General features: G+C 46.3%; 1 protein-coding gene and 1 pseudogene across 6 annotated transcripts; one reads left to right on the top strand and one right to left on the bottom strand.

The window, feature by feature from the left end:
* The first annotated feature begins 24,494 nt into the window (after positions 1 to 24,494).
* On the top strand, positions 24,495 to 48,442 carry LOC135970130 (beta-glucuronidase-like). Of its 6 annotated transcripts, none has more exons than XR_012432376.1 (5): positions 24,495 to 24,723; positions 27,485 to 27,569; positions 30,325 to 30,442; positions 43,808 to 43,986; positions 44,257 to 48,442. XR_012432376.1 is itself a non-coding variant. In XM_065541905.1 (5 exons), the coding sequence occupies exons 1-3, from the start codon at positions 24,671 to 24,673 to the stop codon at positions 30,374 to 30,376; spliced, it is 249 nt and encodes an 82-aa protein (XP_065397977.1). In that variant the 5' UTR covers positions 24,495 to 24,670; the 3' UTR covers positions 30,377 to 30,442; positions 43,808 to 43,986; positions 44,257 to 48,442. The 6 variants fall into 6 exon arrangements, 2 of the variants coding, with proteins under 2 accessions (XP_065397977.1, XP_065397976.1); XM_065541905.1 differs by having other exon boundaries at positions 30,266 to 30,442; XR_012432375.1 differs by lacking the exon at positions 43,808 to 43,986 and having other exon boundaries at positions 44,257 to 44,762.
* A 14,537-nt stretch (positions 48,443 to 62,979) lies between these two features.
* On the bottom strand, positions 62,980 to 64,475 carry LOC102130448 (mesoderm-specific transcript homolog protein pseudogene; annotated as a pseudogene).
* Between the last annotated feature and the right edge of the window lie 7,102 nt (positions 64,476 to 71,577).

Below are 71,577 nucleotides of genomic sequence, written 5' to 3'. Positions count from 1 at the left end.
ACCCCATTTCTGTGTATACCAAAATCCATGCGTACTCAAGTTTTTGAAGTCAGTCCTGTGGAATCCAAATATTTAAAAAATGGGAAAATTAGTGAGGTGCGGTGACAAGCACCTGTAGTCCCAGCTACCTGTGAGGTTGAAGCAGGAGGACTGCTTGAACCCAGGAGGTTGAAGCTGCAGTGAGCCATAATTGCACTACTGCAGTCCAGTCTGGGCAACAGAGTGAGACACAAGGTTCACTTTTTAATAGAATTTTTCTGTTCACTTGAAGATATGGTCAGGACTGTGGCATAGGAAAATTCTTCATAAAATAACTATCTAATCCAATTAATGCTGGAGTTGGGGACAGAAAACGTTTTGGTGACTATTTATTCCTTCACTTGCTGTTATATAAACTATTGCCAGGAGGCACTTACCAACCAGAAGTGTCATCTCAGAGCTACTCACAATGAAAGGTGACGTCTGGGGCTCAGGTGTGTTGAGGTCCCCATGCCTGGGCTATGGGTGCTGAGTGGGACTTACTTGTCCATCCATTTTCTCTATTCCAGCACTGGGAAACTTGGGTTTATCCATCTTGATAAGAGGTCATTGAAATACCACTTGGCAAGAACCACAAATGGAAGAAAGGCCATGAAACCACAGGACAGTACTTGTTCTCAAGGGAATCTTTAGCTTAAGTGGCTCTGTAAAAGAGAAAGTATATTGTTGAAAAATAATTGCAGGTCAGGTGAGGTGGCTCATACCTATAATGCCAGCCACTGGGAGACAAAGGCAGGAGGATCCCGTGAGGCCAGGAGTTCAAGACCAGCCTGGGCAACACAGTGAAACCTCATCTCTACAAAAAATTACAAAATGAGCTGGGTGTGGTAACACATTCCTATACTCCATGCTACTCTGGAGGCTGAAATAGGAGGATCGCTTGAGCCCAGGAAGTAGAAGCTGCAGTGAGCTCTGATCTCACCACAGAACTCCAGCCTGGGTGACAGAGTGAGACCCTGTCTCAACACACACACACACACACACACACACACACACCCACCCACCCCCTCATCTCAGTCTGTCCAGCCTTGACTAATCAAAAGGGTCTTCTGGTTACAGAAGAAGTATGCTCTTTTATAGGACAGGGAGAGACCAGCAAGCTTGTTCACAGCCTTTTCCTCATCCTCTGCTTAGTTTCCAAGAACCCTCACAGTGAAAACAGAGTCCCTGGGAAAACAACCTAAATCTTTAGGTTACCAGGGGACAAATATGCCTCCTTTGTCAATTAATAAATGGAACACCTGCCTTAAAATCCAGGGAGTTCTGCTAGAATGAATCACTCCCTAAGACCTTGACCTATGCAGGGAACACGAAAAACTGGAGTTTAACCAGGCGCGGTGGCTCACGCCTGTAATCTCAGCACTTTGGGAGGCCGAGGCGGATGGATCATCTGAGGTCAAACCTGGCCAACATGGAGAAACCCCGCCTCTACTAAAACTACAAAAATTAGCTGGGCATGGTGGTGGACGCCTGTAATCCCAGCTACTTCAGAGGCTGAGGCAGGAAAATCGCTTGAACCCAGAAGGCGGAGGTTGCAATTACTTCTAGAAGAATTTCCATTAGCCCTTTGAAATCCTTCAACATTCATTAAGGTCAAAGAGTTGTCACCTAATTTAATCTGATGGGCATGTGACCAGAGTCTTTCTAGGGAATAGAGACTCCCAAACTGTTCAGCTGGGAAGTGAGGAGATAATTTATTACTCAAAATCAAAGGGAAACGAAAAGAGGCCAACCTAGAGCGTCATTATTCTTTCTTGGCAGGGAATGGATTCCAGAGTCATTCTGTGACCTTTACGTTCTGTGACCTCCTTATTAGCATCTAAAAGCTTCCAGTGTAGGATGCAGCCAGCTAGGTTCTCTTCTAATGTAATAAAATCTGCTTCAGCAAAGCTTATGCAGAGCCATCTCCAGACTCCAGAAATAATAGGCTATAAATTACAGGATCTCCCATTTGATATAATGAAGTATAAGCATGCTCCTGAATGACTCCTCTACATATTACTCTGGGTGACTTGAAGTGAATTTGATACAAGTACTGGAGCGAGCGCAAAGCAGAGCTACATCTAGGATTAATGTGCTTGGGCCCAGCTCCTCACTACTCACCTATGAGTACAGTTCCAGAACCTAAGTAGAGGGTGGGGGAACAAGGCTCCTGGCTTTTTTCCCTAATGCCTGCCATCTCTTTCAGATTTCTTATTTCTTTGCAAAGAAACTAAACAGGCACGACTAAAAAAACTAAACAATTAAACCCTACACAGAGAATCTCCAAAAATTCACAAAATATCATTCAAGACTGTTAGAAATACAGCCTTGAGGATAACTTGATGTACCAGTGATCTACAATATTTGGGATCATTCCAAATTCCCGTCAAGGATCTGCCTATATCAACACAGGGACAAAGGACCAACCATTCAAATAGGCCCTGCTGCCAAAATGCCATCTCTTCATATTGTTCCATTTAACAAAACTGCAGCCTGTCATCTATCCTTAAGTCCCTTGGCCAATGGTACAGAGCCAGAGTATGCTACTCCCTAGCAGGAAATCAACAGGATGACCTACTAAACACCATTTAGAAGATGCTAAGGCCCATGAATTGCAACAGGAAAGAAAAGACAGATAATTAGTCAGACAGGTACATGCTGGGCCAAAAATGCACTACAAACCCCACCCAATTCTGCCTAATCCTAGCTGGACTGACACCAACCTGATGAGACAGGCCTGTAAGATCTCAAACTAAAACAGAAACTCCTGAACTGGGTTCTTGAGAACCCAGGAAGCAGCAGTAAACCATTAAAGAACAATTAAGGTCTGGAGGTGAGGGGGGAGTTTCAGATAAATGAAATGCTGGTAGAACACAGGGCCCAAAGGAGCAAAAGTTAACCTAAGCCCAGGTAGAACCTTGTTTACTAGAGTACTAGGCACGGGGTGTGGCAACTATTCTAACCAAAGAGGCTCCACTGGGGTTGGGTTAGCAATCCAAGGTATGGCATGCATAGGGCTGGTGGAATTCAGGGGGACTGAAACAAAAGCTTCAGAACCAGAAAGACTGTATCTGGGGACAGAGCACAAAACTCTCAAGAGATGAATCTTTGTAAGAGTGAGGCAGAATTATATAGCAGTTTCAGGAGATCTGCTGGTGCCCAGCAAGAGCTCCAAATGGGTTATATGCAGGGACGCAGGCTGTAGTCTCAGAAGAGGAGGTTCAGAAAAGTCATTCAGTCCAAGACCCCAAACTGTGTTCTCTACTAACAGGAATTAAGGCCCCCTAGAGAAATGGCTGACTCCATGTATGGTACAGTATATTGATCCTGGAACATCTTTTTTGCCAGAAAGCAAGGAAGTCATCAAAGTCCAACAGGATCACATCAAAAAGACAGGAGCGTCAACTTGAAGAGATAATTATTAACCTCGATGAGACAATGTAAGCATCCAAAACAATAAAGACAACAATGGCCTGAAATACATCAAATGCAAACAATAATCTATGAGTTCATGATGATATTCAGAAAAAAAAGCTATTGGTCACTAGAGAGAAGGTTACTAGGTCACTAACTTACTACTCTGAAAAGTGACTTAAAATGAGAGGTAGTGTGGAGCTATTTATTCAGTTTTTCCCTTACAAACATAAATTTTTAGGGAGATTAAAGTAGATGAAACAAATCTGGAAAAATGGAGGTAAATGCTTATTCGGAGGGTTGGGTACGTGGAGGTTCATCCTATTTCTTTTGTGTATGTTTGAACCCCCTACAAAAAAAGCACAAGACAGAATGTGAGCCAAGCAGCTTAGGATTTAGGCAAGGCTTCTGCCTACAAGAGACACTAGGATATGAGGGGTAGTTTTAGCCCTGATGGGCTGAGCTAACTGGAGGTATATAGGGAGGTGCTAAATTGCAGAGGTATCATGTTGCCCAGCACTTGATCGAATCCTAGATGCTAGGACTGCTTGGTAGCATGCTTCCTAGGTGGTGGATCTGAGGCTACCTACAGAACTTCCTTTGTAGTCATAATTGGCTCAGAAACTACAAAAGGGCTTGCTCTTGAAAATGGAGTTGGTCTTTGTCCATTTCATGCTGCTATAAAAGAATGCCACAGACTGCATAATTTATGAGAAGGAAAAAAGGAAGGAAGGAAGGAAGGGAGGGAGGGAGGGAGGGAGGGAAGGGAAGGGAAGGGAAGGGAAGGGAAGGGAAGGGAAGGGAAGGGAAGGAAGGGAAGGAAGGGAGGGAAGGAGGGAAAAAGGGAAGGCGGGAAGGAGGAAGGGGAGGAAGGGAAGGAAGGGAAGGAAGGGAAGGGAAGGAAGAGAAGGAAGGGAAAGAGGGAAAGAGGGAAGGAGGAAGGGAAGGAAGGTGGGAGGCGGAGAGAAAGGAAGGGAGGGGAAGGGAAGAGAACGGAAAAACGGAAGGGAAGGGAAGCGAAGGGAACGGAAAGGAATGGAATGGAACAGAACAGAACGGAACAGAAAGGAAAGGAAAGGAAAAGGTGAAAGGAAGAAACTATTTCTTGTAGTTCTGGATGCTATGAAATCCAAGGTTGAGGGGCCTGCGTCTAGTAGGGATCTTCTTGCTGCATCATCCCACGACAGAAGGCAGAAGGACAAGAGAGTGCAAGACAGCAAGAGGGCAAAAGGGGCTGAACTCTCTTTTATAATAAGACCACTCTGTGATTACTTATCTATTACCATAATAACAACATTAACTCATTCATGAAGGCTCTCTTATTAGGCCCCACATCCCAACTGTTGCATTGAGGATTGAGTTTCCAGCACATAAACTTTGGGGGACACACTTAAACCACAGCAGAGGACTTATGTAATTTCAACCACGAGGAGCTGGGAAAATCAAAGGCATGAGAAAGACAGCAAAGGCTAGGAGAGAAATACGCACAAGTTAAGGAAAAAAGTCACAATGAATCCTGTAGTGCAGGCTACTTTATCAAAAGCACCTAAAAAAGATCTCATTAACTGCCCCAACTCACCTCCACCCACATCTAAAGGGCCACACACAGCACCACCAAAGGCAGCACAATGAGAACAGCATTCTCCTCAACAGACGAGCTGTGAGTATCCATACACCTAACTCAGTAGCTCCAGAACAGCCCTAAAACAGCTCCTCCCTAACCACCACTCAAGTCACCAGCTGGGAAACTATCCAGAAAACCCAAATCCTGACACACCACTACCAAACAAATTAAACGGCAAAGAACAACCCATTTAAACAGCAATGCCAGTTGCTGGGAAAAAAAAGGAACAATGAGTAGAGGAAAAGCAGACCTCTTGGGGTCCACCAAGACCCAGTCTCTCAGCTTCAGCACTTTCAAATGCAGAATCCTCTGGGGCCTGTGGAGCTCCACGAGGCATGTTGTCCTCAAAGATAAATAAGCAGGCAAGCCGGCTAGAAAATTGCTAAGGGTATTATTCTTCAAAGAATCTTTTTAGGGTCAAAGAGGAATGTGTCTTACAGGCTATGTGTATTCCCCACAGATTCTGAGGATGATGTCAGTATCCCTTTCCAGATGTGTTAAACAATTTGCGGTCACTTGTATTCCTGCCACTGAGTACCAGTGCTTTGCTAATTTGAACTGATTCCAGCTCACACTGACCCCGGCTCCCTGGATCTGGTTACCATTAGCCAAGACTGTCATCCATACTGTACCCTTTCAAAGAGTCCTAAAACCAGCTCTTCGCCTACTCTTCCAAGACAAGTAAAAATGTCTGCCAAAGAAATGGGGAAACAAGATTGAGAGAGAGAAAACAATTAACATACTAACAAGAGAGCAAAAAGCGAAGGGGGAGGAGAAACTAGGAAAATCATACATGGGCTCACACCTTTTCCAAAGCTGGGCTAATATTCTTTTGCTTGTGTCTGAATAAGTCACCAATTTTAAACTGCTAATGAAAAAAAAAAGAAAAAGAGAATGAAAGAAGCAGGCCCAGGCCGGGCACGGTGCTAGGATTAAAGTGCCGTAATCCTAGCACTTTGGGAGGATGAGGCGGGTGGATCACCCAAGGTCAGGAGTTCGAGACCAGCCTGGTCAACCTGGTGAAACACCAGCTCTACTAAAAATACAAAAACTTAGCTGGGCATGGTGGCGCATGCCTGTAAACCCAGCTACTCAGGAGGCCGGGCAGGAGAACAGCTTGAACCCAGAAGGCAGAGAATGTGATGACCTGAGATCACACCATTGCCCTCAAGCCAGGGTAATGAGAGCAAAACTCGGTCTCAAAAGAAAAAAAAGAGCCATAAAATAACTCAGATTTCATTAAATACAACCCTAGTGGTGAATGACTACTGGTCAACAATAAAAAAGATGGATTACTCAGAACAGAGATTAAGAGTCCAGTAAGAATCCAGGAATCTTACCCTTAAATAATGAAAGAAATCCTTTCCTTGGAAAGTAATATCCTCTCAGGCCAGGAACTCCACTAGTAGACAGCCTTCTTAAAAAAAACATTTCTAGGCTGGGCGCGGTGGCTCAAGCCTGTAATCCCAGCACTTTGGGAGGCCGAGACGGGCGGATCACGAGGTCAGGAGATCGAGACCATCCTGGCTGACACAGTGAAACCCCGTCTCTACTAAAAAATACAAAAAAACTAGCCGGGCGAGGTGGCGGGCGCCTGTAGTCCCAGCTACTCGGGAGGCTGAGGCAGGAGAATGGCGTGAACCCGGGAGGCGGAGCTTGCAGTGAGCCAAGATCACGCCACTGCACTCCAGCCTGGGCGGCAGAGCGAAACTCTGTCTCAAAAATAAAAAAATTAAAAAATTAAAAAAAATAAAAAAACATTTCTGGCCGGGCATGGGTTCACGCCTCTAATCCCAGCACTTTGGGAGGCTGAGGCAGGAAGATTACCTGAGGTCAGGAGTTCAAGACCGGCCTGGCCAACATGGCGAAACCCCATCTCCACTAAAAATACAAAAATTAGCCTGGCATGGTGCTGGGCACCTATAATCCCAGCAACTCGGGAGGCTAAGGCAGAAGAATCACTTGAACCCAGGAGGCAGAGGTTACAGTGAGCCAAGGTCGCGTCATTGCACTCCAGCCTGGGCGACAAGAGTGAAAACTCTGTCTCAAAAAAAAAAAAAAATTCCTTTGGGAAGAACTTCTACATAAAAATCTTCAACATGAGACTGGAAAAAACAGTATGGGATCATCCCCGGACCGTTGGCTTTTACAGTTGGAGCTGTAAGAACAAAAAGAAAAAAGGATGTCATTTAAACACAATATGTAGAAAAGAATAATTATTAAATCTGTATTGGTCTTTAACTTTTATACTTTGATCTTTAATTATGTTATTGTAATTGAGTCCAAAGAAAAATAGTATGAGTAAAATAAAAAGAACACCATAAATGCTAATATTCTGTTTATCAAAGTCTGCAGTGAAATATCCCATTAAATCCAAGTGCAGTGACTCACACCCATAATCCCAGAACTTTGGGAGGCTGAGACGGGTGAATCTCCTGAGGTCAGGAGTTCGAGGCCAGCCTGGTCAACATGGTGAAACCCCAACGCTACTACAAATACAAAAATTAGGCAGGCGTGGTGGCAGGGGCCTGTAATCCCAGCTACTCAGGAGACTAAGGCAGGGAGAATTGCTTGGACTCAGGAGGTGAGCTTGCCATGAGCTGAGATCACACCACTGCACTCTAGCATGGGCGACAGAACAAAACTCCATCTTAAAAAAAAAAAACCACACACACACACACACACAAAACAGCTAGCACATGACATTTGCTATGGGGAGACTAGGGATATGATCTTGCTGCAATCCTTCCATTTTAATAATTGCAAACAGTGTGATTCCATTCTGTTTTGTCCCCACTCCACTCCAGAGCCAAAACAAGAAAATCAATTATATTTCTATTTCTTTAAAAACATATCTAACTAAATCATCTAATTAAAAGATAATATGCACGGCTCCATACTAGTAATAAAAACTTCTTATGTCCTGAGTATCATGGACATTTGATGAATGCTTGTTCAGTTGACTGGTGTAGACTTCAATAATAACCTGTTCGATGCATTACGCCACATTAATCTTGCATCTCAAAAGTAGGACAAATATTGTTTTTTCAGTTTTGTCTACCCAAAATGTAGTATTTACACGTATTTAAAAATGGGTTAATAAAAAGAAAATGAGTTTGTTCTAGAGAGTATGAGAATTTTGAAAACATGAATTCTCCTGTCCTGGCACATAATTAATACTTAGAGGCATATTATTTCATGTAGAAGCTACCATTAAAAGAAATTAATGTTAAACCTTACTTCACATAATCTTCTAACCTGACTAAAGACTGAAGACCTACCTCACAAAGCTGATTTATCAAGTTGTAAATCTTCACCTGTTGAATTCATAAGTTCATCTCTGAAAGATAAGAATAATTCACTAGGCAATATTCAGCAAAGTAATATCCACTAGTACATATTTAACATTTCATCACCAAGGGTGGGTGTGAAAAGAAAAGACAGACTGGGCACAGTGGCTCACACCTGTAATCCCAGCACTTTGGGAGGCCGAGGTAGGCAGATCTTGAGGTCAGGAGTTCGAGACCAGCCTGAACAACATGGTCAAACCCCGTCTCTACTAAAAATACAAAAATTTGCCAAGTGTGGTGGCAGATGCCTGTAATCCTAGATACTCAGGAGGCTGAGGCAGGAGAATTGCCTGAACCCAGGAGGCAGAGATTGCAGGGAGCCAACATCATGCCACTGAACTCTAAGCCTAAGTGAAAGATCAAGTCTCCATCTCAGGAGGGAAAAAAATAATTAATTAATTAATTAAGAAAAGAAAAGACAATCGGGATGCTTGAGCACAACTAAATCTTCTTTTGAGGTTTCTATACAGTAACCAAACAAAATAATAATTGCAAATGGTCTCATCAGGTACTTCGTGGAGGATGTGTCCTCACAAGTAAACTGGTAACTTTGCAACCCACAGGTCTTTGAAACATATTACAATAATCTTAAATGGGATCCTTTAATATCACATTGCATTCAAGACTATCTTTCTCTACACAGCTATAAAAATCATTTATTCCCACATAGGCTTTAAAATCTCAGGCTTAAAAATAAGATATGGATACGATTTTCTTTAGCAAAAGTAGCAGAAAACTGTGAAAGAAAATGTCAATTGCGTGCCAGTCAGGTGAGGGCAGTCTTCACATTTTAAAAGCTAACACCGGCATGACTTACTCAATGTTGGACCCAGATAAATTAAAAAGTAGAAGATAAAAATACCTAAAATAGGCCAGGTGCAGTGGCTCAAGCCTGTAATCCCAGCACTTTGGGAGGCTGAGATCACCCGAGGTCGGGAGTTCAAGACCAGTCTGACAAACATAGACAAACCCCAACTCTACTAAAAATACAAAATTAGACAGGCATAGTGGCACATGCCTGTAATCCCAGCTCCTCGGGAGGCTGAGGCAGGAGAATCGCTTGAACCCAGGAGGCAGACATTGCATGGAATCGAGATCACACCACTGCATTCCAGCCTGGGCAAGGACAGCAAAACTCCATCTCAAAAAAAAAAAAAAAAAACCATAAAATAACTCAGACTTAATTAAATATAACCCTGGTGGTGAATAAATATTTGTCAACAATAAAAAAATTTATTACTCAGAACAGAGAGGAGAGTCCAATAAGAATCCAAGAGTCTTACCTTTTAATAAAAAAATGAATCCATTCCTTTGACAGCAATATCCTCTCCAGGCCAAGAATTCCATTAGTAGACAGTCTTCTTAAAAAAAATTTCTGGCAGGGCATGGTGGTTCACATCTGTAATCCCAGCACTTTGGGAGGCTGACGCAGGAGGATCATCTGAGGTCAGGAGTTCAAGACCAGCCTGGCCAACATGCTGAAACCCCGCCTCTACTAAAATTACAAAAATCAGGCTGGCATGATGGTGGGCGCCTGTAATCCCACCTACTCGGGAGGCTGAGGTAGGAGAATCACACGAACCCAAGAGGCAGAGGTTGCAGTGAGCCAAGATAACGCCATTGAACTCCAGCCTGAGCAAGAAGAATGAAAACCCCATCCCCCACCACACAAAAAGAGTTCCTTTGGAACGGCCTTCTACATAAAGATCTTCAACATGACACTGGAAAAAACGGTATGGGATCATCACTGGACCTTTGCTTTTACAGCTTGAGTTATAACGACAAAAAGAAAAAGGGATATCATTTAAACACAATATGTAGAATAGAATAACTATTAAATTTGTATTGGTCTTTAACTTTTATACTTTTATCTTTACTTCTGTTAATATAATTGAGTCTAAAGAAAAATAGCAATGAAATAAAAATATTATTGTTCAAAACATTGAACAATACTCTGTTCAATGCATTACGCCACATAAATCTTGCATCTCAAAAGTAGGACACATACTGTTCTTCCAGTTCTGTCTACCCGTAAATGCAATATTTACATGTATTCGTAATGGGTTAATAAAAAGAAAATGAGTTCATTGTTCTAGAGAGTATGATAACTTTGACAACATGAATTCTCTTGTCCTGGCACATAATTAATGCTTAGAGGCATATTATTTCATGTGGAGGGTACCATTAAAAGAATTCAATGTTAAACCTTAAATAATGACTGAAATAAAAACAACAGCAAAAATGCTAATATTCTGTTTATCAAAGTCTGTAGTGAAATATCCCATTAAAGCCGGTTGTAGTGACTCACACCCGTAATCCCAGCAGTTTGAGAGGCCAAGGTGGGTGAATCACCTGAGATCAGGAGTTCGAGACCAGCCTGGCCAACAGTGAAAACCCATCTCTAGTAAAAATACAAAAAGTAGCCAGACATTGGGGAGGGCGCCTGTAATCCCAGCTACTCAGGAGGCTGAAGAAGGAGAATCGCTTGAGGCGGAGGCTGCAGTGAGCCAAGATCACGGAATTGCACGCCAGCCCAGGCAACAAGAGCTAAACTCTATCTCAAAACAAAACAAAACAGACAAACAAAAAACAGTAAGAGAAAACTGGAGCTAAGTCCTACTCATTGTATTTACTTTCCTAAAATAAAACAACATTATTAAAAAAATTATGGCCAAGCCCAGTGGCTCATGCCTATAATCCCAGCGCTTTGTGAGGCCAATGTGAATAAATCACATGAGGTCAGGAGTTCAAGACCAGCCTGGTCAACACGGTGAAACCTCAACTCTACTACAATTACAAAAATTAGGAAGGCATGTGGCAGGTGCCTGTAATCCCAGCTACTTGGGAGGCTGAGGCAGGTAGAATTGCTTAAACCCAGAAGGTAGAACTTGCCATGAGCTGAGATCACACTACTGCACTGCAAGGGCAACAAAACAAAACTCCATCTAAAAAAAAAAAAAAAAAAAAAGAACTGCTAGCAGGTGCAATTATTCACAATATGTAGAAATTATTCTTTTCTACATACTGTGTTTAAATGATATCCATTTTTCTAATTGTTCTCATAGCTCAACCTGTAAAAGCCAAAGGTCCAGGGAGATGGGATATGATCTCACTGGTTAGCCTTCCATTTTAGTAAATCTAAACAGTGTCATTCCATTCTGTTTCGTCCCCACTCCAGAGCCAAAACAAGAAAATCAATTATACTTCTATTTCTTTAAAAACATATCAACTAAATCTAATTAAAAGATAATATGCATGGCTCCACACCCTAAAAGAAAACCTTCTGTCCTACGTATCATGGACATTTGACGAATGCTTGTTCAGTTGACCGGTGTAGACTTCAATAATAATCTGTTCAATGCATTACGCCAGATAAATCTTGCATCTCAAAAGTAGGACAAATACTGTTCTTCCAGTTCTGTCTACCTGTAAATGCAATATTTACATGTATTTGTAATGGGTTAACAAAAAGAAAATGAGTTCACTGTTCTAGAGAGTATGAGAATTTTGACAACACGAATTCTCTTGTCCTGGCACATAATTAATACTTAGAGGCATATTATTTCATGTGGAGGGTACCATTAAAAGAATTCAATGTTAAACCTTAAATAATTATTTCACATAATCTTCTAATCTGACTTAAGATTGAAGACCTACCTCCTGAAGCTGTTTAATCAAGTTGTAAATCTTCACCTGTTGAATTCATAAGTTCATTTCTGAAAGGTAAGAATACTTAATATTCACTAGGCAACACTAAGCAAAATAATATCCACTAGTACTTATTTAACATTTCATCACCAAGGGTGGTTTTGATAAGAAAAGACAGGCTGGACACGGCAGCTGATGCCTTTAATCCCAGCACTTTGGAAGGCTGAGGCAGGCAGATCACGAGGTCAGGAGTTCGAGGCCAGCCTGGCCAACATGGTGAAATCCTGTCTCTACTAAAAATACAAACATTAACCACGCATGGTGGCAGGCACCTGTAAGCCCAGCTACTCAGGAAGCTGAGACAGGAGAATTGCCTGAACCCAGGAGGCAGATGTTGCAGAAACAACAATCACACCACAGCATTCCAGCCTGGGTGAAACAGCAAGATTCTGTCTCAATCAATCAATCAATAAAAATGTAAGGAAGAAGCATTTACTGTGCATGTATATGCCTGGTATTATATGAAGCACTTTAGTGTCTTATCAAATCTTCAGGATAGATCTTCAGTTCTCATGACCACAAAAGAGGACACTAAAGCTCAGACAGGAGAAGAGACATGGCCAGCCTGTGCCCCCAGAGCCTACAGTCTTACCACCAGGTGAGACCGTTACACTGCTTCCAGGTATCACATGTTGTGAGATTTTTACTTTAAAATGAACCAAAAAAAAAAACAAACGCAAAAAAGGCATAAGCTATTAAAAAGTGGGAGAAACACTAAGAGAACCTTAAGCACATAACTAAAAATATTATGGAAATGTTACTGAATTCACTAGCAAATTTAATTCTAGATTTTCATTGAGGAGTAGGTTATATTATTCATGATGAAGAAAAAATGTTCACTTTAAGTATATTAACATAAATACCATCAATATGATTTATCATGTTTAAACGTTCACTTAAAGCAATTCAGTTAAAATTCTGCATCTCATACAATTTTATAGTTTGCTAGTAGGTTACAAGTAGTCATCCAAATAAAAACAGTAAAACACATGATGTTTTCCACTGGTTATTGCTCTTTTTAGGTAAGCACTTTGGTTATTGCTCTTTTTAGGTAAGCACTTGATATATACCAACAGACAGATGATAATAACAAATTGCTAATTTCTTTCATCATTATACAAAGGTGGCTTCAGGATAGAATAGTGTAAGTGCAATGACGAATTTGAAATCTAATGTCAACTCAGTGATGCAGCAAGATAAAAGCAGAGACAATAGGGGCACCTTGGTGAGTACTGAATTTTTATTTATTTATTTATTTATTTGGAGATGGAGTTTTGCTCCTTTAGCCCAAGCTAGAGTGCAATGATGCAATCTCAGCTCACCACAACCTCTGCCTCACAGGTTAAAGCGATCCTCCTGCCTCAGCCTCCCGAGTAGCTGGGATTACAGACATGTGCCACCACGCCCATATAATTTTGTATTTTTAGTAGAGATGGGGTTTCTCCATGTTGGTCAGGCTGGTCTTGAACTCCCGATCTCAAGTATCTGCCTGTCTCGACCTCCCAAAATGCTGGGATTACAGGCGTGAGCCACCACACCTGGATGAATACCAAATTTAATGAAGCAGACTAAGAGAAACAATTCATTTTAAAAAATAACATTTTGCCACGCACGGTGGCTCACACCTGTAATCCCAGCACTTTGGGAGGCTGAGGCAGGTGGATCAGGAGGTCAGGAGTTCAAGACCAGCCTGGCCAAGATCATGATACCATCTCTATTAAAAATACAAAAATCAGCCAGGCGTGGTGGCTGGCGCCTGTAATCCCAGCTGCTCAGGAGGCTGAGGCAGAGAACTGCTTGAACCCGGGAGGCAGAGGCTGCAGTGAGCAGAGATCACACCACTGCACTCCAGCCTGGGCGACAGAGTGAGGCTCTGTCTCAAAAAATAATAATAATAATAATAATTCAATGAAATCCCTAAGATGAAAGGCTTTGCAATAAATATGTAAATAAATTCCCAATCTCCATGCTGAAAGTTTAAAAGAAATGCTAATAATTAAAGAAACACAACTTTTCCTTAGCTTTGCAGCAATTTAGAAACAGAGAATGTTTCCAATATTTAGACACTACAAAGCACCTGACAAGGAGAAACATGTAAGGAGGCATGACTCACCAGCAGCCCTGGGCCTGTCCACGGTACCCCCATGATGAAGAGTAACTCCACTGCTCATGAACACAGGATTACAGGAATTTTCCAGTTTAGACATACCATATTTTCTTTCAGACAATTCTTCAACTTGCTTATGTAGATCAGCAATATGATTATTCCATTTCTCTGAAAACTGAGCAAAAGCTGATTCTCAATAATATGTCCCTATGTCAGAGCAGCACTAACATGTAAGAACTTATTTCATATATTTTACATTCTAACAGTCCACATCATTTTACTGCTTTCAAAAAATTTTTTCCCTTTTTTGGTGGTTCTTAGAATTGGTTTAATGAGAGACTATTAGAGAAGCTGAAAAGCAGGAGGGCAGAAAAGTTCAATCAAATTAAACACGGTAACAGGGAGGCCACAAAGAGGAGGTCTCCAGGGGTCTTTTAGCAAACTTCCTAAAACATGTCTCAACTGTGTGGAAATAAGTCTTTACAGCAGCCGGGTGTGGTGGTGCAGGCCTGTAATCCTAGCACTTCGGCAGCAGAGGCAGGCAGATGGCTTTGAGCTCAGGGTAACATAGCCAAAACCCCCCTCCCCACCCCCACCCATCTCTACCAAAAATACAAAACAGCCAGGCATGGTGGTGGGCGCCTATAGTCCCATCTACTCAGGAGGCTGAGGCAGGAGAATCACTTGAACCCAGGAAGCAGACGTTGCAGTGAGCCGAGACCATGCCACTGCCAGCCTGGACGACAGAGCAACACTCCACCTCAAAAAAGAAAAAACAAAAACAAAAACAAGGTTAAAAGGGACCCCAGACCTTAAAGGTACAAGTTTAAGAGGGACCCCTAAGCAAAAAATGCCAACCCTTTTTCTCTCAATCTTTGAAACACCAGGAAGGTGTAACAGTTTTGCAGCCTAGCTGTAGCAGGCTGATGCCCCCAAGATGCCCATATCCTAATCCCGGGAACTGGTGAACATGACCTTGCATGGCAAAAGGGGCTTTGCAGATATAATGAAGTTAAGGGTCTTTGGCTGGCTTGTACTGGTGGGGTTAATGTACTCACCCGGATCCTTATAAGAGCAGAGAAGGTGATGGAGAGGGTGGGAGGTGTAGTGACGGAAGCAGGAAACTCCAGTCATTCAGGACGTGCAGCACAAGCTGAGAAGTGCAGGCCGCCTCCAGGGCCAGGAGACAGAATCTCCCGCAGAGCCTCGGAAGGCAACAACCCTGCTCCCACCTTGCTTCAGTGGGACTTACTTTAGAATTCTGGTCTTCAGAACTGTAAGGGAATACATTCGTGTTGTTTTAAGTCACTGTGTGGTAATTTGCTGCAGCAGCCACGGGAAACTAGTATTGTAGTGAAGCCTCAAAACCCATCTGAAGGGGCTGGGCTCGGTGGCTCATGTCTGTAATCCCAACACTTTGGGAGGCTGAGGAGGGCAGATCACTTGAGGTCAGGAGTTCGAGACCAGCCTGGCCAACGTGGTGAAATGCTGTCTCTACAAAAAATACAAAAATTAGCCGGGCATGGTGGCACATACCTGTAATCTCAGCTACTCAGGAGGCTGAGACATGAGAATTGTTTGCACCCGGGGTGGGGGGGTGGAGGCTGCAATGAGCAGAGATTGCACCACTGCACTCCAGCCTGGGTGACAGACCAAGGCTCCATCTCGAAAACAAAAACAAAACAAAACAAAAAACCCACCTGAAGAAGTTTCCAGTTCTGCCAGGAGTCCCCCACCCAACCCTCGGAAGCAGACATTCCATTGCTGTGGGCCATGGACAGGCAAAACGAAGCACCTCCTCCTGGCAGAGGCCTACCCAGGAGAAACCCAAGGGAAGGCACTGCCGGGCCAGGCTCTCTGCCAAAGCCATATTATGGTGTTTTTTGTTTTTGTTTTTGTTTGAGACACAGTTTCACTCTGTCTCCCAGACTGGAGTGCAGTGGCACAATTTCGGCGCACTTCGACCTCTGCCTCCCCAGTTTAAGCAATTCTCCTGCCTCAGCCTCTTGAGTAGCTGGGATTACAGGAACATAGTACGCCTAGCTAATTTTTGTATTTTTAGTAGAGATGGGGTTTTGCCATGTTGCCCAGGCTAGACTTGAACGCCTTACCTCAAGTGATCCACCTGTCTCAGCCTCCCAAACTGCTAGGATTACAGGAGTGAGCCACCGCACCCAGCACTCACCAAGGCAGGCTTTTTCCAGGGGATCAGTCCTGGTCTGGTCTGGCTCTGCCCACTCTCCCTCTCATCTAGCTGGAATCCTTAGCTCCTTCTCAGTAGAGGAGTGTGGACCCCAACCCCAGCTTGGTATGGTTCAGATCTGCGTTTCACTCATGGAACCTGGCTGCTCCCCAGGCCCTGGAGAAAAACAGGGTCTCTCTGCAGGTATGATACAGGATGGGCCTATCCCCAGGACCCTGTAAGAGGGAAGCCCAATGTCCCACCAGATTGGCAGAGCTGGGAAAGAGAAAGTTTTATGATAGCCCTAAGGAAAAAAAGAGGCAGCAGAGGAAGCAGGACAGCACTCACATGGAACCCATGTCACTGCCTGAGTGAGGTGAGGGAGGAGTGCACCCCAGTGACATGAGGGGGAAGAGAGGCGCGGTTCCAGGGCAGCTTTCCCCCTCATTTCCTGCCATGTTACTCTGATCCCCTCCAGGTGAGCCTGCCCACTTTGTGCCCAGAAGCCTGTAGAAAAACACAGCTCCAAATGGTTATGGCCCCAGGAGGGGCACAGCAGGGAGGAGACCTGGACAGAGGACAGGCAGGGGAGGAGGGAGTGGGCCTCAAACTCCTGGAGGGGGCCCTTCTCATGGGTCCTCCTTTTTGGCTTCTCCTTCTTTACCCTGGGCTGATTACCCAGGGAAGAACTGAAGCAAGGTTTCTCACCCTCAGGTCCAAGGGGTTCAACTACCGGGCCCTTAGGGAAGTGTGAGCCCCCTGAAAGGATGCAAGGTTTTTTTTTTGGAGATGGAGTTTCGCTCTTGTCACCAAGGCTGGAGTGCAGTGGTGCAATCTCACCTCACTGCAACCTCTGCCTCCCGGGTTCAAGTGAATCTCCTGCCTTAGCCTCCAGAGTAGGCTGTAAGGTGTAAGGCCACCAGTAAGGTGGCTGCCACCACGCCTAATTTTTTGCATTTTTAGTAGAGATGGGGTTTCACCATGTTGGGCATGCTGGTCTCGAACTCCTGACCTCAGGTGATCCGACCGGCTCGGCCTCCCAAAGTTCTGGGATCACAGGCGTGAGCCACTACGCTTGGCCACAATGCAAGGTTTTGCATGGAGAGCATGTACATGCCTTTCTGGAAAACAGTCCACAGCTTATTCTCAGCAGGCTCCACAGTCAGAAAAGGTTAGAACTCTTGCTACAGAGCTGTGGGAGCACCTAGGTGAGGGGCCTGCCAAGGGCATTCTGGGGACTACCTGGGCACCCCTGAGCCCACTGTCCCCTAGGCAGGCTGCACTGCTTGGTATTTGCAGAGCTGAGGGGGTGGGGCACGTGGGGACTGTGAAATTGCCCTGAGATGACCCACAGTCCTCAGCTGGGAAGTGAGGGGTGTATCTCCTGCAGCATCCTCCATCCCTAGACCATGGGGCCAGGAGAACTGATCCTTTCAGCAAGTCAAAAGCCTATTACTGACTTCTTCCCTGGCCATGTAGACAGTGAACCAGGGTAGTCATATCAAGTAAATGCCTTGGTCTCTGTCACCGAGGTGACCAGTAGGCATTCCCAGGTGCAGTGAAGGTCCTGACACCAAGATATGCACCTGGCCACCTGAGGAAAGAGAAAGGACTATCCAAGGGGATGGGGCTGAGCTGGGTGTGGAGTGGTCCTTGTGGGTCTTGGTGAATGGGAGGGGGAGCAGCATGATCCAGACCTTGAGGCAGAAGGACAACCAGGAGACAGCCTGGAAAATGTGCTGGACCCACAAGGGCTCAAGGCTGGCCAGAGAGGGAGGTGGGATAGGCTGGAAAGTCCTGAGGTCTGAAGATTGGCCCTGGCAGAAAGAAGCCAGGTAAGGTGGGGTGTTACCTGCACCCTGGGGGCCAAGTGCAGGCCAGATCAGGCCAATTACCAGGCCCTTAGGGAGATGTGAGCCCCTTGAAATGGTGGAAGGTTTTTTTTTTTTTTTTTTTTGAGACGGAGTTTCGCTCTTGTCGCACAGGCTGCCACCTTTGCCCAGAGCAGGCACCAACATTTCTGGCTCTGGGTGTGACCTCAGAATGGGGAAAAGCCCCAACCCCCACCAGGACCACCTGCCGCCTAGACTACTTCATATGCTGAACCCAAGCCAGGGGCAGAAAGCTAGAATGACACCTAGGTTAATCCCGATAAAGTCCCTGGCTACCCCCAGCTACGGGGCTGAAGGGGAATTACAGCCCAAACCCCAGATGCTGACTCTCTAACACTGAGCCCTCAGTGCCCACAGGGAGATAGAATCAGCACACTATCCAGATGGGGAAATGGGCTCAGAGAAGTGCAAGAGCCTTGCCCAATGCCCAATGCCCCAGACCAGGGCTCCAGACCCACAGGGTTCTTTTGTCACTGTGTCCAGAGGGCAGCAGCTGCTCTGAGGTACCCACCTGAGCCTGGCAGCTTTCTCCAACTTCGGAAGCCCAGGAGCATGGCCCATGTCCACAGATGCACCGGCATGAGGTGCGCCCAGAGGGACAGAGGCAGATGAGTTTCGTCTCCTCCACTGGATTGTGAGGGCCTAGAAGGAGACAAGGGTCTGCTTGAGAAGGCACTGAATAGTGAGCAACTTGGGGCGGTTTCCCTCTGGATGGATCTGCAGTGCCTGGATGGAACCTGGCTCAGACAGAGCTCAGTTCTGCAGGTCCCTGAGGCATGGAGAGTTCACAGCTACCAAGTGTATGAGTCTGGATTCAAAGCCAACAAACAGCATGACTCGAAAGTCCCTGCCCTACCTGGATCACTCACCTCTTGGGAGTCACCCTTGCAGGCTCATCAGATACCCAGGCCAGCAGCACAGCCGGCCAGGACCAAGGAAACTTTGGGAGCCTCAGAGTACCCCCAGGTATTCCAACCTAAACCTGGCACCCCTGCCTCTCACCACCCTTCTTCTTGCTTTAACCTCACCCCCTACACAGAGCCTGGGCCACCTAACGTGGCATCAAATAGATGCCTCAATAAATCAGAGTCTAAATTTTCGTGGAGAAAAAAAAAAACTTAACAGATATACATGCAAATTCAAAATATATCCTAAAGTACATATAAATTCAATATATATCCAATCATTGTGACTATGACAGTAGAATATTAAAATACTATTTTCAAAATGTATACAAGCTTAATGTTCTATTTATTCAAACTATTCAAAATACAAATCATCAACATAATTTGCCACTAACATCTCATTCAGTCCCTTCACAGGACACATGATTCACTGGGAGTTAATAAATTAGCAGCTGGCAGGCAGTGACACATAGAAAAAATGAAAACCAAGAGGTGAAATAGTTCTGAAATAAAAAGGGTTTTAAAGCTAAGAGAAATCATTGAATTACTAAGTCATTAGCACTAATTTTGAGCCAACTAACTAATTAATATGAGATGACACAGTGTCCTATGTTTTGGCAAATACAAACTATGTTTAAACAATGTCTGTAATGTGACTTTCAAAATGCTCGTGGCTTTACAAAGATGTGATTAAAATGTAGTAATACATGCTAAAACATTTCCCCCTGCAGAGAATGTTGTAACTTTCATCCCTCACACTGAGAGTCCAGAAGATGAAGGAAAAGGTAGTGGATTTCACTGAGAACTTACCAGAGTTGAACTCCCGCACTTTCTGTTGCCCAGCATTGGCAGGTTACGGGACTGGTGGCTGTGGTGTCTCAATGGTCTTTGGTCTCTTAGAAGGTGGAGAATCATCATCTTGAAAAAGAACATATGCTCATTACTGAAGGAACTTTCTTAGGTTACAGCCACCTCCGGGTCAATTCCCAACATTCAAAATCTGAGCAGGGCTTTAAAGCTATTTTGAGTATTAATAATTATTTCTGTATTGCGAACTTCAGCATACGTTTTTCTAGTTATATTTGAAATGTTATTCTTTTGGGATGTGCGCAAGTGAATACTGCTTTTTCTTCTGTCTTGCTTCATTACTTTTTGGTTTGCTTCATTTGAATCATCATAAGTCTCCTCTTCTCCTCAAATAGCTTTCAACTTGCTGCCAAGAACAATAATCTATTTTAAGGCTTTTGAGAAAAAACTTCCAATGAAGACAGCCACCTAAAGTTACACAAATATAGAAGAAACGGGGTAAAATAAAGCTTAGATTGGAAAAAAATATTTAAGATTGTACAAAATTCAAGCACACATAAACAAGGGAAGCTGGGTAATTGTATGTTCAAATACTTTTAACAAGTGCAAAATGTGGAGGCTTAAAGAAATAGGGCTGGCCAGGCATGGTGGTTCACGCCTATAATTCCAACACTTTGGGAGGCCGAGGCAGGCTGATTACTTGAGGTCAGGAATTCGAGACCAGCCTTGCCAACATGGTGAAACCCCATCTCTACCAAAAATACAAAAATTAGGCCAGGAGCGGTGGCTCACACCTGTGATGCCGGCACTTTGAGAGGCCAAGGCAGGTACATCACCTGAGGTCAGGAGTTTGAGACCAGCCTGACCAACATAGAGAAACCTTGTCTCTACTAAAAAATACATTACCTGGGCATGGTGACGCATGCCTGTAAACCCAGATACTTGGGAGGCTGAGGCAGGAGAATCGCTTGAACCCGAAAGGCAAAGGTTGCGGTGAGCCAAGATCGCACCATTGCACTCCAGCCTGGGCAACAAGAGTGAAACTCCGTCTCAAAAAAAAAAAAAAGAGAACAAAAATTAGCCAAGAGTGGTGGCACATGTAATCCCAGCTACTTGGGAGGCTGAGGCAGGAGAATTGCTTGAACCTGGGAGGCTGAAGTTGCGGTGAGCTGTGATCGCACCACTATGCTTCAGCCTGGGTAACAGAGTAAAACCCTGTCTCAAAAAAAAAAAAGAAAGAAAGAGAGAAAGCAAGCAAGAAAGTAAGCAAGCTACATTATTTATGAAACAGATACTGTTGACTCGGTCACAAGAAAGCCTGTGTATAAATGAGCAGTGAGATATTCAAGCACAGCACACACACACTACTCAGGAGAGCTATCCTGAGTTCCATGCTTACTTCCTTCTGGATACACCAGCAACTCAATCTGCTATGATCCTGCAATACATCTCTTGTTAAAATTAGAGACATCTGGGCCAGGCACAGTGGCTCATGCCTGTAATCCCAACACTTTGGGAGGCTGAGGCAAGTAGATTACCTGAGGTCAGGAGTTCGAGACCAGACTGGCCAACATGGTGAACTGCTGTCTCTATCAAAAATACAAAAATTAGCCTGGCCTGGTGGCATGTGCCTGTAATCCCAGCTACTCGGGATCCTGAGGGAGAAAAATCGGTTGAACCTGGGAGATGGAGGTAGCAGTGAGCCAAAATCGTGCCACTGCACTCCAGCCTGGGTGACAGAGCAAGACTGTCTCAAAAAAAAAAAAAAAAAGAAAGAAAGAAAAAAAAATAAATTAGACATCTGGATCAAATCAGCTGCCTCTGTCATCGTCTAGTCCCGCAAAGTGTCAGGTAACGTCCTATTAAGATTGCTGCTCACATATCTATAAAATACTGAAAATATCATTTTTAAAAATCTTTTTTTTTTATTTTGAGACGGGACTTTTGCTCTTGTTGCCCAGGCTGGAGTGCAATGGTGCGATCTCGGCTCACTGCAACCTCCACTTCCTGGGTTCAAGCAATTCTCCTGTCTCAGCTTCCCGAGTAGCTGGGATAGCAGGCATGCACCACCATGCCCGGCTAATTTTGTAGTTTTAGTAGAGACAGGGTTTCTCCACGTTGGTCAGGCTGGTCTTCAACCCCCGACCTCAGGTGATCCACCCACCTTGGCCTCCCAAAGTGCTGGGATTACAAGCGTGAGCCACCGCACCTGGCCAAGAAACCCTTATTTAAAAACAAGCCAGGTGTGGTGGCTCACGCCTATAATCCCAGCACTTTGGGAAGCAGAGGCCGGTGGATCACTTGACATCAGTAGTTTGAGACAAGCCTGGGCAACATGATGTAACCCCATCTCTACTAAGAATATATATATATATATAAAAATTTAGCTGGGTGTGGTGGTGGGCACCTGTAATCCCAGCTTCTCAGGAGGCTGAGGCAGGAGAATCGCTTGACCCTGGGAGGTGGAGGTTGCAGTGAGCGGAGATCTTGCCACTGCACTCCAGCCTGGGAGACAACAGCAAAACTCCATCTCAAAAAAAAACAAAAACAGACCCCATTTCAAAACAAAAAGAAAAGCAGAACAAAACACAAATGTGGTACGGAAATAAAAATAATTACCGTGTTAAACACAGCTTCGTAGAAAATAAAAGACCACTCAAATACAATAAGCTGTCTTTTTAGACAGGTATAATTGTTATTCTTATTTTACAGCTTAAGAAACAGGCTCAGAGAATGTTATTTGATTGGACCATGTTGTATCTCTGGACAGTGCAGCTGAGATCAGACTTCATGTGTAACTCCACTAGCCTACCAGGGTGCCTCTGGCAAAGGTAAGAAATGTAAATTTGGCCTAATATACGAAGTTGCCACAGCAGCACTGGGTCAGTTCTACATACACTACTTCTATGTTCATCAAGGGAAACCTTACAGGAAAGTGAAAATGTTTCTAGAAGGTGATTGGACACCAGCACATTTGCTTGTTGCCTTTGGGCTCTTCTTCTCAGGCCAACAGTAACCTGAAATTATTGACTGACTATTCCAGTCAACTGGAGAAAATGGTACCAAGGTCGCCAACATCAGACAAATTCACTTAAGGACCTATCTATGTACTTTGAAAGACAAAACTGCTTGTGAAGGATACTGTATTTCAGAAAAACAGAATATTAACAACTAATAACACTGTAAAATGCTGATGTGTTGAATGCTACTTTAGAAAAACATGTTCAAATCTAGGGGAAAAAATTGAAAACTACATATATAGCTAGCTAGCTAGTTAACTATCTAGAGACATGCTTTCATTCCTGGCCTCAAGTGGTCCTCCTGCCTCAGCCTCCTAAGTAGCCTGGGCCACAGGTGGACACAGTTACACCTGGGTTTTTTGTTTTGTAGAGACAGGGTTTCACTACATTGCCCAGGCTGGTGTCATACTTTGGAGTCTCGCTATGTTGCCTAGGCTGGGGTGCAGTGGTGCAATCTCGGCTCACTGTAACCTCCGCCTTCTGGGTTCAAGGAGTAGCTGGGACTACAGGCATGTGCCACCACACCCGGCTAATTTTTGTACTTTTTGTAGAGACTGAGTTTCACCATGGCCAGGTTGGTCTCAAACTCTTGATCTCAGGTGATCCACCCACCTCGGCCTCCCAAAGTGCTGGGATTACAGGCTTGAGCCACCGAGCCTGGCCAAGCACTTTCTTGTTATTAAACAGCCTAACCCAGGCGGGGCACAGTCCCTCACGCCTGTAATCCTGACGACTCTGATGGCCAAGGTGAGAAGACCGCTTGAACCCAGGAGCTCGAAACTGGCGTGGGCAACACAGCGAGACCCCCATCTCTACAAAAATTAGGCACGTGAGCACCGCCGCCGGCCAATTTTTGTATCTTTTGTAGAGACGAGGTTTCTTCATGTTGCCTAGCCTGGTCTAGAACTCCTGAGCCCAAGCCATCCATCCTCCCGCCTCGGCCTCCCAAAGTACTGGGATGGCAGTTTTATTTGGCAGTCCCTCCCTGTTGCACACTTAGGTGTTTTTTTTTTTACGTTTTTAGACAGGGTTTACCTCAGTCTCGCAGGCTGGAATGCTGTGGTGGGACCATAGCTCATTGGAGCCTTGAACCTTGGGGTTCAAGTAGCTGGGGGGCTGAGGTAGGACTACTGAGACAGGGTCGCGCCATGTTGCTAGACTGCTCGTGGCCTGAAGGGATCCTCCCGCCTTGGTCGCGCCTGGACATATTTTTGTATTTTTGACCGACATAAACACTGCGCTGGGTCAGAGTTTGTCAACTACCTTTCTCCAGCCAGCAACACACAGGACCTGGAGGGGAGGTCGCGGTTACCAGGCTCCACTCTCAGGAGAAAACTGCTCAGCTACTGACACTACCAACTCCGTGACACCGCCGAACACCCCAGCCTGTGACGTCGCCCCAAGGCCCATCCTTGTGACGTCACCGAAGGCGCGCGCTTGTGACGTATAACCGGCAGCTGAGCTGGCATTTTTGTGTCTGCAAGCTTCGGCCCGGCTGCCGCCGCCCATAAGCTACCGGGAGGAGCTTTACGACTTCCCCGCCTGCAGGGCCGGGCGTAGCAAGGACCAGACGCGTCACGAGCAGGCGCTGCGCCCCAACCGGCCGGCTCCTGGCGGGCCCGTTGCGGAGAAGCTCCTCAATGGCCAGCGGCAGCTGCAGCCTCCGCCGTGCACTCGCCTTACCTGATCCCGGGTACGTGCGTCCCACAACACCTCCCCCAGCCAGGGCCCGAGGACCCCCGGGAGCGTTCCCCGCCACCTGGCGCGGCTCATCCTGGGCAGGGTAGGCCCCCTCTGAGGTTGCCCCGCATTAGGGAGCTGCATCGCCGAGCTCGACCTCTCAGGGGCCGTTGTAATCGCATTAAGCCTTTGAAACTTTGTAGCGGTGTAAAAGGGGCTAGAAAACGAAGAAAACATCTTTTTAAAAATATAAGCGATCGGTCGGGCGCGGTGGCCCACGCCTGTAATCCCAGCACTTTGGGAGGTCGAGGCGGGTGGATCACGAGGTCAGGAGTTCAAGACCAGCCTGGCCAGCATGGTGAAACCCCGTCTCTACTAAAAGTACAAAAATTAGCCGGGCGTGGTGGCGGGCCCTGTAATCGCAGTTACTCCGGAGGCTGAGGCAGAGAATTGTTTGAACCCGGGAGGCGGAGGTTGAAGTGTGCCGAGATCGCACCACTGCACTCCAGCCTGGGCGACAGACCGAGACTTTGTCTAAACGTGTGTGTGTGTGTGTGTGTCTGTGTGTGTGTGATCGAGCCCGGCAGGTTGAGATTACACTGAGCCGAGATTATATAAAAGATCAAGCACGGGAGGTTGAGGTTACACTCAGATGAGATTGCCCCATTGCACTCCAGCCTGTGTGACAGAGGGATACTCTGTCTCTAAAACCTTACATGCAAGTGAGAGCTTTTCTTCCAGCGCTCATGCTCAGACTGAAGGAAGTAATTGGGCCGGGCCCAGTGGCTCACGCCCGTAATCCCATACTTTGGGAGGCCGTGGCGGTGGATCGCTTGAGCTCAGGGGTTCCAGACTAGCTTGGGCAACATGGTGAAACCCTGTCCCTACAAAAATACAAAAAATTAGCTGGGCATGGTGGCACGCGCTTGTAGTCCCTGCTGCTTGGAGGGCTGAGGTGGGAGGATCGCTTGAGTCCAGGAGGTGGAGGCTGCACCTCCTGGGCTCAGGCAATCCTTTTCAGCCTCCCAAAGTGCGGGGATTACACTGTATTTTAATGCTTTTTTTGAAAATGGAAACTTTTACAGGCAATTCACTTCCTTCAAGCTAATGATAAGGAAATGATGCTATTCTGTTTTGTTTTCTGTTTGTGTGTGTGTATGTGTGTGTTTTCTTTTTTGAGACAGGGTCTTGCTCTGTTGCACAGGCCAGGTGCAGTGGCTCATGCATGCTTCTAATCCCAGCTACACAGAAGGCTGAGGCAGGAGAATCGCTTGAACCCAGGAGGCAGAGGTTGTAGTGAGCCGAGATCGCACCACAACACTAATGCCAACATGCCCAGCTAACTTTAGCATTTTTTAGTAGAGACTGTGTTTCACCATGTTGGCAAGGCTGGTCTTGGACTCCTGACCTCAGGTTATCCACCTGCCTTGGCCTCCCAAAGTGCTAGGATTACAGGCATGAGGCACTGTGCCCGGCTAATTTTTGTATTTTTAGTAGAGGCGGGGTTTCACCATGTTAGCCAGACTGGCGTTGAACTCCTGGCCTTAAGTGATCCACCTGCCTCAGCCTCCCAAAGTGCTGGGACTACAGGTGTGTGCCACCGTGCCCGGGCCCCCTTTATTCCTTACAATCATGCAGTTCTAACTCAGCATTCAGAGGTAGATTTTTCACTTGCAGCAGAGGCAGTAGAGGTTTTGGAAATGCTCCTTGAGGCAGACACTACACCCCAATTTCATGGAGTGCTTTGGGCTGAGCCAAGTCTGCAGTAGGCAGAAGGCTCTGAGAAGTCGTCCCAGCCTGGACAAAGAACAGTTCAGAGCTCTGGGGCACAGGGGTGTGCTCAGCAGGACTGGGTGGACAGGACCTTTGTTGCGAAGGTGAAGAGCGCAGGCTTCCAGGAGCAGGTGCCTGACAGACAGGCTTCTTTGGGAGGTGGCCAGAGGAGATGTCTGTTTGCTGGGGCAGGAATTGGAGGGAGCCGCCCAGCCTGGAGAGGTTCAGCCAGGCTGTCACAAGGCTTTGAAACTTCCCATCTGAGAGTCTGCACTCCCTGTTTGCTTGATGCATTAATAAATATCCCACCCAAATCTGCAACCATCCACTCCTGTGTTCAAGAGCTGTTTCAGGGAGTCAACCTCATTTTTGGCAGTGTCCAGCCCACTGACCTCAGCTCTGTGTGCCTCGAAGGGTGGCTCTCCTCTGGGGGGATAGGATTCGGAGGCGGGGGGAGAAAGAGTGATGTTAGAGAGCTCGGTCTAGGACTAGAGGATCATGTGCCCTTATGTAAAATACATCTCAAGTTAGGGAAGAAAGCAGTGGCTTTATGCTTTGTGTGTGTGTGTGTGTGTGTGTGTGTGTGTGTGTGTGTGTGTGTGTGTTTTCTTTTGTTTGTTTTGAGACAGGGCTCTATGGACCCAGCTCTATGGATCAGGCTGGACTGCAGTGTGATCCTGGCTCACAGCAACCTTCACCTCCTGGGTTCAAGCAATTCTTATGCCTCAGCCTCCCAAGTAGCTGGTGTTAAACAGATATGTGCCACCATGCCTGGCTAATTTTTGTATTTGTAGTAGAGACAGGGTTTTGCCATGTTGGCCAGGCTGATCTTGAACTCCCAACCTCAAGTGATCTACCCGCCTTGGCCTCCCGAACTGCTGAGATTAAAGGTGTGAGCCATCGTGCCTGGCCCCGTGTTGTGTTCTGATGGGGGAGGATGGGAGGGTGTTCGAGCCCTTCCTGGACTGACGGAACCTGTGTCTTCTGCCTTCTGTGGACAGGATGGTGATTGCTCACGCCAAAGCCTTGGACCCCTCCCGGCCTGTGACCTTTGTGACCAACTCCAACTATGCAGCGGACAAAGGGGTGAGCCTGGGGGTCCCTACCCCATTTTTCCCCACCTTTGCCTGGGCTTGTCCTGAAGTCTGCTCATGGGAACAGCTGGAAAGGACCATGAGCTGCCAGCCAGGGATTTTTTATTTTGTTTTTTTACTTGAAAAGATAGAGACAAGGTCTTGCCATGTTGCCCAGACTGGTCTCGAACTCCTGGGCTCAAGCGATCCTCCTGCCTCAACCTCCCAAAGGGCTGGGGTTACAGGTGTCGGCCACCGCACTCAGCTGCAGCCAGTCTTTTTTCATAGATGGTCTTTGGGTTAATGAGAATTCTCTCCCTGCTTACTCGCCAGGCAGGTGGCTTTCTGAATTCAGGGAGGCTGGGCATAGGGAGATGGGATTTGTTTGCTCAGTTTGGACTCAGCGTTTTTTGCACTTTGATTTAATAGAGTCATAGAATGTCAAAGGTTTAAGGGGGCTTAGAGTTCATCTGGCCCACACCTGGATGTTCAGAATCTCTAGGGGAATTTTTTTCGAAATGGCAGATCTCTGCATTCTGAGATCCTGATTCAGTAACTCCAAAGTTGGAGCCTGCATTTTTCTTTTTCTTCTGTAGAGGCAAGGTCTTACTCTGTTGCCCTGGCTGGAGTGCAGTGGTGCAATCACAGCTCACTGTAGCCTTGAATTACTGGGCCCAAGAGATACTCCTGCCTCATCCTCCCGCCTCATCCTCCCGAGTAACTGGGACTTCAGGTGTGCTGGGCTAATTTTAGATCTTTTTGCAGAGATGGGATTGCACTATATTGCCCAGGCTGGTCTCAAACTCTTGAGCTCAAGTGATCCTCCAGCCTTGGCCTCCCAAAGTGGTGGGATTACAGACACAAGCTGCCATGCCTGGCTGACATTAGCATTCTTTTTTTTTTTTTTCTTGGAGATGGAGTCTTGCTCTGTCGCCCAGGCTGTAGTGCAGTGGTGCAATCTTGGCTTACTGCAACTTCCTCTGCCCGAGTTCAAGCAATTCTCCTGCCTCGGCCTCCAGTGTAGCTGGGATTACAGGCACACGATACCACGCCTGCCTAATTTTTATATTTTTTAGTAGAGACAGGATTTTGCCATGTTGGCCAGGCTTGTCTCGAACTCCTGACCTCAGGTGATCCACCCACCTTGGCCTTCTAAAGTGCTGGGATTACAGGCATGAGCCACCGCACCCAGCCAGCATTCTTACTAGAAAGTAGTGTGTTCAGGACGCATTAGAAACTAGCCAGTTGGACACAGAAGCATCTGCTGCTCAGCCCTGAGCACCAGTTTGCTGAAGCTGATGGTGGTCCTACTTGGTCATCTCTGCCCCGCTCCTAGGTGGGACTCTTTCAGGCCCTCTGCAGCCCACAGTGCCGCCTTATGAAAGCTGCCTCAAGATTCTCTGTGATGGGCCGGGCGCAGTGGCTCAAGCCTGTAATCCCAGCACTTTGGGAGGCTGAGATGGGCAGATCACCAAGTCAGGAGATCGAGACCATCCTGGATAACACGATGAAACCCCATCTCTACTAAAAAATACAAAAAACTAACCGGGCAAGGCAGCGGGCGCCTGTAGTCTCAGCTACTCAGGAGGCTGAGGCAGGAGAATGGCGTAAACCCAGGTGGCGGAGCTTGCAGTGAGCTGAGATCCGGCCACTGCACTCCAGCCTGGGCGACAGAGCAAGAGTCTGTCTCAAAAAAAAGAAAAAAAGATTCTCTGTGATGGCCGGGCATAGTGGCTTACACCTGCAATCCCAACATTTTGGGAGGTCAAGGCGGGTGGATCACTTGAGGTCAGGAGTTAGAGACCAGACCAGCCAGCTGGTGAAACCTTGTTTCTACAAAAAATACAAAAAATTAGCTGGATGTGGTGGCACGCACCTGTAATCCCAGCTACCTGGGAGGCTGAGGCATGAGAAGCACTTGATTGTGGGAGGCAGAGGTTGCAGTGAGCCGAGATGATGACACTACATTCTAGCCTGGGCAACAGAGTGAGACTCTGTATCCAAAACAAAACAGAAAAAGATTTTCTGTGAGAATGACTGCATCGGCCCCTCAGGTTGGAGCGCTTCTCCAGGGCAAGGTAAGTCCAGGGCAAGTCCCAGTGATGGGACTGCTGCCTGGAGAGGAGTCAGCTCCAGTGGCGGGGGCCCTCGGCTTTGGCTGAGGACTGCGCGTTGGCAGCTGCTCTGCCTCTCACAGTCCTTTTCAGCTGCGCACGTCAGTGCAGAGTCACAGGCCTGCCTCCTTTGAGCTACTTTGTGACCGTTTCCTGCCTGTGGGGCAGGGTAATTTCAGGATCTAAATTGGCGAACTTGGATGTTCTCAGTCCCGAGAGGCAGCTCTTCCTCTTCTAGTTTTTTTGTTTGTATGTTTTGTAGAAATGGGGTCATGCGATGTTGCCCAGGCTGGTCTCAAACTTCCGTGCTGAAGCGATCCTCCCACCTTGGCCTCCCAGTGTGCTGGGATTACAGGCATGAGCTACTGTGCCCTGTTAATTGTCTTACTACTATACTTTTAGAGCTGAGGTCTTGATGTGTTGCTCAGGCTGGTCTCGAACTCCTGGCCTCAAGCCATCCTCCTGCCTCAGCCTCCCTGAGTGCCTCGATTACATCCTCTTCTTACCTTCTCTGCCAGAAGAGCCCCCAAAGCATGTGAGTTCTGAATCATGCAGTCTTCTGGGTGCTGAACGGGCTCTCCTGCTCTGGTCCTAGGCTCCGTATGTGGATGTGATCTGTGTGAACAGCTGCTACTCTTGGTATCATGACTACAGGCACCTGGAGTTGATTCAGCTGCAGCTGGCCACCCAGTTTGAGAAGTGGTGAAAGATGTTTCAGAAACCCATTATTCAGAGCAAGTACAGAGCGGAAATGATTGCAGGGTTTCATTAGGTAAGTGCTATTGAACTTTCTGCTTATGTGTTATCTCGGGACAGAGATGTCACTCGCCTCCCCCGGCCTGCCCTGCGCCCACTGCACTGTTCCCCTCTCTTCAGCTTTGGGCTCACCTCCCTCTGTCCCGTCCATATTCCCTTCCTGCCAGCAGCCAGGCCTCTGTCCCACTCGCTTGGTCCTCAGAGGTGGCCTCCTTACCAGCCTTGTTTCCAGACAGCCTCCTATCACCCATGCCCAAGTGGTCTTTCTAAAAAATCCAAATTTGTATTTGTTTGCTTTTGAGACCGGGTCTCTCTCTGTCACCCAGGCTGGAGTGTGGTGGTAAGATCACTTCTACTGCAACCTAAACTTCCTGGGCCCAAGCGATGCTGCCACCTCAGCCTCCTGAGTAGCGGGGATCATAGGCACATGCCAACATGCCTGGCTAATTTTTTTACTTTCATAGAGATGGGGTCTTGCTGTGTTGCCCAAGCTGATCTTGATTCCTGGGCTCAAGTGTTCCTCCTGTCTCACCCTCACAAAGCACTGGGATTACAGGTGTGAGCCACTGTGCCCGGCCACAGATTAAAATTTGGGAGTCCTGTGATTGGCTCCCCCAGGCCCACAGGACAAAGCCGTAATCCCTGGTCAGGACACTCAGTGTCCTCTGCTCTCTCCTGGATTTTCATCCTCTTCTCTCCTCACTCCCAGCCACTGATCTGTTTCCACTGCCCTCGTTGCTCTCCTGCTCTTGCTTAAGCTGTTTCTTCTGCCTGGAATGCCCATGTTGGCACCATAATTGAAGGGATGGCCTGCCCCTCCACACCTGTGGGCGTTTCTTATTAGGTGGAATGAGAGACTTGAGAAAAGAAATGAGACACAGAGACAAAGTATAGAGAAAGAAAAAGTGGGCCCAGGGGACCGGCGCTCAGCATACAGAGGACCCACGCTGGCACCGGTCTCTGAGTTCCCTTAGTATTTATTGATAATTATCTTTACCATCTTAGAAAAAGGGAAGTGGCAGGATAATAGGATCATCATAGGGAGAAGGTCAACAGTAAGACATATGAATAAAGATCTCTGACATAAGTTTAAGGAAAAGTGCTGTGCCTTGATAGGCATATGCAAACATCTCCATAAACCTTTTTAGTGGATAAAGAGCAGCATTGGTTAGCAAGTCCCACCTTTCGCCCTAAGGCGGTTTTCTCCTTTCTCAGTAAACAGAACATACAATCGGGTTTTACACCAAGATGTTCCATTGCCCAGGGTCGGGCAGGAGACAGATGCTTTTCTCTATCTCAACTGCCAAGAGGCCTTCTTTCCTCTTATACTAGTCCTCCTCAGCACAGACCCTTCACGGGTGTCAGGCTGGGGGACGATTAGGTCTTTCCCTTCCCATGAGGCCATATTTCAGACTATCACATGGGGAGAAACCTTGGACAATACCTAGCTTTCCTAGGCAGAGGTCCCTGCGAACTTTGGCAGTGTACGTGTCCCTGGGTACTTGAGATTAAGAGAATGGTGATGACTTTTAACCAGCAAGCTGCCTTCAGGCACTTGTTTAACAAAGCACACCCTGCACAGCCCAAAATCCTTTAAACCTTGAGTCACCACAGCACGTGTCTCTTGTAAGGACAAGGTTGGCGGTAGGGTCACTGATTAACAGCTTCTCAAATGCAGAACAAAATGGAGTTTCTTATGTCTACTTCTTTCTACATAGACACGGTAACAGTCTGATCTCTCTTTCTTTTCCACACAATAATCACCAACTAAAATATCCTTTTCTTTTTGTTTATGTTTTTGGAGATAGGTTCTTACTATGTTGCCCAGGCTGGTCTCGAATTCCTGGACTCAATTGATCTTCCTGCCTTGGCCTCCCAAAGTGCTGAGGTTAGAGGTGTGATCCACTGTGCTAGCCTTTTTTTTTGGTTTTTGACAGGATCTTATTCTGTTGTCCAGGCTGGAGTGCAGTGGTGTCATCATAGCTCACTGCGGCCTTAAACCCCTGGGCTGAAGTGATTCCCCCACCTCAGCCTCCTGAGTAGCTGGGACAACAGACATGAACCACCATGGGCAGCCTATTTTTAAAATTTTGGGGGCCAGGCGCCATGACTCACACCTGTAGTCCTAGCACTTTGGGAGGCTGAGGTGGGCAGATCACGATGTCAGGAGTTCGAGACTGGCCTGGCTAACATGGTGAAAGCCTGTCTCTACTAAAGATACAAAAAATTAGCCGGACAGAGGTTGCAGTTAGCCGAAATTGCGCGATTGCACTCCAGCCTGGGTGACAGGGCGAGACTCCGTCTCAAAAAAAATTTTTTTTTTTTTTGTGGAGATGGAGTCTCGCTCTCAAGCTGATCTTGAGCTCCTGGCCTTAGTGATTCTCACCTCGGACTCTCAAAGTACTGGGAATACGAGCGTGAGTCACACGATGCATGACTGAAAAGATTTCTGTTCACTGGCCGAGTCTCCTCACAGCTGTCCCGCTGTGGGGCGGTTTACCCCGCCTGCTCCAGGCTGAGGGAGGCTTCCCCGTGCTCTGCCCCTGTTGCAGCCCGAACCTGGCTCTCCCAGCGTTCTCGCCAGGCACTGTCATTATTTCTTTGCCTCTATTTGACTGGACTGTGGGCTCAGGAGAGAGAAAGAGTTCTATTTATTGTTGCTTCCCAGGTACTCTGCGATGTCTGACACAGCACGTGCTAAATAATAGTAGCTGGGAGTGCACCACTACACCTGGCTAATTTTTGTATTTTTAGTAGAGACGGGGTTTCACCATGTTGGCCAGGCTAGTCTCAAATTCCTGACCTCAAGTGATCCACCCACCTTGGCCTCCCAAAGTGCTGGGATTACAGGTGTGAGCCACTGCACCCAGCCTACAAGTTTATTTTAGATTTCATGGGAAGAATCAACTTAAGTACTACTTAAGAGAAGTGGAATTCTGGTTCCACTTCTCCCATTATCTTGCTGTGCGAATTTGGAAAGTTAATAATGTCTCTGGGTACTGGGTTTCTTAAAGTAGGCAACATTTACCATCCTGCATTCACAGCATCATTATTAGGAACGAATAAAATATTATGTGTACAACAACAACAAATATTTCAGTCCCCAATACTGAATGGAGAAGGTCATAGTTGTGTTTATGGTGGTTTTTATGTATTTGTGGTCAGGATATAGCTTTGGGCTGAATGTATTTTTAGGTTCTTGCATTTGTAGGGAAAGCAGTATAGACATAGGAAGATTCGGGCTCAGACTGGGTGTGGTGCCTCATGCCTGTGATCCCAGCACTTTGGGAGGCCTAGGTGAGAGGATTTCTTGAGGCCAGGAGTTTGAGATCAACCTGGGCAACATAACAAGACCCCATCTCTACATACACACACAGGAAAACAAAATAAGCCAGGCATAGTGTGCACACCTGTCGTCTTAGCTACTTGAAAGGCTGAGGCAGGAGAATTGCTTGAGCTCAGGAGCTGGAGGCTGCAGTGAGCTATATTTGCACAATTGTATTCCAGCTTGGGTGAGACAGCAAGACCCTGACTTGCTTTCTCAATATAGGGTGACCCCATCTCTACAAAAAGTAATTTTTTAAAATGAGCTGGCCGGGCGCGGTGGCTCAAGCCTGTAATCCCAGCACTTTGGGAGGCCGAGACGGGCGGATCACGAGGTCAGGAGATCGAAACCATCCTGGCTAACACGGTGAAACCCCGTCTCTATTAAGAAATACAAAAAACTAGCCGGGCGAGGTGGCGGGCGCCTGTAGTCCCAGCTACTCGGGAGGCTGAGGCCGGAGAATGACGTGAACCCGGGAGGCGGAGCTTGCAGTGAGCTAAGATCCGGCCACTGCACTCCAGCCTGGGCGACAGAGCGAGACTCCGTCTCAAAAAAAAAAAAAAAAAAAAAAAATGAGCTGGACATGGCGAGGCATGCCTGTGGTCCCAGTTACTCAGGAGGCTGAGGTAAGAGGATCACTTGAACCCAGGAGGTCAAGGCTGCAGTGATCTCTGATCATGCCACTGCACTCCAGCCTGGGTGACAGAGGGAGATGCTGCCTGAAAAGAAAAAAAGATCTGGGGTTGGTGTTCCAGGTAAATACAGATTTGCCAGTGAGTAGGGGGACAGTTGGATATCACTGAAGGGGAACACTTTAGGGAAGACTTTGATCACCACTTCAGTGTTTACCTAGAATGATCCTCCACCCCTACCATCGAACAGTGAACCAGGTTGGGAAGGATAGGGATGCCCACTCCCCACCCCCCAGTTTGAGTAGTTTCTTTATACACATGCACAAAGCAGTGTTCAAAGATTAAGGCAGAGACTCATTCCTTCTGTCACTCAGGCTGGAGTGCAGTGACGCGATCTCAGCTCACTGCAACCTCCACTCCCCTCAGGGTTCAAGCAGTTCTCCTGCCTCAGCCTCCTGAGTAGTAGGAATTACTGGTGTGCACCACCAAGCCCAGCTAATTTTTAGTAGAGACGGTTTCGCCGTGTTCAGGCTGGTCTATGAATCACTCTCTCTGTCTCTGGCTTGGCCTCCTTATCTCCAGGAAGCATCCATGCCAACTCCAGCCTCCTGCCTTAGAACCACACTCTGTCCCCTCGATTCTGCAAGGCCACCTGGCTTTGCTGTGCTCCCTGTCCATTGGGATTAGCCATGGCACCTCTCAGAAGGTGGTGAGTTGGGGCACTCCTACAGCTCACATAATTTGCTGGTCTTCTTTCAGGGATCAATGTCCTGTGTTGTCTATTGTTCAGTATCTGAAAACCCTTGATTCTTCCATTTATCTGATGTTCTAGGCATTTAAGGTTGGAGTGGAACTCTGATCCCTGTTTTACTTTCATGGCTAGAAATGGAAATCTTTTTTTGGCGGGGGGCAGAGTCTTGCTCTGTTGCCCAGGCTGGAGTTCAGTGGCGTGATCTCGGCTCACTGCAACCTCCACCTCCTGGGTTCAAGCGATTCACCTATCTCAGCCTCCTGAGTAGCGAGACTACAGGCGTGTGCCATCATGCCTGGCTAATTTTTTGTATTTTTAGTAGAGATGGGGTTTCACCGTGTTAGCCATGATGGTCTCGATCTCCTGAACTCATGATCTGCCCGCCTCATCCTTCCAATGTGCCGGGATTACAGGTGTTAGCTGCCACCGCACTTGGCCCTTATTTTTAATACGTGATTTAGGATTGCCTTTTCCACATAGACTTCTCCAACTATTCCAGTTTTTATTCTCATTTTTTTTCTCTCTCTCTCTCTCTCTCTCTCTCTATTTGGAGGACATAGAGTAGCTGGGACTACAGGTGCCCGCCACCATGCCCAGCTAATTTTTTTGTATTTTTAGTAGAGATGGGGTTTCACCATGTTAGCCGGGATGGTCTTGATCTCCTTGATCTCCTGACCTCATGATCCGCCTGCCTTGGCCTCCCAAAGTGCTGGAATTACAGATGTGAGCCACTGTGCCTGGCCCATTCTAGAACAAATTTTTAATTATACAACAGCTCAGATCTTGCATGATTATTTTATTTTATTGAGTTGGGGTCTTGCTCTTTACCCAGGCTGGAGTGCAGTGGTGTGATCATGGCTTACTGCAGCCTCAACTTCCCAGACTCAAGCCATCCTCCCCTCTCAGCCTCCTGCATAACTGGGACTACAGATGCAAGCCACCACAGCCGGACTGGCTAATTTTTTTTTTTTTTTTTTTTTTTTTTTGGTAGAGATGGGTTCTCACTATGTTGCTCAGGCTGGTCTCTAACTCCTGGGCTCAAATGATCCTCCTGCTTTGGCCTCCCAAAGTGCTGAGATTATAGGTATGAGCCACTGCACCTAGCTTTGGGTGGTTATGTTAATAAGTGATTCAACTGAACACAACAGCTGAGTTCCAGAATTCTGATGATGAATCCCTAAATATAACCCAAATTAATCCCATGGGACCCAGTTCCAATGAGGCATCACCTTCAAAGAAATATAGTCGTTAAATAAAAACCAAATGTTATCTGATGAATGAATGCTTATGGCTCTCAATTAAGATTACACGTTAGGCTGGGTGCTTACGCCTGTAATCCCAGCACTTTGGGAGGCCGAGCCAGGTAGATCACCTGAGGTCAGAAGTTCGAGACCAGCCTGGCCAACATGGTGAAACCCTGTCTCTACTAAAAATACCAAAAATTAGCTGGGTGTAGTGGTGGGCGCCTGTAATCCCAGCTACTCAGGAGGCTGAGACAGGAGAATCCCTTGAAAGTGGGAGGCGGAGGTTGCAGTGAGCCAAGATCACGCCATTGCACTCCAGCCTGGGCAATAAGAGCAAAACTCCATCTCAAAAGAAAAAAAAAAAGATTACATGTTAGTGCTTCTTGTAGATCTTTCTCTATCCTTTGACACTTTGAATTCCTCATCTTGACAGCTGCCCAGATTCCTCACTTCACCCCCTTCCTCCCACATCCACCAAGAATTCTGCCCTAACCCAGGCCCCAGGCATGCTCAGTGTTTCATTCCCTCTCCCAGGGAGCTGAGCTACCAAAGACTGTGCCTCCAACTCACAGATGAAAAGAGGAGACCAGGCCAGGCATAGTGGCTCACACCTGTAATCCCAGATCTTTAGGAAGTCATGGTGGGAGGATGGCTTGAGGCCAGGAGTTCAAGACCAGCCTGGGCAACATTAGGGGGAGACCTTGTCTCTAAAAAAAAAAAAATTTAAATTAGCCAGGCATGGTAGCATGTTCCTGTGGTTCCAGCTATTCAGGAGGCTGAGGCGGGAGGATCTCTTGAGCCCTAGAGGTCGAGGCTGCAGTGAGCTGTGATTGCACCACTGCACTCCAGCATGGGGGACAGACCAAGACCCTGTCAAAAAAAAGAAGAAAGAAAGAGACACATAAAGAGAGAGAATAAGAGACTTCCTAAGCCTGAACTGGATTTTATTTTTAGGTTTTGTTTTTCTTTTCCTTTTTTTTTTGAGACGGAGTCTAGCTCTGTTGCCTAGGCTGGAGTGCAATGGTGCCATCTCAGCTCACTGCAGCCTCTACCTTCCAGGTTCAAGCAATTCTCCTGTCTCAGCCTCCCGAGCAGCTGGGATTATAGGAGTGTGCTACCACGCTTGGCTGATATTCTATTTTTAGTAGAGACAGGGTTTTACTATGTTAGCCAGGCTGGTCTCAAACTCCGGATTTCAGGTGATCCACCTGCCTCAGCCTCCCAAAATGCTGGAATTACAGATGTGAGCCACCGCACCTGGCCTAACCTGGATTTTAGAAGACATTTGTTCCTGTATTCTCGGACACCCTTCCACCTGGTTGGTAATGGTAATGTGTGCTTGCACAGTGATGTGAGAATCAAAGTGAGAAGACAGATCATCTCATTTAATGTGAGCTTTACATGTCCCTGAATGGTCCATAAAGCAAATGCCACTCTCTCCCGCCATTACAGAGGGAAAACATTGTAGCTTCACAACAGGGACTTGCCTGAAGTCCCACGGCAGAGAGATGTCAGAGCCAGACTCTAGCACGGGTCTTCTGTTGAGAAGTCACGTGTAAAACCCTGCCCCAGAAAGATCCTCATTTCGTCCAGCCACAACGCAGCCACCTTTATTCTACTCCATGGACATTCTGGGTATTTTTTTTAGTATAAATCTGAAAGTTTCAACCAGGGGGGTGCTCCTGATGATCTCTCAACTAATGAGAACCAGACACCCAGTACTCCCCCTGCCCACCGATTCCCTGAGCCCTCTGCATCCTGGGGGTAATTAGTGTGAATTCCAGTTTCTAGCCAATTCTGTTTTCCAATTTTTTTTTTTTTTTTTTTTTGAGGTGAAGTTTTCATTTGCCCAGGCTGGAGTGCAGTGGCACTATCTCGGCTCAATGCAACCTCCGCCTCCCGGGTTCAAGTGATTCTCCTGCCTCAACCTCCTGACTAGCTGGGATTACAGGTGCACGCCACCACATCTGGCTAATTTTTGTGTTTTTAGTAGAGACGGGGTTTCACCATGTTGGCCAGGCTGATCTCAAACTCCTGACCTTGTGATCCGCCCGCCTCAGCCTCCCAAAGTGCTGGGATTACAGGTGTGAGCCACTGTTCCCAGCGTGTTTTTCAAATTTCTGAGCAATCCAGGCACCCACAATTTGGAATGAAGGGCAGATAGTCTGTGTGCCTGCCTGGCTTGATCATAAACTGCAGCCCTCAGACTGCAGAAGAAGAAACTTGTAGATTTTCTGGGTCATTCTCCACCATTTAACACAAAAAGAGATGCAGGCCAGTCATGGTGACTTATGCCTGCAACACTAGCACTTTGGGAGGCTGAGGTGAGAGGACTGCTGGAGACCAAGAGTTCGAGACCAACCTGGCCAACACAACGAGACTGCATATCTTAAAAAAAAAAAAAGAGAGTGAGAGAGATGCAGCAAAGGGTGCCCTTTTCTACACAGGGGCCTCTGTTGCCCAGGCTGGAGTGTACTGGCATGATAGTGATCACAGTTCACTGCAGCCTCAAACTGCTGGGCTCAGGAGATCCTCCTTCCTTGGCCTCCTGAGTAGCTGAGACTACAGGTGCACACCACCACCTAGCTAATTTTTTTTTTCTTTTTATAAGACAGGGTCTCAGTATATTTCCCAAGCTGGTGTTAAACTCCTGGCCTCAAGCAATCCTCCTATCTCAGCCTCCCAAAGTGCTGGAATTATAGGCATGAGCCACTGTGGTATAGTTATCTTTTTTTTTTTTTTTTTTTTTTTTTTTTGAGATGGAGTCTCTCTTGTCTCCAGGGCTGGAGTGCAATGACCCAGTCTCAGCTCACTGCAACCTCCGCCTGCCAGGTTCAAGTGATTCTCCTGCCTCAGCCTCCTGAGTAGCTGGGATTACAGGCACCTGCCACCAAGCCTGGCTAATTTTTTGTCTTTACAGAGACGGGTTTCACCATGTTGGCCAGACTGGTCTTGAACTCCCGACCTCAGGTGATTCAACCGCCTCAGGCTCCCAAAGTGCTGGGATTACAGGCGTGAGCCACTGTGCCTGGTCCCTGGTACATTTTTCGGCAACACTTTTCTGCCTTTGCAAGGGGCTGAATGCACAGCTTCTCGCTGAAAAGCCAAGATGTAAAGGCAGTATGACAAGTGGAAATCCAATCTCCACAACTCACTGGGTAATCAGAGGTAAGTTCTGGGTCTTGCTGAGTTGTTTCTCTGCCCCTAAATTGGGGGCCAGGAGAACTCCCTTGCTCAAGGCCCTACTTTGGGCTGCTGTGAGAATCCCATGTGGCCACGCAGGTGAAGGGCCATCAATGTGGCCTCTGGTTTTCCTCAGGAATTCTCCTCGTGGCAGATTCCACAGCTTCCACGGCCGCGTGTGGTGGCTTATGCCTATAATCCCAGCACTTCTGGAGGCCAAAGCAGGTGGGTCACCTGAGGTTAGCAGTATGAGACAGCCTGGCCAACATGGCGAAATCTCATCTCTACTAAAAATGCAAAAAATTAGCTGGGCATGGTGGCAGATGCCTGTAATCCCAGCTACTCAGGAGGCTGAGGCAGGAGAATCACTTGAACCTGAGAGGTGGAGTTTGCAGTGAGCCAAGATCATGCCACTGCCCTCCAGCCTGGGCAATAAGAGTGAAACTGTCTCCAAAAAAATAAATAAAATTTTTAAAAAACCCACAAAAATTAGCCAGGCATGGTCACACGCCTGTAGTCTCAGCTGCTCGGAAGTCTGAGGCAGGAGAATCGCCTGAACCTCGGAGGTGGAGGTTACAGTGAGCTGAGATCGTGCCACTGCCCTCCAGCCTGTGCGACCGAGAGAGGCTCCGTCTGATTGTTTAAAAAAAAAAAAAAAAGATTCCGCAGTCTCTAGATATCAATTTGTTGTGCTCCTGACAGCCCTGGAAGCCCTCCTAGGTGCATTTAAGGCCTACCCCCCACCCCTCAACTGAGCCAGCACCCACAGGCCATGGGACCAGCTGCCATTGCTCCTACCAGCAGCTCAGGCCAAAGCCAGCAGAGACAAGCTCTTTACAACCCTCACTCCCTCCTCTGTGGGGACAGACAGGGCCTGTGAAAGACTCCAATCACTCCAGCTTCCAGTGATCCTACAAGCCTTTCTGCTATACCCAATCTCTAAAGGAGAGCTGAGAAATACAACATATGCATTTTCTCATCCCCAGTGCCCCTACCCTGGGATGGGGTGCTAAGGGGCAGCCAGGCCCCTCACATGTCCAGCTGGGATCAAACTGGCAGAGCCCATCAACAGATGAGTGGATAAAGAAAAATGTAGTGTGTATATATTATGGAATACTACTCAGCCTAAAAAAAAAAAAAAAAAATGAGGCCGGGTGTGGTGGCTCACACCTGTAATCCCAGCACTTTGGGAGGCTAAGGCAGGTGGATCACTTGAGGCCAGGAGTTTGAGACCAGCCTGATGAACATGGTGAAACCCCATCTCTACTAAAATTACAAAAATTAGCCAGGCGTGGTGGCACATGCCTGTAGTCCCAGCTACTAGGGAGGCTGAGGTGGGAGGATCACTTGAACCCAGGAGACAGAGGTTGTAGTGAGCCAAGATCATGCCACTGCATTCTAGCCTGGGTGACAGAACAAGATTTCATCTATAAATGAATGCATGAATGAATGAATGAAATAGAGGCAGGTTGAGGTGGTTCATGTCTGAAGTCCCAGCACTTTGGGAGGCCAAGACAGGAGGATTGCTTGAGGCCAGGAATTCAACACCAGCCTGGGCAACATAATGAGACCCCCATCTCTACGAAAAATTTAAAAATTAGCCGGGTGTGGTGTTGCACACCTGTAGTCTTGGGACTACTTGGGAGGCTGAGGTGGGAGGATTGCTTGAACCTGGGAGGCCAAGGCTGCAGTGAATCATGTACTGCTGCACTCCAGCCTGAGTGACAGAGAAAGATCCTGTCTCCAAAACAGAAAGAATGATGTCTTTTGCAGCAACTTGGATGAAACTGGAGGCCATTGTCCTTAGTGAAGTAACTCAGGAACAGAAAACCAAATGCTGCACATTCTCACCAATAAGTGGGGGTTAAGCTATGGGTACGCAAAGACATACAGAGTGGGGACATTGGAGATTCAGAAGGAGGATGATGTTAGGTGGTGACGGATGAAAAACTACTTATTGGATACAAAGTACGCTACTCAGGTGACAGATGCTGTAAAATCCTAGACTTCACCACGATAGAATTCTTCCATGTCTCCAAAAACCACTTGTACCCTTCAAGCTATTGAAATGGAAAAACTTAAAAATAAATTTTTGCGGCTGGGCACGGTATCTCACGCCTGTAATCCCAGCACTTTGGGAGGCCGAGGCGGTCAGATCACGAGGTCAGGAGATCGAGACTATCCTGGCTAACACGGTGAAACACTCTACTAAAAATACAAAAAATTAGCCAGGTTTGGCAGGTGCCTATAGTCCCAGTTACTTGGGAGGCTGAGGCAGGAGAATGGTGTGAACCTGGGAGGCAGAGCTTGCAGTGAGCCGAGATAGTGCCACTGCACTCCAGCCTGGGGGACAGAGCGAGACTCCATTTCAAAAAATAAAAATAAATAAGTAAATTTTTGCCAGGGCACAGTGGCTCATGCCTGTAATCCTAACACTTTGGGAGACTGAGGCAGGTGGATCACCTGGGGTCAGGAGTTCGAGATCAGCCTGGCCAACATGGCGAAACCCTGTCTCTACTAAAAACTTAGCTGGGCACGGTGGCATGCGCCTGCAATTTCAGCTACTGTAGGGGCTGAGGCAGGAGAATTGCTGGGAGATGGAGGTTGCAGTGAGCCAAGATTGTGCTACTGCACTCCAGTCTGGGTAACAGAGCGAGACTCCATCTCAAAAATAAATAAATAAATAAATTTTTAGGCCAGGCGCGGTGGCTCAAGCCTGTAATCCCAGCACTTTGGGAGGCCGAGACGGGCGGATCACGAGGTCAGGAGATCGAGACCATCCTGGCTAACACGGTGAAACCCCGTCTCTACTAAAAAATACAAAAAACTAGCCGGGCGAGGTGGCTGGCGCCTGTAGTCCCAGCTACTCGGGAGGCTGAGGCGGGAGAATGGCGTGAACCCGGGAGGCGGAGCTTGCAGTGAGCTGAGATCCGGCCACTGCACTCCAGCCTGGGTGGCAGAGCGAGACTCCGTCTCAAAAAAAAAAAAAAAAAAAAAAAAATGTTTTGAGACAGTCTTGCTCAGTTTCCCAAGTTGAAGGGCAGCGGTGCTATCAGCCTCCTGGGCTCAAGTGATCCTCTCACCTCAGCTTCCTGAATACCTTGGACTACAGGCTCGTGCCATCACACCTGACTAATTTTTGTAATTTTTGCAGGGATGGGGTCTTACTATGTTGCCTAAGCTGGTCTTGAACTCCAGGCTCAAGTGACCCTCCTGCCTTGGCCTCCCAGCTAACTGGGATTACAGGCACGTACCACCATACCTGGCTAATTTTTTATTTGTTGTAGAGGTGGGCTGTCACTATATTGCCCAGGCTAGTCTCAAACTCCTGGCCTCAAGCAGTCCTCCTACCTTGGTCACCCAAAATGCTGGGATTACAGGTGTGAGCCACCGCATCTGGCCAAAATTTTTTTTTTTTTTTTTTTTTTGAGACGGAGTCTCGCTCTGTCGCCCAGGCTGGAGTGCAGTGGCCGGATCTCAGCTCACTGCAAGCTCCGCCTCCCGGGTTTACGCCATTCTCCTGCCTCAGCCTCCCAAGTAGCTGGGACCACAGGCGCCCGCCACCTCGCCCGGCTAGTTTTTTTATATTTTTAGTAGAGACGGGGTTTCACCATGTTAGCCAGGATGGTCTCGATCTCCTGACCTTGTGATCCGCCCGTCTCGGCCTCCCAAAGTGCTGGGATTACAGGCTTGAGCCACCGCGCCCGGCCCAAAAATTTTTTTAAAAAAGAAAAACTAGTGGCCGGGAATGGTGGCTCACACCTGTAATCCCAGCACTTTGGGAGACCGAGGCAGGTGGATCTCCTGAGGTCAGGAGTTCGAGACCAGCCTGGCCAACATGGTAACCCCCGTCTCTACTAAAAATACAAAACTTAGCCAAGTGTGGTAGCTCTTGCCTATAATCCCAGCTACTCAGGAGGCTGAGGCAGGAGAATCGCTTGAATTTGGGGGACAGTGGTTTCAGTGAGCCGAGATCGTGCCACTGCTCTTTAGCCTGGGTGTCAGAGTAAGACTCTGTCCCATAAATAAATAGAAAAAATAAATTGGCAGAGCCACACAGAGTGTAAGAAACTAATCAGATCTGTTCAGCTGGAAAAACAGTTTTGCACAACTGTGTCTATTTTCCCCCCATGGAGTTTCACACCTTGATGCAAACGGGGAGATTGTGGGAAAGTGGAATTAATGTTAATTTGCATTTCTGACCTTGGAGGGGTAGGTGAAATGCGCCTTCTTTTCTCTGGCATAGATAAGACAGTGGCACTCTGAGAGGCTCAAAAGGAAGCTTCCTCCCCCAAAAGCCATCCCCAGCATAACCGCAAAACAAAAATGGCGCATCTCAGAAGGACCTTGGTGGTGTCGTTGGAAGGTTGATCAACAAGAATGACACCTGCAAGCTGTAATTGCACTTGCGTTCCCTGACATACGGTAGGTGCCCCATAAACATCTGATGGGATGAATTAATAAGCGAATGAGCTCTTTACTCAATGGTCCAACCCCAAACCAGCATCCCTCAACCAGTCCTTCCATAACCATCTAGGTGAGGGGGGGTTGTTAATGGAAAAAGGTAAGAACAAAATTTTCAAACTCCCCTGTTAGCGTCACAATAATTCATGCTCATCTGCATCTAATAAAATATGGAAGCAATTTTACAGGAACATTTTGTGCTTTAGCGATTCATTTAACTCTTTCCTCCAGGGGGCAAGTCGTATATCCTCATCCAGATATGTGGGAAGTTCCGTGAATACATCTGCAAATATCTTATGATGAGATGCTCTTCTCCCCGCCGGGCGCCTGACTGTGGTGAAGGGAAGCTTGAACGTGAACACCAACCGGGCTTACGCTGACCTCCTCTCCTACCCATGGTTTCGTGCCCGTGTCTGTCCCACTGCCAGAGTAACCTGAAATTACTAGAGGAGGTGAGCGCTGAAGTCACAGAGCCAAGGATATTGTCCTCTAGAGCCAAGTCCACCCCTTTACTTGGCAGGGCCTCCAAGAGATGAGCTGCTGTCCACCCCATCAGCCCTCACCACCAGACCACCAGGAAGGACAGACGCTCAGGTGCCAGAGCTGCTGCCACCGTCCCCCAAGACACCACAAACAGTCCCTTCACTGTTTCCAACTGTGTCCGCCTCTGCGCGCTGCCCCCAAACTCCTTGCAGATTTGAAAACTGAGGAATAAAAATGAGCAACGCTTGCCCTGAGCCGCCTATTGCTCCATTCACATCCTGATTTTCTGGGTCACCAATTTTCCAGTTTTTTTTTAATTAAACTCTTCATTTTCAGATGATTGTGGATTCACATGTGGTTGTAAGAAGTACTACAGAGAGCTCTTGAACTGTCTTCCCTGCTTCCCCTGCAGTGGTAGCATCTTGCAAAACTATAGTACAATATTGGGTTATCTTTTTGTGGTGGTTTTGTTTTGTTTTGCTATGAGATGGAGTCTCGCCCTGTCTGGAGGCTGGGGTGCAGTGGCATGATCTCAGCTCACTGCAACCTCCACCTCCCAGGTTCAAGCAATTCTCCTGCGTCATAATCCCAGGGAGCTGGGATTACAGGTGCCCGCCACCACACCTGGCTAATGTTTTTGTATTTTTAGTAGAGACGGGGTTTCACCATGTTGGCCAGGCAGGTTTCAAACTGCTGACCTCAGGTGATCTGCCCGCTTTGGCCTCCCAAAGTGTTAGGATTACAGGCGTGAATCACTGTGCCTGGCCCAATTTTTTTTTTTTTTTTTGGTAGAGGGCCTTACTCTGTCACCCAGGCTGGAGTGTAATGGCACAATCATAGCTCACTGCAACCTCTACCTCCTGGGCTCAAGCAGTCCTCCCCAGCTTCAGCCTTCCAGGTAGCTGGGACTACAGGTGCGCACCACTATGTTCGGCTACTGTTTAAAAATTTTTTGTAGAGATGGGGTCTTGCTATGTTGCCCAGGCTGGTCTCAAACTGGCCTCAAAGGATCCTCCCACCTTGGTTTCCCAAAGTATTGGGATTATAGGCATGAGCCACCACTCCTGGCTGGTCTGCAATTTTTTTTAAATGTAATATCCTATCCTTATTTTATAATATTTGGTAGGAAGCTTATTTTCACCAAACAGATTCTTGACCCCACCTGCCCACTCTAAAATCTGCTTGACTTGTTTACCCGATATTTCCCATCTGGATAAAGGGCGCTCATTGCGCAAGTCCCAGCCCACATGCAGGAGTGATTCCTCTCTCTTCCCTGCTTTCTCCCACCCAAATCCCAAATATCAGCCAGTCTTACGGATCCTAGCCAAAAAGTCCGGAATTCACCCACTTCTCACATCCTCTTCCACGATGACCCTGACGTTACCCGCTGGCCCTGCCCTTCAGCAGAACTCCCTGTGGAACTTCTGGGGCCCAGTGAAAAACCAACACAGGGAGCCCCCTGTACAAAAATTATTAAGAATTTCAAGCCGGGCATGGTGGCCTCGACCCGGGAGTTCAAGACCAGCCTGGGCAACATAGCAAGACCCCCACCTCTAAAAAAAAATTATTTTAATTAACTGGGCATGGTGGCCGCACCTGTAGTCCCAACTACTCAGGAGGCTGAGGCAGGAGGATCGCTTGAGCTCAGGAGCTTGAGTCTGCAGTGAGCTGTGATCACGCCACTGCAGTTTAGCCTGGGGAACAGAGAAAGAGACCTTGTCTCTAAAATATTTAAAAGAATTCAATATGGCAGCAGCCAAGCATTAATCTGGTCAAGGGATTAATGCTTCTAAGCCCAGGGACTCTGTGGATTGCACAGGTCCACACACATGAAGCTGGCCCTGCCCCTCCAAGACCACCAGGAACACACTGACAGCTGAACAAAGTGATGCGATGCAAGAAGAGCACACAGATCATGGAAAACCCTAGGGCACATCACTAAGGATGTATTTAGGATTCATGCTGGTGTTGTATGCTTTGGAAAATAGCACAAGGAAGCAAGGCTTTGCTCTGGATTGCATGTTATTAAGAACCAGGTCATTCCACAACTGAGCATCTTTTTTTTTCTTTTTTTTTTTTAATTTAATTTTATTTTACGTTCTGGGATACATGTGCAGAACATGCAGGTTAAATATGTGCCATGGTGGTTTGCTGCACCTATGGAACCATAGGTATTAAGCCCCGCATGCATTAGCTGTCTATCTGGTGCTCTCCCTCCCCTGCCCCTCCAACAGGCCCCAGTGTGTGATGTTCCCCTCCCTGTGTCCATGTGTTCTCATTGTTCAGCTCCCACATAAAACTGAGAAATGCGGTGTTTGGTTTTCTGTTCCTTGCTGAGGATAATGGCTTAGCTCCATCCATATCTCTGCAAAAGACATGATCTCATTCCTTTTTATGGCTGTGTAGTATTCCGTGGTGCATATGTACCACATTTTCTTTATCCAGTCTATCATTGATGGGCATTTAGGTTGATTCCATGTCTTTGCTATTGTGAAGAGTGCTGCAATGAACATACGTGTGCATGTATCTTTATAATAGAATGATTTCTGTTTCTTTGGGAATATACCCAGTAATGGGATTGCTGGATCAAATGGTATTTCTGGTTCTAGGTCTTTGAGGAATCGCCACACTATCTTCCACAATGGTTGAACTAATTTACCTTCCCATCAACAGTGTAAAAGCATTGCTATTTCTCCACAGCCTCACCAGCATCTGTTGTTTCTTTTTAATAATTCCATCCTGACTGGCCTGAGATGGTATCCACAATTGAGTATCTTGATAATTCTTTTTTTTTTTTTTTTTGAGACTGTGTCTTGCTCTGTTGCCCAGGCTGGAGTGCAGTGGCACAACTATAGCTCACTGCAGTCTCAATCTCCTGGACTCAAGTGATCCTCCTGCCTCAGCTTCTCTAAACGCGTTTCTCCTCCTCTGTGCTCTGTCCCAAAGAGCCACCCATCATTCTCTACCTAAGTCATTCAAATCCCTGACTCCTCCTTCTCCTTTATCACCCCACTGTCTGTGTCAAAGTCCCGTATATTTTGAGACAACTGTTCCCCACGTTCCATTCCTTTTTTTTTTTGAGACAGAGTCTCGCTGTGTCACCATGTGGAGTGCTGTGGCTCAGTCTCGGCTCACTGCAACCTTCGACTCTCTGGTTCAAGCAGTTCTCCTGCCTCAGCCTCCCGAGTAGCTGGGATTACAGGCACATGCCACCACGCCCAGCTAATTTTTGTAGTTTTAGTAGACACAGGGTTTCACCATGTTGGCCAGGATGGTCTCGATCTCCTGACCTCGTGATCCTCCCGCCATGGTCTCCCCAAGTGCTGGGATTACAGGAGTGAGCCACTGTGCCTGGCTTCCATTTTTCACAAATGTTACCTTGCCTCAGGTCAGCCTCATGTCTTGCCTGAATCACTGAAATTGTTTGTCATTTGTTTTGCCTCCTGACAAGTTTGCTAGCTAATATACTACTGAGAGATTTCTAAGTATAAGGCCCACTCCATGACCTCAAAAAACTTACCCTTCTCTCTGGTGGGAGGGAAGAACACATGAGCAAATAATTACAATCGTATCCCATGAGAGGCTTGCAATGAGAGAGGGGAGAAGCATAGTTACTATGGGATCATGGAGGAAGACTAGCCAATTCTACCACCAACCCATCCCTCAAAAACTATGCAGGTGAGGCCGGGCATGGTGGTTCATGCCTGTAATCCCAGCACTTTGGGAGGTCAAGGCAGGCAGATCAAGAGGTCAGGAGTTTGAGACCACCCCGCCTCAGCCTCCCAAAGTGTTGGGGTTACAGGCGTGAGCCACCATGCACGACCCGTAGTTCATTCTTTAAAATTCTTCTATTTTCCTGTTTTGTAATATATACAACATATTAGTACTTGGGTACATGTAAATAATTTCTAAATAAAAATATACATATATTGAATTGTGTGTGTCTTTTAAAATTTAATTTTCAGTTGATGGCGTGCAACAACAGAAAGCTTCAAAGGCCAATAACCTACCTCCTGTGTCAGTCAGTTCTCCAGAGAAAGAGAACTGATAGGATTTATTTATCTTTTCTCTCTCCCCTAGGGATGAGTGTTATGAGAGAGAGAGAAAGAGAGTTGAAGAAATTGGCTTATATGATTGTAGGGACTGGTAAGTCCAAAATGTATAAGGGCAGGCTGGAAACTGGGGCAGAATTAGTCTGTCACAGTCTTGAGGTAGAGTTTGTTCTTCTCCAGAAAACCTCAGAGATGGAGTTTCACTCTTGTTGCCTGAGCTGGAGTACAATGACACGATCTCAGCTTACTGCAACCTCTGCCTCCCCGGTTCAAGTGATTCTTTTGTCTCAGCCTCCTGAGTAGCTGGGATTACAGGTGCCCGCCACCACGCCCAGCTAATTTTTGTATTTTTAGTAGAGATGGTGTTTCGCCATGTTGGCCAGGCTGGTCTTGAACTCCTGACCTCTGGTGATCTGCCTGCTTTGGCCTCCCAAAGTGCTGGGATTATAGGTGTGAGCTACTGTGCCTGGCCCTCAGTTTTACTCTTCAGGCCTTCAACTGAAAGAAGAATCCATGGGTGGGAAGAGGAATCCACCCATTTCACAGACTTTACTTAAGCCCCCTTCACTTAAAGCTACTTTAAAGTCTATGGATTGTTCCGGTGTGGTGGCTTACACCTGTAATCCCAGCACTTTGGGAGACCAAGGCGGGCGGATCACCTGGGGCAGGAGAATCGCTTGAACCTGGGAGGCGGAGGTTGCAGTGAGCCGAGATCATGCCACTGCACTCCAGCCTGGGCAACAGAGCAAGACTCCGTCTCAAAAATAAGAAGTAGTCAATGGATTGGAGCTGTTAATCACATCCACAAGACACCTTCACAGAAACACTTAGATTAGTGTTTGATTCCATAAGTGGGTACCACAGCCTAACCAGGTTGACACATAAAACTCACCACCCTACCCTGTTGCCAGGTTCCCTAAATTGGCATCCCAATTCTAGTCTCCCCTGTTCTGAGCGCCTTCTGTGCCACTTCCAGGCTAAGCTTACTAAAGGAAATCTCTGGCCAGGTCCCTGCTTAACTTCCACCACCCCGAGATGTTTAGACTGACATCTGCTGCTCTTTATAGACTGTGGTTCAAGCTCCCCCTATCCCTCTCCCCTGGCTTTCTGTCAACATGAACATCTCATTCGTGCTCACTCTTCCTGCGGCTCTCCACCCTATCACACCCCCACACCTGGGCTTTTCTGTAACTGTGCCCTGTGTTAGGCCATTCTCGCTTTGCTATAAAGAAATACCTGAGACTGGGTAATTTATAAAGAAGAGCTCCTGGTTCTGCAGGAGGTATAGGAAGCATGGAGGAATCTGCTTTTGGGAAGGTTTGAGGGAGCTTTCAATAATGGCGGGAAGCAAAGGGGGACGCAGGCACTTCACATGGCTGGAGAAGGAGCAAGAATGGGGGAGGAGGGTGGGGGCGGTGCTACACACTTTTAAACCACCAGATCTCGAAATAACTCATGATCATGAGAACAGCACCAAGTTTAGTGTTAAACCATTCATGAGAAATCCACCCCCATGACTCAATCACCTCCTACCATGCCCCACATCCAACACAGGGAATTACAATTGAACATGAGATTTGGGTGGGAACACACATCCAAACCACATTACAGCCCGTAAAAACATGCCATTCCCATCAGTTGGTACATATTTGGCTTTGCCTGTCAAATTCCTACACTCTTCAATCAATATGTCTACTCTCCAACCTTACCTTACTCTGAAATGTGCTTCTTCCACTGTATTTCTGGGGCTCAGTTAATGCATTACTTCCCCTGGCATAAGCTAGAAACTGCAAATACAAATTAAATAGACCGCAGAGTATGGGAAGATATTCCCAGTGCCTAAAACAGTCAAGGGAATAATTTCTAGAGTATACAAAGAAATCCTCCAATGACAAAAGGACAGAAAAAAAGTAGAAAAATAGGCCAAAGATATTTCAAGGCAATTCGCGGAAGAAGGAGCTCTGGTAGGCAAAAAAGAATATAGATAAATACATAAATGAAAAGTAGAACAGCATTGAGATGCTGTCTTATAATGGCCCAGTTGGCAAAAATTAGACAATACCAAATATTGTACAGCAGATGACTGACTTCATGTCTTTCTCTGTCTTTATCACTCTATTGATTTTTGGAGTCATCGAATTCCTTAGCTCAACTTTGTTTCTGAACCTTATACATGCAAATCCAACCCATTTTAGACATCTCTGCTTCAAAGATCCATTGGTTTGTTAAATACAACATGTCCCAAACTGAACCTGTGCTATGCTTCTCTAAATGTGTTTCTCCTCCTCTGTGCCCTGTCCCAAAGAGCCACCCATCATTCTCTACCTAAGTCATTTAAATCCCTGACTCCTCCTCCTTCACCCCCACCGTCTGTGACAAAGTCCTGTATATCTTCCAGCTAAAGCGTAGCAGACATCTGATGCCCACATTCCATTCTTTTTTTTGAGACAGAGTCTTGTTCTGTCGCCAGGCTGGAGTGCTGTGGCATGATCTCAGCTCACTGCAACTTTTGACTCCCTGGTTCAACCAATTCTCCTGCCTCAGCCTCCCGAGTAGCTGGGATTACAGGCACGTGCCAGCATGCCCAGCTAATTTTTGTAGTTTTAGTGGAGACAAGGATTCACAATGTTGGCCAGGATGGTCTCGATCTCCTGACCTTGTGAGCCTCCCACCATGGCCTCCCAAAGTGCTGGGATTACAGGCGTAAGCCACTGTGCCTGCCCTCCATGTTTTACAAATGTTACCTTAGTTCAGGCTAGCCTCATTTATTGCCAGAATTACTGAAATTGTTTGTTATTTGTTTTCCCTCCTGACAATTTGCTAGCTAATACAATACTGAGAGATTGCTAAGAATAAGGCCCCACTCCCTGACCTCAAAAACTTGCCCTTCTCTCTGGTGGGAGGAAGGACACATGAGCCAATAATTACAATCCTATTCCATGAGAGGCTTGCAATGAGAGAGGGGAGAAGTGTAGTTACTATTGGAGCAGGGAGGAAGACTAGCCATTCCTACCACCAACCCATCCCTCAAAAACCTTGCAAGTGAGGCCGGGCATGGTGGCTCATGCTTGTGATCCCAGCACTTTGGGAGGCTGAGGCGGGTGGATCACGAGGTCACGTGTTTAGGACCAGCCTGGCCAATATGGTGAAACACTGTCTCTACTAAAAATACAAAAAATTAGCCAGGCATGTTGGCGCACACCTATAATCCCAGCTACTCAGGAGGCTGAGGCAGAAGATACGCTTGAACTTGGGAGGTGGAGGTTGCAGTGAGCCAAGATTGTGCCACTGTACTCCAGTCTGGGTGGCAGAGTGAGACTCCATCTCAAAAGCAAAACAAAGAAAACCATACAGGTGATCTTCCTAAAACGCAGGTTCTGACCAAATGCCCCAGTTTTAAAACTGTCCAAAGGCTGCTTTTAGGATGAAGCCCTTGACAGAATGTGAGCCATACATGGGCCGTCTTTGCCTACTTGCATAACTCTTACAAATTCTCAGGCAATGATAAACGACTCAATACTCCACACACACACAAATCATCCTTTCTATCCCCCTTTGATGGATGAACCTTTAGGACCTGTTTTAAATTGAATGTTAATTTGGTTAGTGAAAAAAAACAAGTTCCCGTTTGGATAAAGTTGCATTTAAAATATTCGCAGTTGCCTTCTGTCACGTCCTTGATCAAGGAAGTAAGTAATAATGCAACAGACATTACTGTCATTAAATGCCAGCAGTGTGCAATGCAGTATGCTAAACATTGTGCGGGAGGCAAAGAGGATGTAGCCAAACTCAACCACCTGCTCTCTCCCGGTCTCTCTCCCGGTCTCCCCAGCTCCACATCAACAAGCTGTCTCTAGACAGACTTGAAGCTCTCTGTCCTTCCATCTCTCCACACTGAACTCCTACCTCTCCCATGCAGCAGGCATCTTTCCTGTTCTGTGTTATTGCTGCTCATGTACACAGCCAATCCCGGCCCACATTCAGAGTCTGGTCTCCTTTAATGGAGGGGTGCTCTCTGATTAAACTTTATATCTTTATATGGTGTCTGGCACAGTCTACTACTGAATAAATTCACTGAATTAATAATTATTGGGAAATCTTTGTTTGTTTGTTTGTTTGTTTGAGACATTGTCTTACTCTGTTGCCCAGGCTAGAGTGCAGTGGCACAACCCCAGCTCACTGCAACCTCTCCCTCCTGGGTTCAAGCGATTCTGCTGCCTCAGCCTACCGAATAGCTGGGATTCCAGGCGCCCACCACCATTCCTGGCTAATTTTTGTATTTTTCAGTAGAGACAAGGTTTCACCCTGTTGGACAGGCTGGTCTTGAACTCCTGACCTCGAGTGATCTACCTGCCTCAGCCTCCCAAAGTGCTGGGATTATAGGCATGAGCCACTATGCCCGGCCAATAATTTTTGTTTTCCAGGAGCTCACAATTGTCTACTGACTATGATATTAAGAGCAGATTTTCCAGCAAAGATGTCAGAGCCTTCTGGAACTAGGCACTGCCTTACCTGGTCAGCTGGCCTGACTCATTCATTCATTTAAACAGTGTCCATTGAGATGAACATTAAAAACATATATTGAGAACCTACCCCATACTAGGTCCAGTTCTAAGATGCTCAGGATAAAATAATTTAAAAAAAAAAAGGTTGGATGTGGCCCTTGCCCAACTAGCATGTATAGGAGAAGGATGAAACCAACCCTAAATAAATGAACAATAATTACAAATTGTGAAAAGTGCTATGAGATAAACAAATGGTGTTTTATGAGAGCACTTAGTGGGGGGTGCTCAGCTATTCCCTTGCTGAAATATTCATTGAACACTGTCTGCCAATCTGAACCCCAGATCTCTTTAAACCCATGGCTCACTTCTGGGAAGCCTTCCCTGATGACTGCAAGCCCTGCCTGACTCCTAAAACATTTAGTATGTGTTCACCAAATCTGTAGAACTCTTCCAGCCAGGAAAGCTGCATGGAGCCTGTGACACATTTTTATCTGGTACGTGAGCCACATAGGTGACGTCACTGTGGCCACCACGCCTCCTTCAGTTATCCATCATGCAGGCCCTTCCATGTGTATAGAACCAGGCTCATGGGCAAAATGGTGCAATTTCTGGGATCTTTATGCATACTCATTTTGCAACGGAGAGATAACTCACATACAACGCAGCCACCCCAAGGGCACAATCACAGTAAGTTGATTGCAAAGTTCTATATCCATCCCTCTAACTTATCCTTTCTTGACCCTGGCTTGATTCATCCTCTCTAGGAGCTAGCCATAAATCTTTCTTCCCTTTCCTGCCATCTCTACCTCATGCTGAAGAGTTTACTCATGGTTCACTCATTTGTAATAGTTCAGTCATTTTTGTTGATGTTTGCAATAGATCGCTCAGTTCCCAAAGCCTAGCAGACTCTCCACCTGGAATTATACCTCTTGGGTGGGTCTCTTTGGCAAAGCAATGGGCAGTTTTATATGCAGACCATTACACTAGGCAATCATGAATAAACAGTTGAGAGGTGAGGGTGGAGGGATCTGGAGGACACTACTGTTTGAGATATTATAGATCACAGTTTATATATATTAATGCTAATTTTAAGCATTCCTGTAAAGTAAAATGATCATTCCTACTTTTAAAAGATGAGGAAAATTAGGATGCAGGAAAGTAAAAGAAGTTGGCTAAAAGCTAACTCTTGTAGGACAGAGTCATATGTTTAAGCACGTGATTTTGAAAGTGCAGGAGGTATGGTAAAGTGGAAGTTTGCATCGAGCTATGGTTCTCTAATGTGAGTGTGCATCAGAATCATGGGAAAGGCTCCTTAAAGCGCAGGTTGCTGAGTCCCAGCCCCAGAGTTTCTGGTTCAGTGGGTCCACGATGGAGCCAAGTAATTTGCATTTCTAACACATGTTAAGGTACAAAAAGCTCACTATAATAACAACAACAACAACAAGTGGTATTTCTCCAGCCTCTATTAGAGTGATACTGGCCTAATATGTGCCCAGATGATGCTGCTGCTTCTGGTCCAGGGACCACAATTTGAGAAGCACTGGCATCAAATATGGTGTGAACCCGGAGGAGGGCGCCAAGGGATGGCTTCACAGGGAAAGGGGCATCTGGGTTGGGCATTGAAGATCACATAGGAATTCTCCGACCCACTCCCATCTGCCATTTGTTGGTCATAGAGGAAAGGACTGAGCACATGCTATGTTCGGACCCATAGGCACAAGTCAAGTTCAAATGCGGTGAATGTTCAGTGAGTGTGTGTAATTTCAGGTGGCTCAGCAGAGCTTGTACTGACAGGGAAGAGGCCAGTGGGTGAGCGTGGCGCCAGATGGAAAGCCACGCGACAGAGTTCAGATTTCATCCTTTGGTATCAGGCTTTTAATCAGAAAAGTAATGCAATTCTCTTTGCTTAATTGGGTTCTAATTGTTCATTCATTAAAAATAAGACGGTATTAATCACTCACTACACCAAGGAATGCTAAGGTATAAAAAGCTCACTATACAAATAATAACAACAAGAAGTGGTATTTCTCCAGCTCTTACCACAGTGATACTAGCCTTGCATGTATGATATGATTTGCTCCCTACAGCAATCCTTTGCAGCTGATGTTACTGTTATCCCATTTTAGAGATGAGGAAACCGAGGTTTAAGGAGGCAAGGGCACAGTGCTTGAAAGTAGCTGAATAGCAGTTGGGCACGGTGGCTCACGCCTGTAATCCCAGCACTTCAAGAGGCCGAGAAGAGAGGATCACTTGAGGCCAGGAGTTCCAGACCAGCCTGGGAAACATCTCTACAAAAAATAAATATTTACAAAATTAGCTGGGCCTGGTGGCACACGCCTACGTACCAGCTGCTCAGAGGCTGAGGCAGGAGGATCACTTGAGCCCAGGAGTTTGAGGCTTCAGTGAGCTATGATCACGCCATTGCCCACACTTCAGCCTGGGCAACACAGTGAGACCCTGTCTCCAAAAATAAAGAAAGTCGCTTATAGCAATTTGGGGTTAAGTGTAAAGGGTCATTTTTGCATCGTAAAGTTTGCTTTCCATTGTGACGTCCTTGAGTTCAAGGACTGTATCTCTACATTCCCTCTCACCCAAACGTTGCCTCTAACATGAAGCTGCCCCTGCTGTGTTTCGTAAAAGTAGCCCAGGCTCTCCCAGCAATGCTCTTTCCCTTGCAGGTATTATGACCTCTACACAAAGACATGAGGCAACCAGGAGCTACTGTTTGTTACTGGAGGATCTGTGGTCTTCACAGTGCGGGAATGTCATCCCGAGGGGACAGTAGGATCTATTGCTGTCAAACCTGAGGCCCTATTTTTTTTTTTTTTTTAATTCTTGCAAACTCAGGACTTTTCAGATATTTAGGGCTGATTAGAGATAGAGCACTACAATAGACAGCTTAAATTGCAGCAAGTGGGGAGAAGAGACAAAGAGAGGTACCACGCATAAAATAAAGTACATTGTCTCTTTTTGGGAAGAAAACACATACTTCTTGGTAAGCACAGCACAATAAAAGTTCTTGGAGAACAGAGAAGATCTTTGTCGGAAATTGTGTCTCATTTAGCAACATTGTTTCACTGTGTTCCTTTCAGAATGAAATTGATTCATGTTGTTTTTGTTTCAGGTTGCTTTTATTCTTTCCCTTCCTGGGAAATTTCTCTTCCATTAGGAGGCAAGCACTATTTCCTTTCACCTGTCATCACAAACCAGGACTTTTCTTCTGCAACGTGTTTATGCTCAGCTCTCACAGTCCAATTTAGTGATATATATATATATTCATTTTGCCAAGTAGTGATTCAGTTAACATGGACAATATTGATGTGAAAGGGGTTAAAAATATTTTAATGATTCCCTTCATTGGAAGTGGTGTGTGTCTGTGTGTGCATTGCATTACAAAAAACATAGTCATTTACTCACTCAGGAAGTATTTTTGCATTTTTTTCTAACTTCATTGTGCTGCTGAGGACATGAAGTATTTGCTAGGAGGCAGTCATTGCACTGGGCGTAGCTCTAAATGAAAGGCAACACAAAAAGTAGTTAATTATGGTGGGAATGTTGAAGAGCAAAACGGTATGATAAGAGATACCCCAAGGGCAACTTTAGAGGCTCTGTTCACTGCACCGGGAGAAAGGAGGAGAGGATTCATGATGAAAATTCATAATTCATTTTGACTTTTATCAGAAAGCTTTTTGACAAAAGAGACTGAAGTAACACGAATATCTTCTCGGACGCACTGTGTCTGCCAGGTAATAACCACTTTATTTCATTGTCTCTGTTCCGCTTCAAGCAGCCTTAGTAGCAAGGTGCAGTGGCTCATACCAGTAATCCCAGCACTTTGGGAGGCCAAATTGGGAGGATCACTTGAGGCCAGCAGTTTGAGACCAGCCTGGGCAACATAGCAAAACCCCATCTCTACAAAAGATTAAAAAAAAAATAGCCAGGTGTGGTGGTGCACACCTGTAGCCACAGCTACTCAGGAGGCTAAGGCAGGAGAATCCTTGGAGCCCCGAAGTTTCAGGCTGTGGTAAGCCATGATCGCACCATTATACTTCAGCCTGTGTGACAGAGTAAAACCCTGTCTCAAAAAAAAAAAAAAAAAGCAGACTGATTAAGGGACCTAAGTTTATAGCAATTGAGCACCTAAATTTACAATTGAGCAGCTTTCAGAAAGTTGTATAGCTCAAGGACTGGTCCAGTGGCTCAGACATGTAATCCCAGTACTTTAGGAGGCCAAGCCAGGCAGATCACCTGAGGTCAGGAGCTCAAGACCAGCGGCCAACATTGTGAAACCCTGTCTCTACCAAAAATACAAAAAACAGCCGGGCATTGTGGTGGGCACCTGTAACCCCAGCTACTTGGGAGGTGGAGGCAGGAGAATCACTTGAAATCAGGAGGTGGAGGTTGCAGTGAGTCCAGATCGTGCCATTGCACTTCAGCCGAGGTGACAGAGTGAGACTCCATCTCAAAAAAGTAAAAAAAAAAAAAAAAAAAAAAAAAAAAAAAAAAAAAAAAAAAAAGAGTCCTTTCAGCACTGAATGCTTTTGGTTCTAAGTCATTTGACTACATATACAAGGGTTTATTTCTGGACTTGATTCTATTCCACTGGTCTGTGTGTCTGTCTTCTTGCCGTATCGGTTGATTTACAGCACTAGAAGGTTAGTTGCATGAGGGCAGGTGGCTTGCCTGGCTTTCCACAGCCCCACCTCTGGCACAGAGGGGCTCACTGAATTTCCAGTAGCTGAGCAGCTGTGATAGTTTCTAGCTTTCCCTTGCACAGCCCAGATGGACTTCCCCGTCTGTCTCCAGCTTGTCCTGTGTTGGGCGTACCACCTGCCCTGGGCAGTCTGTCATGCTCTTTTTCCTTAGACTTCAGAGGGGTCCTGCCTTCCCTCCAAACTCATCTCAGTGTCTGCTGGATTATTTGACCTAGCTCCATCCTCCTTCTGTTCATAAGTGGTGCTTGTGCATCCAGCATTTGCCATTTGCTCGCCCTTCTTCCAGGCATCCTCCCTGCACCTATGTTCCTGTCCTCCTCAGACCTGTGTCCACCAGACTCTCATGGACCCCCACCTGCTTTCTGGGATTTTCCTGCTTCACTTGAGTCCTGGCATCTCAGGGGCATGTGGAAGGCTAAGCCTCAGGCTCTGTTCCAGCCTTGTTTAAGTCACATCAAAAGGCGATCCTGTTTTTTTTGTTTTTGATTTTGTTTCCATTCTTATAAATAAGGCCTCCGTAATGGCAGGAGGAAATCCAGAGGGCAGGAACACAGCATTACATCATCACATTACCTACAGGGATGCATTTTCAAGGCCAGCAAACTCAATTAGCTTGTTGGTAATAGCGGATCCAGCACCAGGACGCGTACAGCAGAGTTCATCATGCTGAAGGACACAAAAGACAGGTGACAGTGTGGTCCACCATGCAGATCTGCCAGCAAACTAGCCCAGAGAGACAGCTCCAAATGTGATTTCCTTTCAATAATCTTGGGCTGTTATAATCTTGAGAAATAGAATGCTATTTGTTAGCTTCATCCTTGTTATTTGTTTCATCACCCATCCTTGAGCAACTTTTCTTTTCTTCTGCAAATTTCCAGCTATTGCGCCGGACCCTTGTTGACTCCAGTAGAGATGGCACCATGTCCCAGAAGCCAAAGAGAAGACCCGGAGCCAGTGAAGGTGACATAATGTCAGTGGCAGGAGGAAGACAAATTCCTAGGCAGCCAGAGGCAGGTCCCTGGTGAAGTCTGACCTTCAAACCAAAGACAGCTCAAAGCCTGAAAACATAGCTATTACAGCCCAGGGCTAGAGTGAGAACTTCCTCTATGCCTTTTTAGACAATCAAATGATGCTTTTTCCAGGCCCACCCATGAATCAATCAGCACGCACTCCCCCATTCTGAGCCCATAAAACCCCAGACTCAGCCACACACTGGGACTACCTGCCTTGGGGAAGGGGCTACACTTCAGGTTCCCCTCTCATGTTGAGAGCTGTTATGTTGCTCCATAAAACTCTTCTCCACCTTGCTCTCTCCGGTTGTCCACATAACCTTATTCTTGGTCATGGGACAAGAACCCAGAGCTTGCTAAATGGCAGGAGCGAAAAGGGCTGTAGCAAGTTCCTGGCTGGCCAGCCAAGAAGTGGGTGGTGACACACTCATTTGCTGGACTACAAGGGAAGAGCGGTAAACCTTCTGGGGGCCCAGGTCTTGGGACTCCCTGATCCAGAGCTGTGACATGGTGTAACATGCACTTAGGCCTCTGTGGTTGGTGGTGTCTCTGAATTTTCAGGCACCAACATATTCCCCTTATCCAGATGCCAGCACCCAAGGCGGAAGCCACTTGAGGCACATCTGGTCCAGCCACAGCCTTGTACAGAGCTTATGCCTGGTGCCTGGAGCTGCCCACCCCACCTTAGCAGGCGGTGCACTTGACTACGCCATGGCTGTGCCCCATGCTTACTCGCTCACACACCCCTCGCCACTCTGCACCTGGCTCACTCACAGCGAGTGTGGGATCTGGGCCGGTATTGAGAGCCGAGCACAGCCAGCTCAGCACAGCCTGCTGGGCTGAGTGGGCAGAGCCAACCCAGCGGTCATAAGCAAAGCTCAGGCAGAGGTGCTGCCAGCCACAGAGGTTTCCAGCTGGCGAAGCGGCACCCAAAGAGTCCTGTGACAAAAGGGTTTATTGAGGACTTACAAATGGTGCAGTCCAGGAGTGGCAGGCTGGACAGGAGACTCCCTACCTTTTACAAAAATGTATGCAGGTTATAACGTTTTTTCACCTGGCAACCCCCACCTAGCAACCTGTATGTAACCCAAAACAAAGGGCCTCGAGCCCCTGTAGAGCCTGCATTTCAAGGGGATGGGCCAGGGCTTCTGATGTCCTTCACAGATAAGGAGTGAATCTTCAGGTTGGCCACTTCTGGATTCCTTAGCTTGGAACTTTGAACACACATTTCCTTAGACCATAGCATTATTTTCAGGCTTAAGTTATTGCTATCAAGTATGTCTTCCGTACACTAGCATTGAGACCTAGAGAGGTTAGAACACTTACCTACATACATTTAGCAAGTGGCCTTTTCTCAGTCACTGTTTAGTCATTGTTCAGCGTGTCAGATCATCAGCTGCGCTAATGTTTTGGGTAAGTTAGAGCAGGCAGAAAATCTCTGTTGAGAATCAATAGGGAAGAAGGACAGTCAGGGTTACGAAGAAGTCAGAATAACTTACTATTTTAACCACAGTGTCCTGAGAGCAGGGAATGTTTTAGTTCAACGGTTCTTAGTTTTTATTTATTTATCTATTTATTTTTTGAGACAGCGTCTAGCTCTGTCACACAGGCTGGAGTGCGATGGTACAATCTCGGCTCACTGCGACCTCTGTCTCCCGAGTTCAAATGATTCTCCTGCCTCAGCCTCCCGAGTAGCTGGGATTGCAGGCACATGCCACCACGCCCGGCTAATTTTTGTATTTTTAATAGACACGGGGTTTCACCATGTTGGTCAGGTTGGTCTCGAACTCCTGACCTCGTGATCTGCAGCCTCCCAAGTGCTGGGATTACAGGCATGAGCCACCATGCCCGGTCAGTTCAACAGTTCTTAGAATTAAACTTGTCCGACCTTGTAATTTTACAGATGAGAAAACAAAGAACCATAGAAAGTTAAATTATGTCTGCCAGTCGGCCATGGCTCATTAGCACATGTGCAGAGTGACTATAAATAACCCACAGTCCATTTACGGAAAAGCTGGTCTTGCAGAGTCTCTTCAGAGCGTGCTTTATCACCCAGAGATGAGGTGGATTTCAAAGCAGCACACAGTGGGCCTTCAGGTGCTGTCAATCTTGTGTTGATGGGGTATTTGCTTTTGTCTGTAAACTAAACAAGCCCTTCAGAATCTCAGTCAGCTTTCTATTTTCAATAAGGAGTTCCTTGTTCATAGTGCTAACAGAAGTGTTAGTTATGCTGCTAAACATGAAAACTGTCAAACTAGAGGCATTCAAATTCTTTTGCAGGAAGGTTATGTGAACCTGAAAATGTGAGACAGGTCTTAGTTAATTGAGAAAGTTGATTTTGCCAGTGTTGAGAGTGCACACCCGTGACCCAGCCTCAGGAGGTCCCGACGACATGTGCCCAAGGTGGTCAGGGTACAGCTTGATTTCACACATTTTAGGGAGACATGAGGCATCAATCAATATGTGTAAGATGTACATTAGTTCAGTCCAGAAAGGTGGGATGGCTGGAGGCAAAGGCCAGGCGACTCGGGTCATAGGTAGGTAAGAGACAAATGGTTGGTCTTTTTTGAGTTCCTGATGAGCCTTTGTTTCAAATGAGGCAATCAGATATGCTTCTATCTCAGTGAGCAGAGGACTGACTTTGGACAGAATGGGAGGCAGGTTTGCCCTAAGCAGTTTCCAGCTTGACTTTTCCCTTTAGCTTAGTGATTTGGGGCCCCCATATTTATTTTCCTTTCACAGTTACATCATACTTCTCTCAAAGCAACCTCTGTTTTCCAGGTCTCTTTAGCCTTAGATGCATTTTTCATCTCCTCCCTTTTCTGGAACAAGAAGAGGAATCCTGTGTACAGAGGCCCTTATATCTTGGATACCAACAATCCCTGCTTCTATGCAGAACGCACTTAGAAAGCATGTGGATTCTGGCATATGTTCTACATGGCTCATTAATCATGTATGTTCTCTTTTTTTTGGTCACAATTCATTTTTATTAATAGAAAATAAACACTTATTCCAGTTTCAAAGCTGTTATACTTCAAGTTGCTAATTTTAAAAAATGAATTTTAAGGCCGGGCACGGTGGCTCAAGCCTGTAATCCCAGCACTTTGGGAGGCCAAGACGGGCAGATCACGAGGTCAGGAGATCGAGACCATCCTGGTGAACACGGTGAAACCCCGTCTCTACTAAAAAAATACAAAAAATTAGCCGGGCGAGGTAGCAGGTGCCTGTAGTCCCAGCTACTCGGGAGGCTGAGGCAGGAGAATGGCGTAAACCCAGAAGGCAGAGCTTGCAGTGAGCTGAGATCCGGCCACTGCATTCCAGCCTGGGCAACAGAGCGAGACTCCGTCTCCAAAAAAAAATAATAAAAATAATAATAAAAAATAAAAAAAATAATAAAAATAAAAATAAAAAATGAATTTTAAATAATCACTTAATCCTGCTTTGACTAAGACAATGAAATATGGCTTAAAAAAAAAGCATTCAGCACCATTTGCTCATAGGTCTTTCAGAGTTTGTTCTTAAAGTTTCTGGAACTTTCCTGTCTGTAAAGTATAGGAATTACTGAGCTCCATTGGAAAGCCTCTCTGGGACAGGCAATGGGGAGTTAAGCAGTCATCATAAAGGAATCAGTGTACATTCAGCATGGTGACTTGGACTACACAACAATCCCTTCCCCTCTATAGTAGCTCAAGAGAAACATGCTTCTAAGCTCTGAGGTATGAGGAGTCTCAGACTGTTATTTGCTGTTAGAATTGGTCTTCCCAGCTAATAACAGTAAATATCTGGCACAGATGCTATTGGTCCTTAATGTCCTGTGATTTTAGGAAGTAGTTTGGATTTAGTTCAATTTATTCAGAAATCAAACATGTTTAATTAGCTTCGCTACTCTGGCAGAGTAAGGGTATGCTGGTTTACTGTCTTTATAAAATATATATAATGTATAGGTAAATCATAGTCTTAAATCAAATACCTAGAATACTATGTTATTTAAACCAATATCTATTTTAACAAAATGTTTATAACTAAAAACAGCTGATGAAACTAAATCCAAAGGTATGACAAAGAGGACTCAGCTCTGTGTTGCTTAAAGAACTTTTAAAAGGTATGTGCCCATAAAGTCACTCAAGGAGACTCCTCCTTACTATAGAATTCCTGTTGGTGCTGGGCCAGAAATGAGCACTTCTAAATATTTCAGAGAAATCCAAAGTGTTAAAAAGTATTTTATGCAAAAGAACGTCTTTCTGCATCAGTGAATAGTAATGCTCATCAGAATTTCCTAATAACACAAAAACAAAGCCAAGATACATTTGATCAGATGTCAAAGTAATGGGAGGTGGACTATTATGTCAACCTTAGTCAGAGCTCCTGCTGGCTTCTTCCAATACACTGTTCACCAATTTGAGTAGTGGACTTTGTGAGAGAATAATGTTTGATGGCCAGGACCTCTCTTGGCATTTCTTCCTAAGTGGAATACACAACAGATAAGGGAGTAGGGGAGGTAATACAGGGAAGCTACTCTTTCCAGCTCAGAAGGAGTTGATGAAGCCCATATATGCATTCAAGAAGCCCATGGGATCCTCTAGCTGTGGATAGTGGCTAATGTGGTCATCCAGAATCGACACTGTGGACCACATTAGCATTTTCCTGTACAGCTCCAAAAACTCTGGATAGGAATTTACAGGATCCAATGGCCCATAGATAAAATGAATGGGGATAGTTACAGAGGCAAGAGCTCCCACCCAGTGCCTTCTGAACTTCTTCCGCTGATTGATGTACTGTAAGAGACTGTCAGTGACTAAGTTCCCGTCATTGTTGCGGATCCCTGCCCACATGTCCCACAGCTCACTCTCAGAGGGCCGAGTATATGGCCCAAAGACTGGGGTGAGACCTCGAGAGAACACGAAGAAGTTCATCAGTCGTGTGAGGATGGGTGACAGCACACCTCCGTCTTTGAGTAGCTTTTGGAGAAGGAGTGGACGGTGAGTCTCAGGAAAGATACCTCCATTTGACAGACAGAGACTCTTTATGGTAAGCCGACCAGATCGATTCTGCTTGTACCTGTAGAGAAGCTCCTGAGCAACCGTATCTCCATAGTCATGAGAAAGAAGGTTGATCCTGCGGTTCTGGAGCCCCAGATACCGCAAAAGTGCTTCCACGATGCTGGCCTGCTCAAATATGGAATAGTGATGTGGTCTCGGTTTGTCACTGAAGCCAAAGCCTAAGAAATCAAGGGCAATCACCCGATGAAACCTCAAGGTCAGACCTTCCCAAATCTTGTACCAATCGTAGCTGGATGCTGAAAAACCGTGTAAAAGCACAACTATCTCTGGACTTCCAACCACACCCACAGAGTCTTGGTAGAAGATACACAGTCCCTTGTAAGTGAAAAACTTACCTGAAGACTTCCATGAGTGAAGGGCAGGGGAGAGCTGAGGGGGTGGGATGTGCAGGTACACAGCAAGCAGGGGCACAGCCAACAGCCCCACCTGGACCCACCACTCCCTCATCCTGCCCCCCAGGACTGGTGTGGCCCACGCACACGAGCCACACCCACCAAGGAGCGCTAGTTCCAGTCCTGAAGCGGGCTGCGAGGGTGCACGGGGAGATCACTCCTTCCTCCCCGCCTCTTACCTGATTCAGGTAAGACCTGGGCTACAGGACTCCATGTTTGGGAGAACCCGTTGCCTGCATTTTCTCAAGAAGGATTCTAAAGAGCTTCAATTTGCTGGGAAGCTTTCTCCTCAGGTGGACTAGCAAGTGCAGAATCTTGCAGTTCTTTCATCTATTTATAGCTCAGAGAAGCCACCCGGATGCGGATGTGTGATTCCAAAGCAGAAATCACTCAAATTCATGAAGATTCTCCCTCTGCCCTTATAATGGAGGCACATCGTTAAAAGCACTTTGTTGAAGCTATGCTAAAGTGTTGGACATTTCAGTGGATAAACAAAACAATATAAACAGTCAAGATGGTTTTCTAGTTACGGGACTTGGAATACTCTACTTGAATTTAGCAGGGTTTAGGTATATGTGGATGTCGTCACTTCCTTCCTCCTCCCTCACTTCCTTCCTCATTTTCTCTGTCTGTATCTCTGTAATGAGGCCATGCATGTTACTGGGAAATATAGTAGATTTGGAGACAGGCGTGGGTTCCCATCTAAGGTCCAGCACTCACAATTGAGTGACCCCATACACATTATGTGAGTGTTCTAGCTCTTAGTAACTGAAGGATAACAACAAAGTAGAGAAAAATTATATAAGATTATATATAAATGGATTAAATTTTATATAAATTGTATAAGATTATATATAAATGGATGGATGGATGGCTAGATCGATGGATAAATGGATGGATAAATGGATGGATGGATAAATGGATGGATGGATGGATGGATAGATGGATGAATGAATAAATGGATGAATGAATAGGTAGCTTGATGGATAGTTGGATGGATGAATGGATAAATGGATGGATGAATGGATAGATGATATACAGATATGTAGATGGATAAATGGATGGATGGATGGATGGATGGATAGATAGATGATACATAGATGAATAGAGTCTGCAAGACAATGCATAATAGGTCAAAGACTTTTTTCATTCTTTTTTTGTTTTTTCTTTTTTAGTGATGAAGTCTCACTTTGTCACCCAAGCTGGAGTGCACTGGTGTGATCATAGTTCATTGCAGCCTGGAACTCTTGGGCTCAAGCAGGTATTTGTCATCATGCTTAGATTTTTAAAAAAAAATTTTTGTAGAGACAGCGTCTTGCCATGCTGCCCAGGCTGGTCTCAAACTTCTGGCCTCCAGTGATCCTCACGCTTTGGTCTCTCAAAGTGCTAGGATTACAGACATGAGCCACTATTCTTTATTCAGTAAAAGTCTGTTTCACTGAGCACATTCTTTGGCCATCCCACTTGTAAATGCTAAGGATATAACACTGAATAAAACCGACAAACCCTGCAGTTGTAGAACTGATATTCTAGTGAAGGAGCCAAACATGAATCATAATATATAGAAGGCAACACCCGCCATAGAAGGAAATAAGGCAGGGAAGTAGGGCAAGAAATGTGACTGGGGTAGAGGTGTTTCAGATTTTAAATGGGTCATCAGGGAAGAACCTATGCAGAGGATGGCATTTGAATAGAGACCTTGAGTGGTGCTGGAGGCTGCAGCAGAGGTCCAGGGAAGAAGTATCACTATTGAAGTAGGCCCTGCCAGAGGCCTACTGCAATACACTGCAATAATTTCCATGTAAAGAGAAGCTGTTCTGCCTTCTTGTGAATGGGATGAAGTTACAAAGCAGGTGCAGTTCTTTATACCAATCCTTTTCCCACTTATCTTCCTCAGATGTTGGAGCACAGGGGATGAGTTGACCCAGCTGCTATGCTCAGAAATCTACCAATCACCGTGTTTCCATGGAAGCCAAGCTTTCCCGACTGCTCCCAGGCAGTGATTGAGCATGGCAGGATTCTCAGGCAAGCCCACTCCTGGGAAATGCACCACTCCTGTCATGGGCTCCCCATTAGCTTTGCAGAAGCTTCTGCAGAACCTCGTGTGAAGTCTTGCCCTGCACTGTGTTCCCATCTTTCCCTTCTCCACTGGTGCTAGACATGCACTGAGATCTGATGACTCTCCTGGACTTTGCTGGCTCCCTTCCCATTTTCTCTTGCAGAACTTTCCCTAATAAATTACTTACACTCTTGTTAGAGTTTTCTCAAATAAATCCAGACTTAGCATCTGCTTGGAATACCAGGATTGACACAGGCACCATTGAGGAACTGTAGGTGCCCAGCTAATGGCCAGCACTAACTGTTGGACCTTTGAGTAAGGCCAGCTTGGACCTTCTTGTGCAATTGATATGCCCATAAATTACAGTCATGTGAGATATTGAAGCCCTTGTGAATATTGGTAGGAATGTAACACAGTACAGCCATTGTGGAAAACAGTGTGGTGATTCCTTGAAACATTAGAAGTACAATTGGCCAGGCACAGTGGCTCATGCCTGTAATCCCAGCATTTTGAGAGGCTGAGGCGGGCGGATCACCTGAGGTCAGGAGTTCAGGACCAGCCTGGCCAACATGGTGAAACCCTGTCTCTACTAAAAAATACAAAAATTAGCTGGGTGTAGTGGCAGGTGCCTGTGATCCCAGCTACTCGGGAGGCTGAGGCAGGAGAATCGCTTGAACCTGGGAGACGGAGGTTGCAGTGAGCCGAGATCATGCTACTGCACTCCAACCTGGGCCACAGAGAGAGACTCCATCAAAAAAAAAAAAAAAAGAAAAAAATTACCATATGATGCAGCAATTCTACTTCTGGTTATATACCGAAAAGAATGGAAAGCAGGGACTCAGAGATCCTTGTGCAGCCACATTCAGAGTGGAATTATTTACAATGGCTAATACATGGAAACAACCCAAGTGTCCATTGCACATGAATGAATAAACACAATGTTCATTTAACACAATGAAATACCATTCGGCTTTAAAAATAAGGAAAATTCTGACACATGCTATATAACCTGGATGAAACTTAAGGACATCATGCTAAGTGAAATAAGCCAGCCCCTAAAAGGCAAATACTGTATAATTCCATTTATATGAGGTACTTAGAGTAGTCGCAATCATATAGACAGAGAGTTGATTGGCAATTTCCAGGGACAGGGGAGACAGGAAAATGGGGACTTCTTGTTTAATGTATATAAAATTTAAGTTTCTAAAGATGAAAAGAATTATGGAAGTGGGCGGTAATAAAGGTTGTACATTATAAGTGTATTTAATGCTACCAAAATGTACACTTAAGAACGGGTGAGTTAGTCTGTTTTGCCATGCTGTAAAGGAATACCTGAGGCTGGTAACTTACAAAGAAAAGAGGCTCACACCTGTAATCCCAGTGCTTTGGGAGACTGGGGCTGGAGGATTGCTTGAGCTCATGAGTTTGAGACCAGCCTGGCAACATGGTGAAACCCTGTCTTTTCAAAAAAGACAAATATTAGCCAAGTGTGGTGGTGCATGCCTGTAGTCCCAGCTACCTGGGAGGCTGAGGTGGGAGGATGGCTTGAACCTGGGAGTTTGAGGCTGCAGTGAGCTATAATCACACCACTGCAGCACTCTATCATGGGTGATAGAGCCAGGCCTTGTCTTCAAAAAAAAAAAAAAAAAAAAGGTTTATTTGGCTCAAGGTTCTACAGGTTGTACATGCAGATTTTACATGCATGACACTAGCATCTGCTAGGCTTCTGGTGAGGCCTCAGGAAACTTACTCATGGTAGAAGGTGAAAAGAGAACAGGCAGGCACATCACATGGAGAGAGACAGAGAGAGAGGGAGGAAGAGAGAGAGAAAGAGAGAGAGAGAAGGAGGTGCCAGCTCCTTGAAACACCCAGCTCTTGTGTGAACTAACAGAATGAGAACTCTCTCATCACCATGGGGAGGGCACCAAGTCATTCACAAAGGATCCACCCACATGACCCAAACACCTCCTGCCAGACCTCACTTCCAACAATGGAGATCACATTTCACCATGAAATTGGAGGAGACACACATCCAAATCCTATTAGATGGTAAATTTTATATTTTATTTTAGCACAATTTTAAAAAAGAAAAAATAATTATAGCCAGATGAAAGAGCCCAGGAAAAATCAGTAAAGTAAACTTGCACCCAATGCATAGAAGTGTAATTGTTTTAAAGCACTAATGTTTGGGTGGCTTGTTACATAGCAAAGGCTAGGGACACAACACCAGAGGAAGACTTAGAGGATCCAGGAAAAAAGGAATAAACTAGCAGCTGAGGCAGAAGTTGCAGTGAACTGAGAGTGCATTCCAGTCTGAGAGACAGAGGGAGACTCACTACAAAAATAATAATAATAATAATCGAACTCATGGTTCTGCAGGCTGGCTCAGGTATAAAGGGAAGATATGACCAACCCAGCACGTGCTGAGGATCGCTGCCTGGGTTCTGAGCTGAGCAAGCATTCCTGGGCCAGACTGTCTTTCCATAACCTTCTCCTGTCGACCTGATTGTTTAGTATAGTGTCATCCTATGCCTGCGTTCACACTTTGATTTAGGCCTCAGTATGTCCCACCATTGGATCCTGTTCCTGCCTCTAACTGGGCCATTTAATGTCCACCCATTCCTGCCTTACCAATGTATATTCAGACTTGGGCTTTTTAATTAAATATTCAGCTGGGCACAGTGGCTCACACCTGTAATCCCAACACTTCGGGAGGCCTAGGCAGGAGGATTGCCTGAGGCCAGGAGTTTAAGACCAGCTGGGGCAACATAGTAAGATCCCCAGGTCTACAAAAAATAAAAATACTAGCTGGGTGTGGTGGTGCATGCCTGTATTCACAGTTACGTGGGAGGGTGAGGCTGGAGGATGGCTTGAGCCCAGGAATTCCAGGCTGTAGTGAGCCAGCAGTGAGCCATGCAGCCTGGAACTCCTGGGCTCAAACCATCCTCCAGCCTCACTCAGCCTCCCAAGTAGCACTTGTACCACTGTGCACCAGCCTGGGCAACAGAGGAAGGCCCTGTCTCAAAAAATAAAATAAAATAAAATAAAATAAAATAAAATAAAATAAAATAAAAATATTAAGTGTTCACCCTCCTGCAACATCTTTTGCTGTTCCCTGCTGATCTCCTAAATCTGACCTGGCTCACCACCTCCTCATTCTGGTCCTAGGTTTCACCTTCTTACTCTACCCCTATCAGGTGCCCCAGCAAACCTGGCATCAAGAAATTGTCATCACAGCTGAACCTTGGGGCTGGAACCCAGCCTCGGTTGTCTTTCATTGTTTCCTCCCTCTTCTTCTTCTTTTTTTTTTTTTTTTCAGATGAAGTTTTTGCTCTGTTGCCCAGGCTGGAATGCAATGGCATTATCTCAGCTCACTGCAACCTCCCCACCTCCTGGGTTCAAGCAATTCTCATGCCTCAGCCTCCTAAGTAGCTGGGATCACAGGCACCTGCCACCACGTCCCCCTAATTTTTTTTGTATTTTCAGTAGAGACAAGGTTTCACCATGTTGGCCAGGCTGCGCTCGAACTCTTGACCTCAGTTGATCCACCCACCTCGGCCTCCCACAGTGCTAGGATTACAGACATGAGCCACTTTGCCCAGTCCTGAAGGCTGTCTTCTAAGGCCCTCCTGAATCCCCCACTGTTTGTCCCTGTGTTCTCACAGCTAACCTGCTTTCCAGCACATCAAGATGTCACTTACTGAGAATTTCAGCTTCTGCCAGTCAGTGCCAGGCAGCCTGATGCAGGCACCTCTCTCCGCCTGACCCTACAGAAGGGCAGCACTTCCGACACCAGTGGCTGCTTCCTCCAAAGGGTTACTCAGGACTTTCCTGGCAAGGGCAGATGATTATGCCTGTCACAAAATTTATTGCGAATCCTTGATGGAAGGCTTGCACCTGAAACTGTTGTCAAGTAGCAAGAATGCACTTGATTCATGGGGAGAGGCATTTTTTATTTGGGAAAAAAAGTAAATCCCTTTTCTGCACTCCAGTAAATGAAAAAATCCATACTATTAAATAGCACTAAGAAAAACTAGCTCTTAGAGGACTAACGAATACTTTCAAATCATGGTGAAACAAAGGCGTACAGAGGGCAATATCACCAATATAAGATACTCTTTTTTTTTTATGCTCTGTCATTCAGGCTGGAGTGCAGTGGTACGATGATAGCTCACTGCAGCCTCCAACTCCTGAGCTCAAGCATTCCTCCTGTATTAGCCTCCTGAGTAGCTGGGATTACAGGTGCACACCACCACGCCTGGCTAGTTTTTGAATTTTTTGTAGCGACAGGATTTTGCCACGTTGGCTAGGCTGGTCTCGAACTCCTGACCTCAAGTGATCTGCCCATCTTGGCCTCCCAAAGTGCTGGGATTACAGGCATGAGCCACTGCGCCTAGCCCATAACACTTTTTGATCCTAAAAATCCTAAAAACACTGTAGGCACAAGCCACCAAGCTTAGCTAAATTTTTGTTTGTTTGTTTTATAGTAGAGACAGGTTTTCACTATGTTGGCCAGGCTGGTCTCGAACTTCTGACCTTAAGTGATCTGCCTACCTCGGCCTCCCAAAGTGCTAGGATTACATGCATGAGCCACTGTGCCTGGCCCCTAGAGATTCTAAGTAACGGGAAAGCTATTACTGCTTGCCTTGATGCATATCACTATATCACTTTTTTTTTTTTTTTTTTTTGGTCACTCTGTCACCCAGGCTGGAGTGCAGTGGTGCAATCTTGGCTCACTGCAACCTCCACCTTTTGTGTTGAAATGATTCTCCTGCCTCAGCCTCCTGAGTAGCTGGGATTACAGGCGTGGACAACTATGTCCAGCTAATTTTTGTATTTTTGGTTCGCCATGTTGGCCAGGCTGGTCTCAAACTCTGGACCTCGGGTGATCTGCCTGCCTTGGCCTCTAAAGTGCTGAGATTACAGGTGTGAGCCACTGCACCCGGCCAAACTTGCCTAGTGCTCTTTAAGGAAGGTCTGTTATCTGTCAGAAGTTTTATGCTGTGACTGCTGCTTCAGCAGTGCGGTGGGGGCAGGAGGCATTTGAATTCTCCATGAGCAGTCACTGACATGGAAATTCATACATCATTGCAGGTGAGCTAGACAACCACACGTGTAATGCAAAATACACACATTCTACATAGAATGTGCTTTGTAATCCGGATGTTTCAGGGCAGTGTTATACTCAATTACATTTTCTTTCTTTCTTCTTTCTCTCTTCCCTTCCCTTCCTTTCCCTTCCCTTCTCTTCTCTTCCCCCCCTTCCTCCTTCTCCC

This window comes from Macaca fascicularis, chromosome 3, assembly GCF_037993035.2.
Source record: "Macaca fascicularis isolate 582-1 chromosome 3, T2T-MFA8v1.1".
In the NCBI taxonomy this organism is placed as follows: Eukaryota; Metazoa; Chordata; class Mammalia; order Primates; family Cercopithecidae; genus Macaca; species Macaca fascicularis.
The sequence above is the reverse complement of the archived record's forward strand: the minus strand, read 5'-3'. Positions and strand labels throughout refer to the sequence as shown.

Coding starts and splice junctions, on each gene's coding strand:
- LOC135970130 (XM_065541905.1), top strand. CDS start 24,671: ATGGCCAGCGGCAGCTGCAGCCTCCGCCGTGCACTCGCCTTACCTGAT. Junction 24,724..27,484: donor CTCGCCTTACCTGATCCCGG/GTACGTGCGTCC, acceptor TTCTGTGGACAG/GATGGTGATTGCTCACGCCA. Junction 27,570..30,265: donor ACTATGCAGCGGACAAAGGG/GTGAGCCTGGGG, acceptor CTCTGGTCCTAG/GCTCCGTATGTGGATGTGAT.